Source organism: Triticum urartu, chromosome 5A (assembly GCF_056163025.1).
Source record: "Triticum urartu cultivar PI428250 chromosome 5A, HENAU_Tu73, whole genome shotgun sequence".
Lineage (NCBI taxonomy): Eukaryota > Viridiplantae > Streptophyta > Magnoliopsida > Poales > Poaceae > Triticum > Triticum urartu.
The window spans coordinates 616,558,490-616,630,578 of record NC_141877.1 but is presented as its reverse complement, the minus strand read 5'-3'; the positions used below and the strand labels follow the sequence as shown (position 1 = coordinate 616,630,578).

Genomic DNA, 72,089 nt, shown 5'->3' with positions numbered 1-72,089 from the left:
CAGCTGCACTGGTCCTCAGTCCAATCATGGACGGCTTTCGACTCACCAAAGTACTCATGGACGGCGGCAGTGGATTAAATCTCATCTATGAAGAAACTCTTCAAAAAATGGAAATAGACTGGAGCCGCATTGAGCAAAGCAGCACAACCTTCAGAGGAATCATCCCCAGTCGGGAAGCACGCTGTGCTGGGAAAATCACACTAGATGTGGTATTCGGCACACCGGAGAACTATAGGTCCGAAGAAATTACATTCCAAGTGGCCCCGTTCAGTAGTGGATACCACGCCCTTTTAGACGGGAGGCGTTCACGATCTTCCAAGCCATACCCCATTATGGGTACATGAAGCTCAAAATTCCCGGGCCCAACGGAATCATCACTCTCGCTAGTGATCCGGACACAGCACTCCGCGCCGAAAACAAAACAGCCGCGTTAGCCCTCGAGGCATTATCCGAAGCCCTTTCGACCGAGGAATTAACTGCGCTACGCTCCATAGTGGACAGGGACGATGCGATACTTGACAAGAGATCCAAGTCCACCTCTTTTAAACCAGCGGATGAAATAGTCAAATTCCAAGTCCACCCAATGGACCCTACAAAAACAGCCTCCATCGGGGCACAGTTAAACCCTGATGTGGACGTCGCACTAGGAGAGTTCCTGCGTGAGAATTGGGACATATTCGCCTGGCACCCCTCAGACATGCCAGGAATCCCACGCAGGCTGGCCGAGCACAGCCTCAATATCCTAAAGGGATTCAAGTCGGTCAAGCAGGCTCTTTGGCGTTTCTCTGAACCTAAGAGACAAGCTATGGGAGAGGAACTAGCCAAGTTATTGGAGGCCGGATTCATTAGAGAAATAGAACACCCGGACTGGCTAGCAAACCTGGTGATGGTACCAAAGAAGGACAAATCCTGGCGCCTATGCGTCGATTTCAAGGACCTCAACAAGGCTTGCCCAAAGGATCCCTTCCCCCTCCCCCGCATTGATCAAATTATTGACGCCACTGCAGGACACGAGTCATTGTGTTTCCTCGACGCATACTCCGGCTACCACCAAATCAAGATGGCGGAGTCCGACCAAGCCGCAACGGAATTTATCACACCATACGGCCCCTTCTGTTTCAACACAATGCCTTTTGGGATCAAAAACACCAGTGCAACATATCAACGCATGATTCAGACATGTCTGGAGAAACAGATCGGCAAAACAGTAGAGGCACACATAGATGATGTGGTCGTCAAAACTAAACACGTCGACTCTCTAATAGACGACTTGAGGCTCACATTCAACAACCTCCGAACATACGACATCAAGCTCAATCCGGAAAAATGCGTTTTCGGCGTACCAGCCGGAAAGCTCCTGGGCTTCATTGTCTCCAGTAGAGGAATTGAAGCTAATCTGGCCAAAATCCGAGCTTTGTCACAGTTGGCTACCCCAACAGACCTCAAACAAATCCAGAAATTAACTAGATGTGTGGCGGCTCTAAGCCGCTTTATCTCCCGCTTAGGAGAAAAGGCATTACCCCTTTATCGCCTCCTTCGGTGCACCGAACACTTCGAGTGGACGGACGCGGCCACAGCCGGATTGGAAGAAATAAAGGTCATACTGGCAACCAACCCAATCTTGGTTGTGCCAAACATTGGCGAACCAATGCTGTTATACATTGCGGCAACTCATCAGGTTGTAAGCGCAGTGCTCATCGTCGAACGAGAAGTGGACGGACATAAATTCCCTCTTTAAAAGCCGGTATATTATCCACTCCATGAAAATCACGGTACCCACATTATCAAAAGATAGCCTATGCAGTATTCATAGCATCCCGGAAGCTGTGACACTACTTTCAAGAGTGTTTGATTACAGTAGCCTTGGAAGTGCCACTTAATGATATTATAAACAACCGTGACACCACGGGCCGGATTGCTAAATGGGCCATTGAGCTCCTCCCGTTCGACATAACATACAAACCACGGCAAGCCATTAAATCGCAAGTACTGGCCGACTTTGTCGCCGAATGGACGGAAGCCGAACTCCCTAAAGAGTACAGCGCATATTCCAATTGGATCATGTACTTCGACGGCCCCAAAATGCTGGCTGGTCTGGGGGCCGGCGTCGTCCTGACGTTCCCAACCGGAGATACAGTTCAATATGTACTGCAGATACTGTATACAAACTCCAACAACGCAGCCGAATACGAAGCCCTGCTACATGGTCTTTGGATGGCAGTTTCCATGGGCATTCAACGCCTAGAGGTGCGTGGGGGTTTGAACCTCGCAATATCCCAAATAAATGGAGACTTCGATGCCAAGGATCCAAAGATGGCGGCCTATCGAAATGTCGTCCTAAAGATGTCAGCTCGGTTCGAGGGGCTCGAATTTCACCATGTGGCTCAGGAAAACAATCAGGCGGCGGATATCCTCGCCCAAAAAGTGATGCGGTCCCCCCCAACATCTTTTTAGAGAGGTCGTTTAAGCCATCCGTGGTATGGGAAGGGGACACTGGTAACAATAGTCCGGACCCGGCCACAATGCCTGATACCGAACACTCTGACATAATTGGAGGCTCTGCCACCGAAATAACACCTTCAGCCCACGTCATAATGGCCATCATTGCCCCATGGACAGAACCATTCTTGGCCTACCTAACTAGGCAGGAACTTCCCGAGGACCAAAATGAGGCACGCTGCATAGTGCGGTGATCTAAAGCCTACAGGGTCCACGAGGGAGAGATGTATAAAAAAAGCACTACCGGAGTCCTTCAAAGGTGCATCTCCGAAGAGGAAGGGCAGAAGCTTTTGGCAGAAATTCACGCCGGACTCGGCGGCCACCACGCCGCAGCCCGGGCCCTTGTAAGCAAGGCCTTCCATACAGGTTTTTATTGGCCGACGGCCCGGGCAGACGCACAGGACTTGGTCCAGCGCTGCACCGGTTGCCAGCTTTTTGCAAACCAAAGCCATATGCCACCCACCGCCCTCCAAACAATCCCCATTACCTGGCCTTTCGCGGTCTGGGGGCTTGACATGGTTGGACCCCTTAAAGGGGGAACCCATAAGAAAAAATACTTACTGGTCATGGTGGATAAATTCACCAAATGGATAGAAGCCAAACCTGGTAAAACGGCCAAATCCGGACCGGTGATAGACTTTATATCCGGGGTTGTACACCGTTATGGCGTCCCCCACAGCATCATCACTAACAACGGCACGAACTTCATGGTCGACGAGGTAAAACTCTGGTGCAGCAACATGGGCATCAAGCTCGATTATGCTTCCGTCTATCACCCACAAACCAATGGCCAAGTCGAGCGAGCAAATGGTCTTATCATGAGCGGCATTAAACCCAGATTAGTGCGGTCCTTAAAGGAGTCTAACACGCACTGGTAGAGGAGCTCGACTATGTACTCTGGGAGGCTGTGGACCACGCCGAATCGTACTACCGGATATACACCCTTCTTTATGGTGTACGGCGCAGAGGCAGTTCTGCCCTGCGAGATAATTCATGACTCACCTCGAGTGCGCATGTACGAAGAAAGAGAAGCCGAGCTCGATCGGCAGGACAGTGTGGACACCCTGGAGGAGGAGCGCGACGTGGCAAAAGCCCGTTCCGCATTCTATCAGCAACAGGCTTGCAGATACCAAAGCAGAGAAGTACGGGCCAAAACTTATAACGTTGGCGAGTTAGTTCTACGCCTGCCGGAGAAGAAAAAGACCAAGCTCGAGCCCAACTGGGAAGGTCCGTTCATTATTGACCAGGTTCTGACCGGTGGAGCGTACCGTCTGCGGGATGCATCGAATAATCAACTTGAGCCGAACCCATGGAACGCAGCCAGGCTCCGAAGATTCTACGCCTAGCGCCGGACTCTATGTTCGTCTCCTTCCTCTGTCCATTTTTTCGCATATACATTATCTGTATTTTTTATCTTTCTTTCTTTTTATTCTTCCTCAAGGCCTTCAAGGGCCAACTTGTGCCTCGCTTGCACACTATAGACGCGCTAACCGTGCTCATTATATACCTAGGGGCTTCTTACACAGAAGCTTAATTATCTATCTGGGCTTCATGCCCCGCACATGTGTTATTCTTCCACATGTACCTTTTCTTCGCCATTATATGCATCGATATGACTTAAGTTTTGGCCAAGCTGGGTTGCCTGGCTCTTGTATTTATGCCATACGTTCCCATTAATTCGGCTAGGGCATAAGGGGAGCACCTCTGCGATTGTTACTGTCGGGTCAGCCGGATGTGTACCTCATACTGGGTGAAGTCGAAAGCTAGCATTCTTAAGGGAATATTCGGTCGGCGAACAAAATATGATTTTTATTTATTTCCCATATATGCCCCTAGAGGTTTTTGCCTGCGTCTCCTATCGTAGTCTGGACATGCACTTTAGGGCATGCGTACCCAGGGAAAGGAACCCCTAACGAAACTATTCTCCCTGGAAGATGTTTCTTAATACCCATGTAATATAACATAACTAGTTGGGTACTTGTCTGTTCAAGCACTAATGACCCCTACGCCTGGTCTCCATGCATACCCCGGTTCTTATATAACTGAGCGGGTATTCGGACACACTCCGGACTATCGGGTCCCGAGGTTGAAGCGAAAAGGTCCGCCATGACAAATGATTTACAATCCGGCTAGAAGGCATTATACATGTCACTTTAATTACATAGTCATGTAGACTGACTAAATACCTCTTCTATACCATCCAACAGGCGGTCTAGCCTACAATCCTGTTGGAAATACTTTGCGGCTAATTCTACTTGCCCATAGACTAAGCTAACGGGGATCTCTTTCCCATAGGGCCCCACAGGTCCGACCTCAGCCATGTGGTTTGGGTCAGCCTTGGTCTACCGCGTCTTCACCATGGCCCAGGCCTCCCTGGAACCTTGACGGCAGGCCGATATCTTCCATAATCGAAAGCACCGCCGCGCTCCTTTGAGCTTCTCCGCAAGCTCTCCAATGCCTTCTGGTAGGGGGACTGATGGCCACAAGGCCTGGGCAACACCTTGCATCACCTGTCGAACTTGTTCGTCCAGTTGTGAGAGCTCGGATAGAAGATCACCTGTAGACCCGGGCATCGCCTCCGCGGGACGACCAGTCAGCATACTTGTTGGGGATCGTAGCAGAAATTTAAAATTTTCTATGCATCACCAAGATCAATCTACGGAGTCATCTAGCAACGAGAGGGAGAGGAGTGCATCTACATACCCTTGTAGATCGCGAGCGGAAGCGTTCAAGAGAACGGGGATGATGGAGTCGTACTCGTCGTGATCCAAATCACCGAAGATCCTAGCGCCGAACGGACGGCACCTCCGCGTTCAACACACGTACGGAGTGATGACGTCTCCCGCGCCTTGATCCAGCAAGGAGGAGGGAGAGGTTGAGGAAGAGGGCTCCAACAGCAGCACGACGGCGTGGTGGTGGTGAAGCAGCAGTACTCCGGCAGGGCTTCGCCAAGCTCTTACGGAGGAGGAGAGGTGTTGGGGAGGGGAGGGGCTGTGCCTTGGATGGTGTGTGCATCCCGCCCCTTGCCCCTCTATATATAGGGGAAGGAGTAAGGGGGCCGACCCCCTCTAGATGAGATCTAGAGGGGGGCGGCGGCCAAGGGGAGGGGGCTTGCCCCCCAAGCAAGGGGGGCGCCCCCCTTAGGGTTTCCCCCCCAACCCTAGGCACATGGGCCCAAAGGGGGGATGCGCCCAGCCCATGTAGGGCTGGTTCCCTTTCCTCTACAGCCCATTAGGCCCTCCGAGGGAGGTGGCCCCTCCCGGTGGACCCCCCGGAACCCCTCCGGTGGCCCCGGTACAATACCGATATGCCCCCGAACCTTTCCGGTGATCGTATGACAACTTCCTACATATAAATCTTCACCTCCGGACCATTCCGGAACTCCTCGTGATGTCCGGGATCTCATCCGGGACTCCGAACAACATTCGGTAATCACATGCAAGTCTTCCTAATAACCCTAGCGTCATCGAACCTTAAGTCTGTAGACCCTACGGGTTCGGGAACCATGCAGACATGACTGAGACAACTCTCCGGCCAATAACCAACAGCGGGATCTGGATACCATGTTGACTCCCACATGTTCCACGATGATCTCATCGGATGAACCACGATGTCGAGGATTCAAGCAATCCCATATACAATTCCCTTTGTCAATCGGTACGTTACTTGCCCGAGATTCGATCGTCGGTATCCCAATACCTCGTTGAATCTCGTTACCGGCAAGTCACTTTACTCATTCCGTAATGCATGATCCCATGACCAACTACTTAGTCACACTGAGCTCATTATGATGATGCATTACCGAGTGGGCCCAGAGATACCTCTCCGTCATATGGAGTGACAAATCCTAGTCTCGATTCATGCCAACCCAACAGACACTTTCGGAGATACCTGTAGTGCACCTTTATATCCACCCAGTTACGTTGTGACGTTTGGTACACCCAAAGCACTCCTACGGTATCTGGGAGTTGCACAATCTCATGGTCTAAGGAAATGATACTTGACATTCAGAAAAGCTCTAGCAGACGAACTACACGATCTTGTGCTATGCTTAGGATTGGGTCTTGTCCATCACATCATTCTCCTAATGATGTGATCCCGTTATCAATGACATCCAATGTCCATGGTCAGGAAATCATAACCATCTATTGATCAACGAGCTAGTCAACTAGAGGCTCACTAGGGACATGTTGTGGTCTATGTATTCACACATGTATTACGATTTCCGAATAACACAATTATAGCATGAACAATAGAAAATTATCATGAACAAGGAAATATAATAATAACCATTTTATTATTGCCTCTAGGGCATATTTCCAACAGTCTCCCACTTGCACTAGAGTCAGTAATCTAGTTACATTGTGATGAATCGAACACCCATAGAGTTCTGGTGTTGATCATGTTTTGCTCGAGGGAGAGGTTTAGTCAATGGATCTGTGACATTCAGGTCCGTATGCACTTTACAAATATCTATGTCTCCATTTTGAACATTTTCATGAATGGAGTTGAAGCGACGCTTGATATGCCTGGTCTTTCTGTGAAACCTGGGCTCCTTGGCAAGGGCAATAGCTCCAGTGTTGTCACAGAAGAGAGTCATCAGGCCCGACGCATTGGGAATAACTCCTAGGTCAGTAATGAACTCCTTCACCCAGATTGCTTCTTGTGCTGCCTCCAAGGCTGCCATGTACTCTGCTTCACATGTAGATCCCGCCACGACGCTTTGCTTGCAACTGCACCAGCTGACTGCCCCACCATTCAAAATATACATGTATTCGGTTTGTGACTTGGAGTCATCTAGATCTGTGTCGAAGCTAGCATCGACGTAACCCTTTACGACGAGCTCTTCGTCACCTCCATAAACGAGAAACATATCCTTAGTCCTTTTCAGGTACTTCATGATATACTTGACCGTTGTCCAGTGTTCCATGTCGGGATTACTTTGGTACCTTCCTACCAAACTTACGGCAAGGTTTACATCAGGTCTGGTACACAGCATGGCATACATAATAGACCCTATGGCCGAGGCATAGGGGACGACATTCATCTTTTCTCTATCTTCTGCCGTGGTCGGGCATTGAGCCATGCTCAATCTCGTACCTTGCAACACAGGCAAGAACCCCTTCTTTGACTGATCCATATTGAACTTCTTCAATATCTTGTTAAGGTACGTACTCTGTAAAAGACAAATGAGGCGTCTCGATCTATCTCTATAGATCTTGATGCCTAATATATAAGCAGCTTTTCCAAGATCCTTCATGGAAAAACACTTGTTCAAGTAGGCCTTTATGCTTTCCAAGAATTCTATATCATTTCCCATCAATAGTATGTCATCACATATAATATGAGAAATGCTACAGAGCTCCCACTCACTTTCTTGTAAACACAGGCTTCTCCATAAGTCTGCATAAACCCAAACGCTTTGATCATCTCATCAAATCGAATGTTCCAACTCCGAGATGCTTGCAACAGCCCATAGATTGAGCGTTGGAGCTTGCACGCCTTGTCAGCATTCTTAGGATCGACAAAACCTTCCGGCTGCATCATATACAATTCTTCCTTAAGGAAACCATTAAGGAATGTCGTTTTGACGTCCATTTGCCATATCTCATAATCATAGAATGCGGCAATTGCTAACATGATACGGACGGACTTCAGCTTCGCTACGGGTGAGAAAGTCTCATCGTAGTCAACCCCTTGAACTTGTCGATGACCCTTAGCGACAAGCCGAGCCTTATAGATGGTCACATTACCATCCGCGTCTGTCTTCTTCTTAAAGATCCATTTATTTTCTATGCTCGCCGATCATCGGGCAAGTCAGTCAAAGTCCATACTTCGTTTTCATACATGGATCCTATCTCAGATTTCATGGCTTCTAGCCATTTGTCGGAATCTGGGCCCGCCATTGCTTCTTCATAGTTTGAAGGTTCACCATTGTCCAACAACATGATTTCCAGGACAGGGTTGCTGTACCACTCTGGTGTGGAACGTGTCCTTGTGGACCTACGAAGTTCAGTAGCAACTTGATCTGAAGTTTCATGATCATTATCATTAACTTCCTCTCTAGTCGGTGCAGGCACCTCAGGAACATTTTCCTGAGCTGCGCCACTTTCCGGTTCAAGAGGCTATACTTCATCAAGTTCTACTTTCCTCCCACTTACTTCTTTCGAGAGAAACTCTTTCTCTAGAAAGGATCCATTCTTGGCAACGAAGATCTTGCCTTCAGATCTGAGGTAGAAGGTATACCCAATAGTTTCTTTAGGGTATCCTATGAAGACGCATTTTTCCGATTTGGGTTCGAACTTTTCAGGTTGAAGTTTCTTCACATAAGCATCGCATCCCCAAACTTTTAGAAACGGCAGCTTAGGTTTCTTTCCAAACCATAATTCATATGGTGTCGTCTCAACGGATTTCGACGGAGCCCTATTTAAAGTGAATGCGGCAGTCTCTAAAGCATAGCCCCAAAATGACAGCGGTAGATCGGTAAGAGACATCATAGATCGCACCATATCCAAAAGAGTGCGATTACGACGTTTGGACACATCATTACGTTGAGGTGTTCCAGGCGGCGTGAATTGTGAAACTATTCCACATTTCCTTAAGTGTGTGCCAAATTCGTGACTCAAATATTCTCCCCCATGATCTGATCGCAAGAACTAGATTTTCCTGTCACGTTGATTCTCAACCTCACTCTGAAATTCCTTGAACTTTTCAAAGGTCTCAGACTTGTGTTTCATTAAGTAGACATACCCATATATACTGAAGTCATCAGTGAGGGTGAGAACATAACGATAGCCACCGCGAGCCTCAACACTCATTGGACCGCACACATCAGTATGTATGATTGCCAATAAGTTGGTTGCTCGCTCCATTGTTCCGGAGAACGGAGTCTTGGTCATTTTGCCCATGAGGCATGGTTCGCACGTGTCAAATGATTCATAATCAAGAGACTCCAAAAGTCCATCTGCATGGAGTTTCTTCATGCGTTTGACACCAATGTGATCAAGGCGGCAGTGCCACAAGTATGTGGGACTATCATTATCAACCTTACATCTTTTGGTATTCACACTATGAATATGTGTAACATCACATTCGAGATTAAATCAGAATAAACCATTGACCAGCGGAGCATGACCATAAAACATATCTCTCATATACATAGAACAACCATTATTCTCGGATTTAAATGAGTAGCCATCTCGTATTAAACGAGATCCTAATACAATGTTCATGCTCAAAGCTGGCACTAAATAACAATTATTGAGGTTTAAAACTAATCCCGTAGGTAAATGTAGAGGTAGCGTGCCGACGGCGATCACATCGACCTTGGAACCATTCCCGACGCGCATCGTCACCTCGTCCTTCGCCAGTCTCCGCTTATTCCGCAGCTCCTGTTTTGAGTTACAAATATGAGCAACCGCACCGGTATCAAATACCCAGGAGCTACTACGAGTACTGGTAAGGTACACATCAATAACATGTATATCACATATACCTTTCGTGTTGCCGGCCTTCTTGTCCGCTAAGTACTTGGGGCAGTTCCGCTTCCAGTGACCACTTCCCTTGCAATAAAAACACTCAGTCTTGGGCTTGGGACCATTCTTTGGCTTCTTCCTGGCAGCTTACTTACCGGGCGCGGCAACTCCCTTGCCGTCCTTCTTGAAGTTCTTTTTACCCTTGCCTTTCTTGAACTTAGTGGTTTTATTCATCATCAACACTTGATGTTCCTTTTTGATTTCCACCTCCACTGATTTCAGCATTGAATATACCTCAAGAATGGTCTTTTCCATCCCCTGCATATTGAAGTTAATCACAAAGCTTTTGTAGCTAGGTGGGAGCGACTGAAGGATTCTATCAACGACCGCATCATCCGGGAGATTAACTCCCAGCTGAGACAAGCGGTTGTGCAACCCAGACATTTTGAGTATGTGCTCGCTGACGGAACTGTTCTCCTCCATCTTACAACTGTAGAACTTGTCGGAGACTTCATATCTCTCGACCCGGGCATGAGCTTGGAAAACCATTTTCAGCTCTTGGAACATCTCATATGCTCCGTGTTCCTCAAAACGCTTCTGGAGCCCCGGTTCTAAGTTGTAAAGCATGCCGCACTGAACCAGGGAGTAATCATCAGCATGGGACTGCCAAGCGTTCATAACGTCTTGGTTTGCTGGGGGTGGTGCTTCACCTAGCAGTGCTTCAAGGACATATGCTTTCTTGGCAGCTATGAGGATGATCCTCAAGTTCCGGACCCAGTCCGTATAGTTGCTACCATCGTCTTTCAGCTTGGTTTTCTCTAGGAACGCGTTGAAGTTGAGGACAACATTAGCGTGGGCCATTTGATCTACAAGACATATTGTAAAGATTTTAGACTAAGTTTATGATAATTAAGTTCATCTAATCAAATTATTTAATGAACTCCCACTCAGATAGATATCCCTCTAGTCATCTAAGTGATACATGATCCGATTCAACTAGGCCGTGTCCGATCATCACGTGAGACGGACTAGTCATCATCGGTGAACATCTTCATGTTGATCGTATCTTCTATACGACTCATGTTCGACCTTTCGGTCTTCCGTGTTCCGAGGCCATGTCTGTACATGCTAGGCTCGTCAAGTCAACCTAAGTGTTTTATGTGTGTAAATCTGGCTTACACCTGTTGTATGCGAACATTAGAACCTATCACACCCGATCATCACGTGGTGCTTCGGAACAACGGACCTTAGCAACGGTGCACAGTTAGGGGGAACACTTTCTTGAAATTATTGCGAGGGATCATCTTATTTATGCTACCGTCGTTCTAAGCAACTGAGATGTAAAACATGATAAACATCACATGCAATCAAATAGTGACATGATATGGCCAATATCATTTTGCTCCTTTTGATCTCCATCTTCGTGGCGCCATGATCATCATCGTCACCGGCATGACACCATGATCTCCATCATCATGATCTCCATCATCGTGTCTTCATGAAGTTGTCTCGTCAACTATTACTTCTACTACTATGGCTAACGGTTAGCGATAAAGTAAAGTAATTACATGACGTATAAGTTGACATGCAGGTCATAAATAAATTAAGACAACTCCTACGGCTCCTGCCGGTTGTCATACTCATCGACATGCAGTCGTGATTCCTATTACAAGAACATGATCAATCTCATACATCACATATATCATTCATCACATCCTTTTGGCCATATCGCATCACCATATGCTGCAAAAACAAGTTAGACGTCCTCTAATTGTTGTTGCAAGTTTTTACGTGGCTGCTATAGGTTTCTAGCAAGAACGTTTCTTACCTACGCCAAAACCACAACGTGATATGCCAATTTCTATTTACCATTCATAAGGACCCTTTTCATCGAATCCGATCCGACTAAAGTGGGAGAGACAGACACCCGCTAGCCACCTTATGCAACTAGTGCATGTCAGTCGGTGGAACCGGTCTCATGTAAGCGTACGTGTAAGGTCGGTCTGGGCCGCTTCATCCCACGATGATGCCGAATCAAGATAAGACTAGTAACGGCAAGTAAATTGACAAAACCGACGCCCACAACAACTTGTGTTCTAGTCGTGCATAGAAACTACGCATAGACCTATCTCATGATGTCACTGTTGGGGATCGTAGCAGAAATTTAAAATTTTCTACGCATCACCAAGATCAATCTACGGAGTTATCTAGCAACGAGAGGGAGAGGAGTGCATCTACATACCCTTGTAGATCGCGAGCGGAAGCGTTCAAGAGAACGGGGATGATGGAGTCGTACTCGTCGTGATCCAAATCACCAAAGATCCTAGCGCCGAACGGACGGCACCTCCGCGTTCAACACACGTACGGAGCGATGACGTCTCCCACGCCTTGATCCAGCAAGGAGGAGGGATAGGTTGAGGAAGAGGGCTCCAACAGAAGCACGATGGTGTGGTGGTGGTGAAGCAGCGGTACTCCGGCAGGGCTTCACCAAGCTCTTACGGAGGAGGAGAGGTGTTGGGGAGGGGAGGGGCTGCGCCTTGGATGGTGTGTGCAGCCCTCCCCTTGCCCCTCTATATATAGGGGAAGGAGGAAGGGGTCCGGCCCCCTCTAGATGAGATGTAGAGGGGGGTGGCGGCCAAGGGGCGGGGGCTTGCCCCCCAAGAAAGGGGGGCGCCCCCCTTAGGGTTCCCCCCCCCCAACCCTAGGCGCATGGGCCCAAGGGGGGATGCGCCCAGCCCATGTAGGGCTGGTTCCCTTTCCTCTACAGCCCATTAGGCCCTCCGAGAGAGGTGGCCCCTCCCGGTGGACCCCCGGAACCCCTCCGGTGGCCCTAGTACAATACCAATATGCCCCCGAACCTTTCCGGTGATCGTATGACAACTTCCTACATATAAATCTTCACCTCTGGACCATTCCGGAACTCCTCGTGACGTCCGGGATCTCATCCGGGACTCCGAACAACATTCGGTAATCACATACAAGTCTTCCTAATAACCCTAGCGTCATCGACCCTTAAGTGTGAAGACCCTACGGGTTCGGGAACCATGCAGACATGACCAAGACAACTCTCCGGCCAATAACCAACAGCGGGATCTGGATACCCATGTTGACTCCCACATGTTCCACGATGATCTCATCGAATGAACCACGATGTCGAGGATTCAAGCAATCCCGTATACAATTCCCTTTGTCAATCGGTACATTACTTGCCCGAGATTCGATCGTCGGTATCCCAATACCTTGTTCAATCTCGTTACCGGCAAGTCACTTTACTCGTTCCGTAATGCATGATCCCATGACCAACTACTTAGTCACACTGAGCTCATTATGATGATGCATTACTGAGTGGGCCCAGAGATACCTCTCTGTTATACGGAGTGACAAATCCCAGTCTCGATTCATGCCAACCCAACAGACACTTTCGGAGATACCTGTAGTGCACCTTTATAGCCACCCAGTTACGTTGTGACGTTTGGTACACCCAAAGCACTCCTACGGTATCCGGGAGTTGCACAATCTCATGGTCTAAGGAAATGATACTTGACACTCAGAAAAGCTCTAGCAAACGAACTACACGATCTTGTGCTATGCTTAGGATTGGGTCTTGTCCATCACATCATTCTCCTAATGATGTGATCCCGTTATCAATGACATCCAATGTCCATGGTCAGTAAATCGTAACCATCTATTGATCAACGAGCTAGTCAACTAGAGGCTCACTAGGGACATGTTGTGGTCTATGTATTCACACATGTATTATGATTTCCGGATAACACAATTATAGCATGAACAATAGACAATTATCATGAACAAGGAAATATAATAATAACCATTTTATTATTGCCTCTAGGGCATATTTCCAACAATACCTGCAGACGTAACTCTGTTAGCCGGCTTCTCCGCCGGCCCCTTTTTAAGGGTTCGTTCAAGCACTTACTGAAAATGCCGTGTCGAAGCCGCTTATTCTCCTTCTCGGAGTCCGCAAGCTGGGCTCGAACATCTTTCAGTTCCACGCTCAGCTTGGTATTGGCATCTTGGAGATTGTTTTTCTCCTGCCTGACCTCAGTCAGCACGCGTTCGCTAGCCTTTAACTGTCGTACGACATGCTGGTCTTCCGGATTCTCTCCGGATTCATCTGCAATATCTATTGTTAGATCTGCAGCCACACCGCACGCTATATGGTACCTATCATTCTTTGAAACAAATGTTACCTGCTGGGAACTTTTTAGGTTCCTTCAATGTGGCAACGGTGGCCCGAAGTTGGGTCTTGCATTCCTCCAGCTCTTGTGACAGTCGAGCATTCTTCTCTGTAAGAACCTACACAATAGATGATCCTTAAATCATTTATGCTAACTGTTTCAAGTCTCAGGGGCTACTGATATATATAATCGTCAGATTTTCTTACCCGTACATCCCTTACATACTGGTCTGTGGCTCTGGCTAGACCATTTTGAGCAGCATGGAGGTACGCGTCTCCAGAATTGAAGGCATCAAATGCCTCTGGGGAAAAGCAAGCGTCACGGAGTACGGCTCGGTGACGCCTATGATTCATGGCGCTCTCCACTTCTGAATTTGTAGCAGATAGTCTATCCGCATCCTCTGTAGGAGTATTCGGCGTCCCCCCATGTCGGCTTCCGCCTCTATGTCCGGTCCTGGAGCCCAACTGGTGGAAGCATGATCGGCAGCCTCACCAGACACATTCCGGCGAGCGTTTTTTCTGTTAAAGAAACATGGACGTCATTACGTTTTGAGAAAGACGACAACCACGGAGCGGGGTTTTTGTCATACCGCTGCGCCGGCGTCTCCTTCCCAACCGCCTTCCTTTTTGGCCTGCCCGGCCTCGGTGCCTCTTGTTGGCGAGTTGCTGCGGGTTCGGCACGGCGTCCCGAAGGCCTTCCCTGTAAAACACCATATGTGTATGGTAGGTGAAGTGTCTAAAAGGGATCCTAGTTTTTGGAGTTGGGATTTTTGGTTTTTCTTACGTGCGACGCAGGAAGCAGTCCGGGATAGTCGGCCGTAATGGCCACCATGGCGTCATCATAGCTTAATTGATAGAACGGCCGGTCTATCAGCTCCACGAATATGTCCGGATCTTCTTCGAGTCCAGGACCAAGGGCCCGGTCAGGGTCCTCTGGTTGTGGGGATGGGTTGTTGACCTCCCTTATGGCTTTTCGCAGTTCCTGTCGCACAATGGCAAGGTGAATACCTACGACAAAGAATGCGGGAAGAATGGGAGTAGGGAGATATAACTCACCCAGCTTGGAGGGTTGTACATAGAGAATCCATCCCGTGGCTTGATGCGGACGAACTCCTCTTCCTCTCCCTTGAACAAATCGGACAAATTTTTTGCTAAAGCGGCAGCGTTGTCCGGACCCTTACGCCCGCAACGAGTGGCATCGTCTTCCCCGTTAAAACACCATAGGGGGTGCCCTCGATATTGAAGTGGTTGCACTCCCCGCATTATGCATATTGACATAACCTCGATTACTGTCAATCCTGATTGAGCCAGCGCTTTAATCCGGTTCATCAGGTAAAGGACTTCTCCGTTGTCTTCCTCCTGGGGGCTCCGTGGGCGCCAACTTCGGCGTTTCTTCAGAGGAGCATTGTTGAACTTAGGAAGACCCCACCGAACAGGGTCCGGAAGGGGGACATCCTCCATATAAAACCATTCCGAAGGCCAGTCTTCGGAGGTCTTCTTCGGAGTACCGGACAGGTATCCGGTTTCGGCGATGCGCCATATTTCGGCTCCGCCCACTTGATAAAGTGACCCCTTCTGTGTGCGGGGGACGAGGCAAAATAACCTTTTCCACAGCTCGAAATGAGCCTCGCAGCCCAGGAATAACTCGCAAAGGGCAACATAGACGGCGATGTGTAATATAGAAGCATGGGTGAAATTATGCAGTTGGAGGCCGTAAAACTCCAGGAGCCCGCGGAGGAACGGATGAATTGGAAATTCGAGTCCCCTTAATAAATAAGGAACAAGGCATACCCGCTCCCCCGTAGAGGGGCTGGGGAAGCTCTCCGCTTGCTCCCCGCCATTGTAGGTGGCGAGCCCGGCTCAGACGGGAACCATATACACTGGAGGGAGAAATCCCTTAGTCTGCAGTTCGACTAATCGACTGTGTGGGACTGAACACCTCTCCCAATCACCGGGCTTAGGGCTACGGGGGCAGGAGGAGGAGCTGCGGAGGTCGGCCATGTTGGAGTGCATTTTTCCGAAGCGCACTCCGATGGATTCTCGCTGGGGGAGGATGATATGGATTAGGTCTAAGAATCCCCATCCCTTTAATAGACAATTTATTTATCTGGCTAGGGGGCGAATGTAAAAACGCCCTGGCGCCTCGTATTCATTCGACGCGTGGGAGATAGCCCTTATGGGGCACAGAAGCCATGAGGTCCAACATTTATGGGGCCGGACGCTGCTTAACAAACGTTCGAAATTTGGAGAAGAACCCGCCTTGCAATGCCAAAGACAACACTGTGCGCTGGACTCATCATCATTGAAGCCTGATTCGGAGGCTACTGAGGGAGTCCTGGATTAGGGGGTATCCGGACAGCCGGATTATATCCTTTGGCCGGACTGATGGACTATGAGGATACGAGATTGAAGACTTCGTCCCGTGTCTGGATGGGACTCTACTTGGCGTGGAAGGCAAGCTAGGCAATACGGATATGTATATCTCCTCCTTTGTAACCGACCTTGTGTAACCCTAGCCCCCTCCGGTGTCTATATAAACCGGAGGGTTTTAGTCCGTAGGACAATAGACAATCATACCATAGGCTAGCTTCTAGGGTTTAGCCTCTCCGATCTCGTGGTAGATCAACTCTTGTACTACCCATATTATCAAGAATAATCAAGCAGGACATAGGGTTTTACCTCCATCAAGAGGGCCCGAACCTGGGTAAAACATCGTGTCCCCTGCCTCCTGTTACCATCTGCCTTAGTCACACAGTTCGGGACCCCCTACCCGCGATCCGCTGGTTTTGACACCGACACCCACCATATACCTTCCTCAAAACAGCCACCATACCTACCTATCATGGCATTTCCATAGCCATTCTGAGATATATTGCCATGCAACTTTCCACCGTTCCATTTACTATGACACGCTCCATCATTGTCATATTACTTCGCATGATCATGTAGTTGACATTTTAGTTGTGGCAAAGCCACCGTTCATAATTCTTTCATATAAGTCACTCATGCATCATTGCTATCCCGGTATACCACCGGAGGCATTCATATAGAGTCATACTTTGTTCTAGTATCGAGTTGTAATCATTGAGTTGTAAATAAATAGAAGTGTGATGATCATCATTCATAGAGTATTGTCCCAATAAAAAAGAGAAAGGCCAAATTAAAAAAAGGGAAGGCCCAAGAAAAAAAGGGATAAATAAATAAAAAGGGGCAATACTACTATCCTTTTTTCCACACTTGTGCTTCAAAGTAGCACCATGATCTTCATGATAGAGAGTATCCTATGCTATCACTTTCATACACTAGTGAGAATTTTTCATTATAGAACTTGGCTTGTATATTCCAACGATGGGCTTCCTCAAAACGCCCTAGGTCTTCGTGAGCAAGCAAGTTGGATGCACACCCACTTAGTTCTTTTTGTTCAGCTTTCATATACTTATAGCTCTAGTGCATCCGTTCCATGGCAATCCCTACTCACTCACATTGATATCTATTATTGGGCATCTCCATAGCCCGTTGATACGCCGAGTTGATGTGAGACTATCTTCTCCCTTTTTTTCTTCTCCACAACCACCATTCTATTCCACATATAGTGCTATGTCCATGGCTCACGCTCATGTATTGCATGAAGATTGAAAAAGTTTGAGAACACCAAAAGTATGAAACAATTGCTTGGCTTGTCATCGGGGTTGTGCATGATTTAAATACTTTGTGTGGTGAAGATGGAGCATAGCCAGACTATATGATTTTGTAGGGATAACTTTCTTTGGCCATGTTATTTTGAAGAGACATAATTGCTTAGTTAGTATGCTCGAAGTATTATTATTTCTATGTCAATATTGAACTTTTGTCTTGAATCTTTCGGATCTGAATATTCATACCACAATTAAGAGAATTACATTGAAATTATGCCAAGTAGCATTCCACATCAAAAATTCTGTTTTTATCATTTACCTACTCGAGGACGAGCAAGAATTAAGCTTGGGGATGCTTGATACGTCTCCAACGTATCTATAATTTTTTATTGTTCCATGCTATATTATATCCTGTTTTGGACATTATTGGGCTTTATTATACACTTTTATATTATTTTTGGGACTAATCTATTAACCGGAGGCCTAGCCCAGAATTGCTTTTTTTGTCTATTTTAGGGTTTCGCAGAAAAAGAATATCAAACGGAATGAAACCTTCGGGAACATGATTTTCGGAACAAACATGATCCAGAGGACTTGGACCCTACGTCAAGCAATCAACCAGGAAGGCACGAGGTAGGGGGGCGCGCCTACCCCCCCCCCCCCAAGCGCGCCCTCCACCCTCGTGGGGCCCATGTTGCTCCGCTGACGTACTCCTTCCTCCTATATATACCTACATACCCCCAAACTACCAGATACGGAGCCAAAACCCTAATTCCACCACCGTAACTTTCTGTATCCACAAGATCCCATCTTGGGGCCTTTTCCGAAGCTCCGCCGGAGGGGGTATCGATCACGGAGGGCTTCTACATCAACACCATAGCCCCTCCGATGAAGTGTGAGTAGTTTACTTCAGACCTACGGGTCCATAGTTATTAGCTAGATGGCTTCTTCTCTCTTTTTGGATCTCAATACAAAGTTCTCCCCCTCTCTTGTGGAGATATATTCGATGTAATCTTCTTTTGCGGTGTGTTTGTTGAGGCCGATGAATTGTGGGTTTATGATCAAGTTTATCTATGAACAATATTTGAATCTTCTCTGAATTCTTTTATGTATGATTGGTTATCTTTGCAAATCTCTTCGAATTATCAGTTTGGTTTGGCCTACTAGATTGATCTTTCTTGCAATGGGAGAAGTACTTAGCTTTGGGTTCAATCTTGCGGTGTCCTTTCCCAGTGACAGTAAGGGCAGCAAGGCACGTATTGTATTGTTGCCATCGAGGATAACAAGATGGGGTTTATATCATATTGCATGAGTTTATCCCTCTACATCATGTCATCTTGCTTAAAGCGTTACTCTGTTCTCTTGAACTTAATACTCTAGATGCATGCTGGATAGCGGTCGATGTGTGGAGTAATAGTAGTAGATGCAGGCAGGAGTCGGTCTACTTGTCTTGGACGTGATGCCTATATACATGATCATACCTAGATATTCTCATAACTATGCTCAATTCTGTCAATTGCTCAACAGTAATTTGTTCACCCACCGTAATACTTATGCTCTCGAGAGAAGCCTCTAGTGAAACCTATGGCCCCCGGGTCTATTTTCCATCATATTAATCTTCCAATACTTAGTTATTTCCTTTGCCATTTATTTTACTTGCATCTTTATTTCTCTTTATCATAAAAATACAAAAAATATTATCTTATCATATCTATCAGATCTCACTCTCGTAGGTGACCGTGAAGGGATTGATAACCCCTTTATTGCGTTGGTTGCGAGGAGTTTATTTGTTTGTGTAGGTGTAAGGGACTCGTGCGTGGCCTCCTACTGGATTGATACCTTAGTTCTCAAAAACTGAGGGAAATACTTACACTGCTCTGCTGCATCACCCTTTCCTTTTCAAGGGAAAACCAACGCAATGCTCAAGAGGTAGCATCAGCTACCAAGAACAAGAAGGAGCTGGGACTCAACTTCAACCCTGGTCCATCTGCTCCAAGGGCTGACATCACACGCGATGCTAATACAAATGTCATCGGCCCCTTCGCCAACTTCGATGGCCTTCTCTCACACATCACTGCTCAGAGGGCTACGGTGGAGCAATCTGCTGACGGCGCAGACTCTGAAGATGCGCCAGCACCACCGAAGCAGAAGACGAAGAAGACAAAAGCTTCGAAGCCCTCTGCCGCACCAAAAGCTTCGACACTGAAGTCGTTGGCCACTGCACCTCCTGAAGCCAGTGTGCAGTCTGAAGGCCTGTCTCGTGTCTCCAAGAAGGTCAAGAAGACCAATAAAACCAAGAAGCCCAAGAAGATTTCTAGGCATGAATTGACTCATGTTGCCGTTCTAAGGAACGAGGAAGACACCATTGATTTGTCCAGTGATGAAGATCTTGGTGATGATGCCCTTGAGCAGCTAATCAAGGGCAAGCAAGAGGCGGAGATCTTCAACGATCTGCCCCTCTTTGATGTTGACATTCTGAACAACTTCATCGATGAGTGGTTCGATGACCAGAGCATCAGTATTGATGATCTTCAGCTGCCTGTGGACATCAGCATCACTTTCCATGGAGCCATTGCCAATGAACTGGTCGTGGCTCAGAAAATCGTCGAGTTGAAGAACAAGATTGACTATGAGAAGGCACACTTCAATAAAAACATGGCCAAGCTCAGTGTGGCAGATGTTCAAATCTTCAAAGAGATGATGCATAATCTCAAGGAAGAGTTTCACAAGAAGAGAGAAGAAGCCAAAGGCTCACGAGAGCGCATGAAGTATTTCGCAGAGAAATGTGTTCAAGCCCACAATGAAGCTGAAAAGCGCAAAGCTCTTGGGCACCCTGGCATCGACCCCGGGATGGCTGCCAAGCCAACGAAGAAGTCTGTTGTGGCCCGAACTGAAGCATCAAGGCAGGAAGAACCTCGCATTGTCTTCCCTGCCAACATGACAGGCTCGAAGCCTAAGGTCCCCTTAGTAGCCTCAGAACTGAAGAAGACAAGGGCAGCTGAAGCTAATGCCAGGAACGCAAGCACAATAACACCTCTGATGAGGCCCCATCCAAGAAGAAATTAAAGACAAAGTCTTCAAAGAAAGAGCGTGATGCGGCCTCTGAGCCCCTTGTTGTTGAGCCCATTTTGGTTGCCCATCCGGCCTCCACCAACCAAGAGCGTCGCCTTACAATCCACGAGCTTGCTTCCACAGAGGCTCCTGAAGATGAAGAAGTTCCAGCTGTTGACCCCACCACAACTGAAGACATTGGTCGTGATGACAATGTTGAATATGGTGTAGTCCTTCCTCAACTTGAGCACCAGTCGGTATCATCGCCTGTTCTTGCGAATAGTGAACTCATCAGCATTGGTCGTCCCTTGACGCCAATAGCTCAGGATGATTCATGGGCCGATCGCCCTCAGCAAGACACCCCCGTCCATGAAGAGACACCCAGAACTCCACCACTTCAAGTCACCACTCCGGTGCTTGACGACGACAATTACATGGTGCAGACCTCTCCATCACCACAGGCGTCGCCCGCTTTCCGCAGGCTTCGCAAAGGCCCCAGGCCACAGGTCACCATGTCGAGCATTCTGGAAAGGGAAGTGCACCAAAGCTCAGTAGCATGTCAAGTGTTTCCTGAAGCCACCCCTACCGCGAATGTCTCCGAGTATGAAGCTAAAGCTGCTGAAGACATTCCGGCTGCATCAGCCGATGAAGATCAAGGAGAAAGAGAAGAAGAAAGGTTACCACACCCCCTGCTGTTGATCCAGTCATTCTCGAGGAGAATGTGACTGTGCCCGACCCTCCTATTATTGAACAAACGGAGGTTGAAAACATTGGGGCTGCCACAAACAACGATGCTGAAGCCAATGACATTGTCATGGCTGAAGACAATGTGGTGCCTGAAGCTCATAAGGAGCTCGAAGTTAATGTGGGAGCTGAAGCCAATGTTCCACCTCCAAGACCTCACACCATATGAATAGGCCTATGATCATGGGCAGCTTGTCACCGTTAGATGGCCTGTCATGGTTCCACCCTCTGCTCCCGGACCACAATATGACTATCATGTGGAGCAGAGACCACATGTTCAGAAGCCCAAGCCACGGCTGCCAAGGCTTCCAGGTGCTTCCACCACAATAGGTTCTTTCAATGTGCACAGCTTCAGAGCCCACAACACCTTCTTTGACAGTGCCAAGAATCCATATTCGAAGTCAAAGATCTCTTCCAGTCGCTTTAGGAGCCATCAGCAGTGCAGCTGTTACTCCTGCATTCTATACAATCAAGAGCGGATCTTTCCACACATGCGTCTTGACTGTGAAGCTATTGTTGGGCTGCCCTATCTTGAAGAAGCACTTGACTGCTTCAGAGATGTTGGTCTTCTACCTTTCGTGACAGACAAGGAGCACTGGATGAAGAGCTTTTGTTGTAGTTCTATGAAACACTTCATATTCGCGGCTACAAGAGGGATCAGAAGACATGGATTCTTGAGTGGATGACAGGTGATGTGCATCATGAAACCAAAGCTCAAGACATCATCGAGCTTACTTCCGTGCCCACTCCAGGGGAGTTCTACGAGCCTGGTTGTCAGCGTCATCGCGATGAACTGCAGAGTATCTTCCAAAGGCCCGAGCCAAATATGAGTGAGATGCTAAGTATGATGAAGCCATTGCCTTCTGATGCTGAATACCCCAAAGAGTTCTTTGTCAAGGACCTCGAGTACTTGCCTCGCACTGTTTATCATATTCTGAGGCGTACTCTCTGGCCAATCAAGGGACACTCTTCTGAAGCCAAACTAGAAGGAGCCATGAAGACTTTGGTATTCTATATCATCCATGGCATCAGATTCAATACCCAGGACTTCTTCATCAGACAACTTGCTACATCAGGGATTGATCTGTTTGGCCTCAAGTTTTATGCTCCATGGGTGATGCGGCTGATCAAGCTCCATTCTACTATTGACTATCAGCCCTCAGCGCGCAACCATCATGTCTTTCTGCCTGAGGTTGATCTGTCCATTGAAGACATCTATCCCGAGCCAGCCAAGCAGCCTATACATCTTCAGAATGCTGAACACCATAGCTTCTCGCAACCAATGGAGGGAATTCTTGTTCTTAATGTTGCAACCCCCACTTATCCTCTTGCTGGGAATATGGGAGTGCCACATCGTGCCAACACTGAAGCCACAACAAGTACGGTTGCCCAAAGGCCTCGAAAGCGTTCCCGTGTCCTCAATGATCGAGAGCTTCTTGAGGCCCTGCATCAGAAACAGGATAAGCATCATGACTGACTAAAGCGTCAGATGCAGAGTATCTTGGTGGATGTTAATCACATCCGAAACTTGACCATCAAGAACTCGTTCGTTGCCCATGAAGCGAAATAGGAACCTTACGTTATTTTTAAGTAGTATATGGAGAGATAGAGATTTGTGTTATATCACTTGCTTCTTTAAATCATTGTCAATCTTCCCTTTTTATGTCAAAATATTTTTGTGGTCCGCACAATATTATTATTTTACTTGGAAATGAAAGTGGCGGGTGGCCAGAGGATTTAGAAACGTGTCCCGACCTCACCATGCACCACCAACCTAAAAAGTCATTTGATTAATATCATATACACCAGTGCTACTTCTAGCGATCAACTTCGGACCAACATTGCAAAACTAAAGCTACTTACATGATAATATTGAGTAACAAGAAGAGCAGAAAAAAAGAGTAGAAACAAAATACTTTTGATTGAAAAGTGAATTGAAGCACAAAATTACATCTGTCCTATCCACATCTACCAGGTACTTCCTTTTACATAAAAAATGTCAACTTCGGCATGCGACTCTCGATTCCATGGATATTAACACACACCTATGTTTTCCTTGTACAACATTTTTCCTAGAGATATTTATTTGGTCGTATATCCCTCCGTAATGCTGCTGTGGGTGCCATTGCAAGTTCTAAAATATCTATTTCCAATTATTGTTGCCACATGCTTACTCATAACCTGTCCTGAAGAAGGATAAGAGTTCCCTAGCAGTTTGTGGTTACAATGTCAATAACGAAGTGAAGTAACAAACTGGAGGATCAGAATATGGATCACGAAAATGAGCAAGCATACTATTAACTACAAATTGAAGGCAAAGAAATTTAGAACTCTCTTCCTTAAAAAAAAAGCTCAATGGTCATCAGGATACATACTCACGGAGACCGAGAAATCGGCCAGATCAGGAGCGTGAAATCATCATACAACGCTCTCAATGCCGAGGTGTGCGCATGTCGAGTACAAATAGCCCACACATTGTGCAAAAACCATGTATTCGTAGAGGTATTGCAAACTTTGGATTGCCGTTACGTTGTACAGAAGATGGGAGGTCTACTGATCCCCAACCGGAGAGAATATACACTATTTATTGCGTTAGTTTACTTTGCATCAAATCAGATTAAAAATAGGCCGGAAAGAAAAGGAAGAATACCCCATCTGAACAACTCATACTAGGCTAATTTTTTTAAATAATGCACTATTTTTAGTAAATTTAAGAATTATTGCGCTGTTTAGATTTATTTCAAAAATAATACGGCATCGGCCTCGAGGAAGCCGATTGGCTTATGTCGGCCTCCGGAATTTTTTTAGTGGTGAGCAACTCAACGTGATCTGGAATATGACTACCTTGGACACAGACTCAATATTGTAGGCCTCTTCCGTTTCATAATGTAGTGCATATAGATTTTAAAAAAGTCAAACTTTGCAATATCAAAAATATAAAATATGAAACTGCATCTTATGATGAATCTAATTATATATGTTGTGTTTGGCATTTTAGATGTAAATGAAAACTTGGTCAAAGTTTGTGAGGTTTGATTTTTTTAAATATCTACATGCACTACATTATGAGACGGCGGGAGTACATGTTTACCGGTATGTGTATGTTTTTTTAGCATGGTAGATTTAGCTATTGAAGGAAAGCACCATCACACACCTCAACTACCACTAAAAGCTAAACATATTTCGTTTTCACCATAACAACAAAAAAAACTTCCACACAGAGAACTGAGAGGAAACTCTTCCAAAAGAAACGAATGAAGAAACTTTAGATGCACATGAGTTTATTTATAATTTTCCTGATTTTTTTGTTGAATTGTCATGTACCTGTTTCCTTTTAGAGAGGAAACAATTGCCATGGCTCATTCTTCGTAGAGGAGAGAGCAACACGATTACACTTTGTTCTTTTTTTTTAGTGGTGAGCAACACGATTGCACAGCAAGAGCACAAAACTGGTACTCTCTCAAGGCCCACGTCTTGCTGCTGTATGTAGGGCCTGATAGGTCAAACGTGAGCCCACTAAATTCTGAAGCTAGCTAATCGCGCGTCTCCCCGTGACTCCCTTCACGCCCGCGGCCGCTGCTCTTCAGTTTTTAGTACCACCTCGCCTAGCCGAGGGGAATCAAGGGGACCAACTCCACCGCGCGACCCTATTTTATCCGACCCCGTTCGTTTAGGATAAAACGAACGAATAGCGCAGCCCAGCGCACGGTCTCAAACGAACAAATGTTCGGATTTCGTCTGTTTTTGACCCATTCCGGTCCAAACTTGCGCTCGGTTTGGGGTGAAACGGACGCGCGCGGACATTTTGGACGCCCTTGACCCCCCTGGCCCGCCTGTCAGGGACACTAGCAGTCCCTCCGCTCCCAACGCTTCCACCCTCTCTCTCGCCCCGCCCCGCCGTCGGCGCCGCTGCTATTCTCCGGCCGCCTCCTCACCGCGCAGCCTCCGGCCGTCCCTACCAAACCACTTCTCGACATGACCGCCACCACGCCCGTGCTGTGGCCGTAGTTTTGGCCGTCGATCGAAGGTTTGGCCGTCGACGTCTTTGCCGGTCGCAGAGGGGACAGGACCGTCGGCGACGCAGCACGGCGTCCTCGGCAGCTCCCGACGAGAGCTCCACAGCGGCCAGTAGCCGGACGGCAACCACCCCTGCTGCGTCGAGGTGATCTTCGCCACCACGTCCGCAAGGTGTTCGGCATTTTGCCCACAAAGGTATGGACAGTGGAGACGAGTTTTTCTTCCATCACTTTCTTTGTTCATCGGATGATTCGTCGTCGGATGATGAAGATATTGTGGTGGCTGCACTGGTCGTTCACGACCACATTCAACGGCAGCTTCCTCGGTACAGGGGGTCACTCCCTGGCCGTGCTCCCAACCTGAACCGCAACAGGGAGAGAGGGCACGCCCTGCTCTATGCCGATTACTTTGCCAACACCCTGCTCTTCAAGCCGGATAAATTCCGTCGCCGTTTTCGAATGGCAAGGCATGTGTTCAATCGTATCCGAGAGGGAGTGGTTGCTCATGACCCATACTTCGAGTGCAAGACGGATACCCTTGGCAAGCTTGGATTCTCCTCTTACCAGAAATGCACCGCGGCCATCCGCATGCTTGCATATGGAATTCCAGGCGATCTGGTGGATGAGTATGTGCGTATGAGTGAGACAACATGTCTGATGTCAATGTACAAGTTTTGCCAGGCTGTGATCGAGGTGTTTGGCCCAGAGTACTTGAGGCAGCCAACTGTCGTTGATACAGAGAGATTGTTGGCGACCAACGCAGCTAGAGGCTTTCCAAGCATGCTTGGCAGCATAGATTGTATGCAATGGGAGTGGAAGAACTGTCCATTTGCTTGGCAGGGCCAGTACAAAGGGCATGTCAAGGCGTGCACTGTCATATTAGAAGCGGTGGCATCACAAGATCTTTGGATATGGCATTCTTTCTTCGGCATGGCAGGTTCTCACAATGATATCAACGTGCTGCAGCGTTCTCCAGTCTTCGCGAGGCTTGCAGAAGGCCACTCCCCACCTGTCAACTTTGAGATCAACGGCCACCATTACAACAAGGGATACTATCTAGCAGATGGTATATATTCTCAGTGGTCAACTTTTGTGAAGACAATCTCGAAACCCCAAGGTGAGAAGAGAAAGAGATTTGCCCAAATGCAAGAGTGTTAGAAAGGATGTGGAACGTGCTTTTGGTGTGCTTCAATCCCGGTGGGGTATCGTTCGAAACCCTGCACTGTCATGGGATGAAAGGAAGCTTTGGGAGGTGATGACTGCTTGTGTGATCATGCACAACATGATCGTCGAGGACGAGCGTGATGAGAGTATCTTCGACCAAGGATTTTGACTATCAAGGTGAAAATATTGAGCCCCTGCACCAAGACCCGGCCACATTTGAACAGTTTGCTCAATTCCATCATGAGATGCGTGATTGGCACTCTCATTTGAATCTTCAAAATGACTTGGTTGAGCACGTGTGGGATCACATTGGCAACCAATAGATGTATTGGTCCATTGTATGTTTAGTCAAGACAATTTCGATTTGGTTGTAAAAATATTTTATTAAAGACAATTTCAATTGGGTTGTAAAACTATTTTAATTTTCAGACAAATATTTGGGTTGTAAACTAGTTTTGATGAAAATTTGGGCATTTTTGGCCCTGACGGACAGGATAGGGCAAAAGGATGCGTTCGCGCGGTGGGCGCACGGCCATCGCATCTCAGGACACGCCCGGACACGACCCCAAATCGCTACCCAAACGGACAGAATCCGGACAAAACAGACGTCCGTTTGGGGTCGCGCGGTGGAGTTGGCCTAAGAGGAGGGCGAGGTGCTACGTTCTCCTTACTTGAAACGTCCGGTCTAGCCCTTAGCTGAGGGATCTTCACTCCTGTCCTGCCATCCATATCCGTGCCCACCCGAACCATGGGAAAGAAAGTTTGTCATAAATTACTTGTACTTGAGGGCAATGATAAAGTGTTACCTGGACAGGGTCGACGAGCGATCAAGAAGGCTCGTGGCATGGGTCAATGGCCCGCATTGCACTTGGTGGGTGCGTTGGCCCATCATCTCCCCAAGTGGGAGAATGAACGTTATAATTTGTGATAGAGGGGGTACGCGTTCGCGCGGCCCCTGCCAATTAATTCAAATTAAATCTTGGTCCCTGGCAAGGCTTGCAGGATGTAAACTGGTTTTGCATTCCAGTCCTTTGTCTGGTTCGTCTGTTGCACAGCGAGCGGGAGCCAAAAGCAGTTTCAGGCAGTGTGTTCTCTGATCAAGAAAGTGAGAACTTCGGTGATGGCAACTGGTCCTGTTACCGACCTCCATGCATGCAAATGTTGTTCTCACATTCAGGTCCTTCGTCTGAACCCCACAACGAGCAACAAAAATCTGTTTTTCTTTGAAGAAGTTGGCCAGATTTGCCATATTGCATGATGACTACAAATACAGAAGAAAAGTGCAGAGGCAGGTATCTGGCGTAAACGGCATGCTCAAATCGGCGCTGAATGCTAGAAGCAGCAAAGAGCTGGCCCAGAACGCCTGACCCTGACGACGACTCTCAACAGACGGACCTAACCTGAAGGGTGACAACGACCCTTAACGGTTCAGACCTGACCTGAGGGCGACCGGTAACATCAGGACTACGGTTAACGGCGCTTCAGATCAGAACTCGGGCCAGTACCTGACCTGAGGACTACGGTTAACGGCGCTTCAGATCAGAACTCGGGCCAGTACCTGACCTGAGGACTACGGTTAACGGCGCTTCAGGTCAGAACTCAGACCAGTACCTGACCTGAAGATGACCGTTACGGCATGCTTCAGATCAGAACCCAGTCCAGCTTAAAGAGAAATGTGAAGCAACGAACTTACGAATATCACACGCCCTTCTCTACTCAAACCTTTTGCCGTAAATCCGCTCCGAAACACTTGCTGCATAGCGAAGTTATCTTTGCGACGCTATCTTAATTCTCGCAAAAGAAACAATGCTTTCCAAGTCTCAACTAATGCGGCACGGCAGAAACAGCAAAGCTTCGCTATGCCAGCAAAACTGTCCACTTCGAGATCTCGAAAGTGACGGCACAAACACCGTGCGACAGCATGTAAATAAAATTGCCTTGATACATTATTTTGATTCAATTGTTCACAACACCTTTTTAAGGGAATTGCTCGCAGCAGTTTGGTGAGCTAACGCACAGCAAGAACTCACAACAGCCTATCTCTCAGCAGCACGATAAGGCAAACATGTTTAGCAACTAAGTAGCACCGAATATATGAATACAACAAAACTTTGCCAGCAGGTGGTGGTTCTCCTTCCACCAAGGATGGGTTTACAAGAAGCATCTCATGTAGTGCTAAATGAGAAGGGGGGCAGACATGGTTTTTCGCCACAATTTCCCGAGCCAAAGCGCAATCTCAATACTCTAAAACATTAAGGTGTCAGGAGATCCCCAACATTCGAATAAACCAGCCTAGGAATCTACTCCCCGGGGCGTAGGAGCTCCCATGAGTTTGGGGCAAAGGTTATGTACATTACAACAGAAAATAGAAGCATCATCGCATTAAACAGCTGCTGCGCTCATCACGTATGACACCACGACCGTGATGTCGTCGAGCTTCCCTCCATAGTACCTGTACCCAGCCTCCTGAGCAGCGGCTGCAAAGGGTGACTGCCTGTGCTTATCCTCTGCTCTCTCCCGAGCAAGGGCGGCGATTTTCTGAGCTGTGCCCTGGGCACCGAGGCCACTCCTGAGGGCCTCGACAACGACGGCAGTGATTTCGTTGTCGTACAGGTTGTCGAAAAGCCCATCCGTGCCGGCAATGATAACATCACCAGAAGCAACCGAGTAGTGAAATACCTACATAAGTGAGTACAGGGCGTCATGCTATAAAATATTTCGATGCTATAAACTTAATACTCCAGAGAAGACTTCTGAGTTAATATGTTGATGTTGTATCAGAGTTCTCCAAGCAAGGATTCAAAGATAAAGGAAGATCACTGCAAAGTCAGGATGTACTCACGTCGGCAGAACTTGGAAGATCACTGCCACCCCCACTCTCGAGCTGATAAGTAAAATTAAAATCATGCTGCTGTGAAGGTGATTTGAGAACAGTGCGGCCATCTCTGACCACTATGAAGCCACTGTCCCCAAGATTTACAGCATGAAGACCCTGCAAGTTTAAATAGCATGATAGTAAGCATCACTAAACTAGAAAAAAGGACTGCAAAGTAAATGTGTTCCTTTCCAGAAATATGAATCAGGAACTTCTAGTTCTGTTGAATTGAAAGTGCTCAGACATGACCAAACAGATGAATACGAGATTTATCAATACAGTTACTTTTATACTCATGGACGAGAATACCACAGCACCATAGAGATCCAAGAATGTAGCACCAAAAGTGCAATTTCAGCTATCCTCGTTTTACTACATCAACGACCCCTTTTTCTTCCGATCATGTGGGAGGCGCCTTAATGTGTTATACTCCCTCCGTTCCTAAATATTTGTCTTTTTAGAGATTTCAAATGGACTACCACATACGGATGTATATAGACATATTTTAGAGTGTAGATTCACTCATTTTGCTCCGTATGTAGTCACTTGTTGAAATCTCTAGAAAGACAAATATTTAGTAACGGAGGGAGTACATGGTCCAAAGAAACTACATAGTAACAATTTGTGTTTACTCAGCACAATAAATCAACTGGCAACGGAAGGAGACTACAATGAACAACGATTAAGTAAAGTCAGAAAATCTGGCTAACCTGTTCTTTAAGAGTGATGATGCAAGCAGTTGATGATCCCCTTGCTTTGGTGCCTGTAAAAGCTTTCTCCAGAACTCTTGATGGGTCAATTGCACCTTCTGGTTCATCCTTGATAGCACTCATTGATTTACTCATTAGTTCTTTCGCATATAGTCCAGCATCAACACCGTGATCTGCCCAACCACCAACACCATCTGCCACACCAATCGCCTGTTCATCAATGCAAATGAAGTGACCATCTTCGCCGCCAGTCGCCTCCTTAGCAGGATGAGGCAGGTAACAAGAACCTGAGACCAGCTTCAGTTTTTCAGGAGCAGGTGACTTCCTGTAGAAAAAGTTTTCAGCCAACCAACAACAGGTGCAAAAAATGCAATAGAACAGTTGCTATCAGAAGATAAGAGCAGAAATGTAAATGCTTCTAATGTGACACTGGAAACAACATGAGAGCAAATTTCCTTAAGATGCAATGAACTAGTGTGTAGGAAATTGGCCGCAAATAGTTGGTTCATGTTCAATGTCTAAATTTTGTGCCGTCCTGTTGCTGTTATCCAAAAAAGGAATAATGAAGTCTTTTGTATCTAAATCAATTTATTCAATATGTTTGAACTGCAAGCTAATACGGGGATAGGCTTTTTAAGCAACTTTAAGATTGGTGCAAACTTTTAAGGGAGGGAAGGGGTGAGGGTGAGGGTGGGGGTGGGGTGAGGTGGGGGTGTACCGAAGCAAAACTCAAACTTATATCCCTTGTGGCCTTGTCATGAAATAATCACATTAGTCCCATTTCGAACTTAACTTTCTTGATTGAGAAAATGCTTGCTTGCATGTTAGCACTTGCATATAGACAAGGGTAAGCATGGAACACAACATTTTGGGTGACTAATAGAAGCATTCATGCATAGTATGGACCTATATCAAGACTCAGGCATTCCTCATGGGTTACATACAAATACTCTTCTTTTGACAAGATATGAAGGCAACAAACACAACAGTGCATGAAATTCTAAAGGAATCGAACATTTCATGGAAATTAAATGCGTGTTCATATCTGTTATCTGTTTTAGATCAATTTAACAGAAATTCCAAGGGAAACAGTCATTTCGAATTCATAATGGCACATGCAACAGGAATCAGGATACATACCCATCAGAGGCAACGGTGGAGTTATCCGTCTGCTTCTCCTGTAATGCCTCATCCAGAGTCAGTTGACTCTCTGTAGCTCCAGCAGAGTAAGGCGCCGCACACGACGTGCTGAAATCCCGAGCCCAAGGGTCAACCGAGAAGCTGAGCTGCCTGCCCGGCCCAACCGCACTGGTCCAGAACGTCCTAGCCATCCCCCACTGCTCGCGGTATCTCAAGCTCACGCCGACCTTCTTACAGTACTCCAAACCCCGGTACTTGAACGAGACGTCGGGCCTCGCCGCCGTCCCAGCTGACCCCATGGCGACGATGCGCGAGGCGTGGGCAGCCACGGACGAGGAGTCCTTCTCCAGCTGGCGCTTGGCGGCGGCGCCCAGGTCGGCCCGCCCGAAGGCGTAGCCGCAGGCGGCCATGACGATGCCCCGCTGCAGCAGGCCCTGTCCCGTGCCGCCGTGCGCGCGCACGACGCGGGGCGTCCGGTGGATGGCGGCGGCGACGAAGGCGGCGGCGGGCGCGCGGCGGTCGGCGGTGTGCAGCAGGCGCGCCGGGTAGGCGGAGAGCATGAACCAGGTGTTCCCGAAGAGGAAGCTCCGGCCTCCGCGGAGGTCCCTCTGGGAGGAGGGGGAGGAGAGATGGGAGCTGCCGCCTCTGTTGCTGCCAACGCCGCCGGCTAGCATCTTATGACCGAGCGAGGCCCGCTCCCGAAGATCTCATCACCCTCCTGCCGCGGCTGCCATGGGAGAGAAACAAAAATCCGGAGCTCAGAACGCAAATATTTCGAAAATTTCTCGATTCGGGGAGGAACGCGGGGTTCCGGCCACCGGCAGCGTCGAATTCAAATGCAAATTGAATGGTATGGACGGATGATCTTCTTACCGCGAGAGCGACGGCGGCGGCGGCGGGGGGGATTTTGAGCTCCGGTGGCTCGGATCTCAGGTACGGCCAGCTCCCGCTCGGTCGCGCACCTTCGATCCTGCCTCCTCCGTGGCAGTCGATTAGGGTTTGCTTGCTGAGGTGGGGATTGGACGGGGGAAGCGAGAGGATAGGGCGAGGAGGACAAGGTCGATTTGATTTGAACCCTAGAATTTTCTACGCGTGCGGGAGCGGCTGGTAAGACTGGGCCGCCGTTGACCAACCGGTGGGTGGCACGGTAAGGAGCGTTGGGCCATTCAAGCCTGGTCCGGCCCATTAAAACAGACAGGCCCATACTACTTTGGGGGTCAGGAGATCAACAAAAAAGGAGCCATTCCCTAAAAAAAGAGTCATGCGCATGCACTCAGAGACAACCAACTGATACTGTATACAGCAGCCTTAAGAAAAACCGATATACAGCAAACACAGACGCACATTTATCTTGAACCTAAAGTGATACAGAGTTTATATCCAATGTGCATTTTTCCAGAGCACAGACAGGTACATCTGAAAATACCGCGAAAAAAGTGATTTGCCTTTTGACGTAAACAGGTGCAAGGGAGCAATTGTGAGTAGGTCAAGGGAGGCTATGTGAGTCAGTTCCTTGCTCCTATCTTGGAGATCTTCCTTGACAGCTTGAACGCCGAGAACTGGTGCACAGCTTGGCTCTCCGTGATGATGCCGAAGCTTTCGGGGCGCTTGTGCTCTTGCTTCTCGGCGGCGGAAGTTGACCTGCGCAGGAGCTCGAACAGAGAGGCGCCTGAAGTCGAGCCACCCTCGGAGCTTGTGCCTGATGCGGCTGGCTTTGTCTGTGAACTGCTGAACTTCGCTTTCTTGGCTTGGCTGGGGTTCACCTGGTCCTGCTGTATAATGGAATGAGGGGCCACATGAGAATGTTTCTGAATACAGGGAATGTGCGACTCTGCCTCTGAGCGCATTGGAATTATGACAAGATCAGAGGCAAGTTTTCATCGAGCTTACCACATCCGAGTTACTCTCAGAGGCTGCAAAGCAGCTCTTGCTGTTGCTGTTGCTGTCATCGCGACCGAAAATGTAGCCTTTGTAAGTTGATCTATGAGAAGATGAGATTGGACCACTCGTTGTTCGGCCGAGAAAAGAAGACTGCAAAGAATATACAATACTGTCAAGAGACAAACATGAGGGGGGAAACCAGTTTATGAGAAAATCTCCCGTCAAAAAAAGAAAATCTCAGCAATGCCTTGCAAGTTGCAATGGAAGAGAACCACAAAACGTTCTCTAACAAAACAATGAGAGGGATAGTACATGTTTAAGTCCAGGTTTTACTAGGTGAATTTTCAATTTGGAGCAACATAGGCGATGATTTGCCATATGAAGTCAATTCATGTTACAAACTTTCAGCTTATCAACATCCAGGTGAGAAGTACGACAGCAAACAGAAACGAGTGTCAGTAAGCATTTACCTTTGATGATGAGTTGCTGTTACTTCCGACCATAAGCATTTCAAGATTTGCTGAAAACATCAACAAAAAATAGTAATTAGTAGATGACCAGCCATGTTCTCAATCATAGACATGTATTGAAATTTTGGGAATCCTTACATGTGGCTTGCTTGCCCCTCCTCTTGGGGGGTTGAGGAGCAATATTGAGCTTCTTTATAAGGCTAAACATTTCCCTTGAACTGTCATCTTCCAATGGAGATATGAACGAAGTACTATGAACCTAACAAAGAATTAAGACACTCAAATTATTTTGCTAAAGCACATAGGGTGGATAAAAGTTCTGTACTAGCACAGCAAGGGAGGAACTATAGCACTTTAAAAATGAAATATCAAGCATAACTGAAGACACTCGGTATTCAAAAAGTGTCAGCGCTTACTTCTCGCTTTGAAATACGTTGACGGGCCAAATGCTCCTCTATTTCCTCATCATCAGAGTGTTCATAAGTGTCATTCTCATCTGTGAACATTTTGGCAATCATTTGTTTTGCCTTCTCAGAATTCTGCCGCACAATAGTTGGAGTCAAGTCATGTGACCTTTCATTTTCTGATTCATCCTTACAGTCTTCGATATCATCTTCGTCTTCCTCCATCAACACTTTCTGCTCCTGATGACCATATTTTAATCTTTGAATGAAATTATTTGTTTCAGCAGCATCTTGATCCTGAAGCCACTTTTGGTGGAGTGCATTACGTTTCTCATGATCTACTTCTTCTTCTTCAAATCCAGCAGCAATCAGAGCAGTAAGTACTTCATTTTCATCATCGCCATCATCTTCTTCGTTGTCCTTAAACCTCGACATGTCATCATCACTGTCGTCCTCTTCCTCAGCTTCAACGTCTAGAAAGTCTTTCAGGACAGCAGCATCTGGACATGAATCACTTGCAAGAGTTCGTCGAGGTTGTTGATGGGTATTTACATCATTTTTCTGAATGCCTGGATATATGTTCTCCTTGTCATTATCTTCTTCCTCTTCTTCATCTTCTGAAGAACTGAGCCAGACAGATAATTCAACAAAATGTTTAATAGCCAGTAGTATAGTGCATCAATATACATATGAAAAATCAGGCAAATTCCATGCAAATGCACCAGGCCATTGCTAACAGATGATGGATAGAAGAAGGATGTCAAACAGGTTTTAATTGGCAAAATATAATCATTGAAGTTTACATGGTTCTGTTATTTAGCGATTCACATGTCATGGCTACAGGAAGAGATAATATGCGGTGCTACAACCAAAACAAGCTTTTATAATCTTATGCAGACCATACATAATAATTAATAAATTGCATGTGCATAAATAAGTTTTTAAAGGGGCAAGGGGGTGAATTTTCTTTACACAAGATAAGTACATTTGTAAATGCTAACAGGTGTTAGTATCATCGACTGAGGAGGGTGTGATATGCTTACCTATCATCTGTATTCTTGGTAGGGCTTGAAGAGGGAGGCAGATGGACTTCTTCATCTACAGCATCAATGGAGTCATCGCTTGGTTGGGCATTGTCTTCATGTTTATCTTGAGAATTGTCAACAAGTTCCTGGTAGAACCAATAATCCAACAAGCAAATCATTAAACAAAAATATAATTAAGCTCTTAAACTTTCAAATCATAGATGCATTATATGTCTAGTAATTGTTTTCTACTTTATGAGAATTGTCAACCATTGAGTTTACATAATATTCTTTTCTTACTTCGCTGTGAGATAATTTTGAATCTATGATAATCCTGGGCAACCAATAACTGACTAACCATAGTAGATAGTACCAACCATTTGATAATCCAGCAACCATTGATTCAACAACAGTAAAGCACAAAGCATGTTTTGCATCGATATGTATAATCAAACCAATGCTTTCATTGACATTGTGACACTCAAGTTGAGATAGAAACTTCAACGCAAATAACACAATATCGAGGCATGCTCTTATGGGTACAACAGCAGCTGCAGATGATTACAGAATTAGGGAAGGGGCGCTGACCTTGTTTGGAGATTTGTTACCACATTTATTAAGATCCTTGTCGCTAATCACAGCATCCTGCAAACAAGACACAGCATCAGTACAGTGCAAACACCAAACAGCATACTAGCCGAGTGAAAGCAGTGATCACCTCATCCTCAGGGAGACTGGTGTGGTCACTCAGGTCACCAGCATTTGCTCCAACCTCCTTGTCAGCATCATCCTACAACGATTCACAGCCTTTTAGTTTTATAGACAATATACTGAGCTCAAATCAAGCTATCTGGATGAAGACTCACATTCTTCAAATTTTTGTCATCTGAACCCGCTTCCTTAACCTCGGGTATGGCTGGCTTTTCAGCAGGATCGCTTTCGGGCTCTGAAGAGGCATCTTCTTCTTCGCCTTCGTCTTCTTCTTCTTCCTCTTCCTCTTCCTCTTCCTCTTCCTCTTCCTCTTCCTCTTCGACAGGAGTATTTGACCTGCAAACCGTAGTGGAGAAAAATAACATCAGCGGATAGTCATTGTGATATTTGCATAACCTCAGAAAAGCAATCAGACAACTGACATTTTCTGAATCTCCAGCTTCCGAAGACGGATCTTCTCCAGGACTGACGAGATGGGTTTGTACACTGGCTCTGCAATTGGCTTAAATGACGCCTTTCTTGTCTCTGCAGAGAACAAAATCAACAAGAAACAGTTAGATATGCACAAATCTAACACCATCTGCTTCCAACCATGCACACTGTCAGGATATATACCTCGTAGCAGCCTCTGCGACTCGGCATGGATCGATTCAAGCTGAGCCCTCCTCTCCTGCGCACATCAGCCCACAGATGCAATCAAGCAAACTGAAGGAAAGGAAACAAAATTATCGAAATGTTACCTTCTCGGCCCGTTTCTTGGATGCGGCCGACTCCTTGGGCACCTTGTCCTTCTTCCTCTTCTTCCCCTCCCCATCCTCCGCCTTCTTCTTCTTCTTCCCCTTCCCTTCCGCATCCGCATCCTTCTTCTTCCTCTTGCTCCTCTTCCCCGTCACAGCGACCTCGCGCTCTGGCTCGACAGCCATTTCGACCCTCTCTTCACCCTCGTCCATGTTGAGCCGCTTCTTGGCGGAGGACTTCTCCTTCTCCCTCCGCAGCTCCTCGATGAGCCCTCCTCCCGCCAGCATCTCCTCCTCCTCGTCGTCGTCCTCTCCCGTCGGCAGACCCAGCGGGTCCCAACCCCCGCCCCCGGCGGACTCCGAGAAGAGCGGGTCGAGCCCGTCATCCCCCTCCTCATCGTCGTCCTCGGCGGTGTCGGCCGGCGGTAGCGGCGAGGAGACGGGGACGGGAGGCGAGGACGGCGCCGGGGCCACCGCCTCCGCGTCTGGCGCCGGCGGAGGCGGCGGGGGAGAGGGGTTCGTCGTCGGGGGAGGAGGAGATCCTAGGCGCGGGGCCACGGCCTCCTCCTCTGAAGGCGGTGGGGAGTGGTTCGGAGGAGGTGGGGGAGACCCGAGGTGCGGGGCCAGGGTTTCCTCCTCCGCCGGCGGCTGCGGCGGCGGAGATTTATGGGGGGAGACGGCGGCAGCGGCGGTCTGGAAGGATTTCTTGAGGCGCTTGAGGCGGCGGGGAGGGGAGGCGACGGGGGAGGCCGGGAGGGCGAGGAGGTCCGCCTCGTCGAAGGGCTCCGTGTCCATGGCGCCGGCCTAGGGATCTCCGCTCCGCTTGGCTTCGCCGGGGAGGATTCTCACGAGGAGTCGGAGGTGGGAGGGGATCGGAACGGCAGATCTCGGAGATGGAATGGAAGGACGGGGGGTGCGAAACAAAACGAGGGGCGCGCGGCGGGAGAAGTTTCGAGTTTCGCGCCTCTGGATTTTTCCGTTGCCGCGCGTCGCTCGCTGCCAGAGTCGGGGAGAGTGACGCTGAGGCGGGGCGGCCGTGTATTTCACTTACTTTTTTCTTTGGGTGGTAGCGGGCTGCGAGGCCCCCGGTCCGGCCCAATGAACACTGGGCCCTCCATTTCTCCTCCATGTTTGCCTTGTTTTTCAACTTCATTTTTTGTTTATATTGTCTTGTTTTAGGAACCGCCTTGCCGTCCTTAAAATAAATGAATGAATAATTTATTAGGTAATAAAGAAAGTAAAATGCACATATGAATAGCCGAAATTGAAGTGTACTAACAATGATCACTAAGTTCAATAAGAGAAAGATCACTCATAAACTTAAAATCACATTAAGATTATTGTTTGAGTTAACTCTCGACCTACGATAGTTCACATCTTGGTATTTCTCTATGCGCTCCCTGATGACCAAATTACATATCCACGAGGTGGACTAACCTCGTAGATTTTGAGGTGCATCAGGAGTCCCAAGCTCTAAGAGATGAACACATAAGGTCGTTGACCACATAGCGTCTTGAGAGGCGCCTTTCACGAAGTCGGGTCGTTGAACGACACTTTTTGTAGCCAAACGGTGATGAAAAGAAACAAAAGTATAAAACACGTGAGATGTGAGAACCACGAGCTTTCTCGAGCATAACGCGATGACGGCTCCATGGCGAGATAAAGACATGGACATTTATCCCGCCACTGGATGTCGTCGCCAAAGACACACGAACCTCACGCGAAGGGTGGGAAACGAGGGGAACCGGCAAAGATAGAAATGTGGGATCCCAAACTTCGGTCCGATGTGCATCGTTCTGATGCAGAGGCCAAGGGTAATCCTCCTTTCCAAAAAAACTTCGGTCTTGGATACAAACTAGAGAATGTAACAACTATACAAGAATATTATTTGAATTCAATAACAATTACTCATCATTTTAACGGTTTTAATCTTTGTCTAGTTTCGATCTCTCTATGAACCCTAGCTAGGTTGCAGCACGCCCGTTATGGTAATAGGGAATGCCTAACGTTAGATCCTCATGCCCGACAAAATACGTGGGAATACCTCCGCGAAACATGCTATGATAATCCATGCAATTGTGGTTGTAAGGATACTTTATAGCTTAGTTTATTCAATAGATGGGTCAAGAAGGACCCTGATGCTGATTTAATAGGAAACATAAAGACAAGCCAACTTGTATCAAGACCTGAAAGAAATAGAAAATTGGTCCCTGGCTTATGCAAAGAGCACCCCAATATGCCGACGGAAACCACAATCGAGGGCTTAGGATCTCACGCACGAGCACAATATCGCCGTCGCTGAAGATGACACCACTTGGTGCAGCTGAGCCTCCATGGCACCTCACCATAGACTTGGTGGAGAATATGCACTGCCACCCATTTGGCTCCATGGCCGGGAGGAGGAAGGACGATCACCACTTGGCCAGCAGATACAGAAGCTTGACGAAGACATCTGACAATTGTCTATGGCTGGATGTGTCGTGGCTTCTCCATGAAAGCCTTCCGTGATGAGCACAGACCAACCTGTATATTCATCTTCCCGTTGTTGCTGTTGGAGAACGTAGTAATTTTAAAATTTTCCTACGCACACGCAAGATCATGGTGATGCATAGCAACGAGAGAGGAGAGTGTTGTCTACGTACCCTCGTAGACCGAAAGCAGAAGCGTTAGCACAACGTGGTTGATGTAGTCGTACGTCTTCACGGCCCGACCGATCAAGCACCGAAACTACGGCACCTCCGAGTTCTAGCACACGTTCAGCTCGATGACGATCCCCGGACTCCGATCCAGCAGAATGTCGGGGAAGAGTTCCGTCAGCACGACGACGTGGTGACAATCTTGATGTTCTACTGTCGCAGGGCTTCGCCTAAGCACCACTACAATATTATCGAGGACTATGGTGGAGGGGGCACCGCACACGACTAAGAGATCAATGAACAATTGTTGTCTCTGGGGTGCCCCCTGCCCCTGTATATAAAGGAGCAAGGGGGAGGAGGTGCGGCCAGGCAAGGGGCACGCCAAGAGGAGTCCTACTCCTCCTGGGAGTAGGACTCCCCCCCTTTCCATGTTGGACTAGGACTTGGGGGGGGGAGGAGAGAGAGGGAAAGGGAAAGGGGGAGCGCCGACCCCCTCCTTGTCCAATTCGGACTGGGGGGGGAAGGGGCGCGCGGCTGCCCCTTGGCCTCCTCTCCACTTCCTCCACTAGGCCCATTAAGGCCCATTAGGTTACCGGGGGGTTCCGGTAACCTCCCGGTACTCCGGTAAAATGTCGATTTCACCCGGAACACTTCCGATGTCTAAACATAGGCTTCCAATATATCAATCTTCATGTATCGACCATTTCGAGACTCCTTGTCATGTCCGTGATCATATCCGGGACTCCGAACAACCTTCGGTACATCAAAATATATAAACTCATAATGAAACTGTCATCGTAACGTTAAGCGTGCGGACCCTACGGGTTCGGGAACAATGTAGACATGACCGAGACATGTCTCTGGTCAATAACCAATAGCGGAACCTGGATGCTCATATTGGCTCCTACATTTTCTACAAAGATCTTTATCGGTCAGACCGCATAACAACATACGTTGTTCCCTTTGTCATCGGTATGTTACTTGCCCGAGATTCGATCGTCGATATCTCAATACCTAGTTCAATCTCGTTACCGGCAAGTCTCTTTACTCGTTCTGTAATACATCATCCCGCAACTAACTCATTAGTTGCAATGCTTGCAAGGCTTAAGTGATGTGCATTACCGAGAGGGCCCAGAGATACATCTCCGACAGTCGGAGTGACAAATCCTAATCTCGAAATACGCCAACCAAACAAGTACCTTCGGAGACACCTGTAGAGCACCTTTATAATCACCCAGTTACGTTGTGACGTTTGGTAGCACACAAAGTGTTCCTCCGGTAAACGGGAGTTGCATAATCTCATAGTCATAGGAACATGTATAAGTTATGAAGAAAGCAATAGCAACAAACTAAACGATCAAGTGCTAAGCTTATGGAATGGGTCAAGTCAATCACATCATTCTCCTAATGATGTGATCCCGTTAATCAAATGACAACTCATGTCTATGGCTAGGAAACATAACCATCTTTGATCAACGAGCTAGTCAAGTAGAGGCATACTAGTGACACTCTGTTTGTCTATGTATTCACACATGTTTTATGTTTCCGGTTAATACAATTCTAGCATGAATAATAAACATTTATCATGATATAAGGAAATAAATAATAACTTTATTATTGCCTCTAGGGCATATTTTCTTCAATCTCCCACTTGCACTAGAGTCAATAATCTAGTTCACATCGCCATGTGATTTAATACCAATAGTTCACATCATCATGTGATTAACACCCATAGTTCACATCGACATGTGACCAACACCTAAAGGGTTTACTAGAGTCAATAATCTAGTTCACATCGCTATGTGATTAACACCCAAAGAGTACTAAGGTGTGATCATGTTTTGCTTGTGAGAGAAGTTTAGTCAACGGGTGTGCCACATTCAGATCCGTAAGTATTTTGCAAATTTCTATGTCAACAATGCTCTGAACGGAGCTACTTTAGCTAATTGCTCCCACTTTCAATATGTATCCAGATTGAGATTTATAGTCATCTAGATCAGTGTCAAAATTTGCATCGACGTAACCCTTTACGACGAACCTTTTTGTCACCTCCATAATCGAGAAACATATCCTTATTCCACTAAGGATAATTTTGACCAATGTCCAGTGATCTACTCCTAAATCACCATTGTACTCTCTTGCCAAACTCAGGGCAGGGGATACAATAGGTCTGGTACACAGCATGACATACTTTATAGAACCTATGGCTGAGACATAGGGAATGACTTTCATTCTCTCTCTATCTTCTGTCGTGGTCGGGTTTTGAGTCTTACTCAACTTCACACCTTGTAACACAGACAAGAACTCCTTCTTTGGCTGTTCCATTTTGAACTACTTCAAAATCTTGTCAAGGTATGTACTCATTGAAAAACTTATAAAGCGTCTTGATCTATCTCTATAGATCTTGATGCTCAATATGTAAGTAGCTTCACCGTGGTCTTTCTTTGAAAAACTCCTTTCAAACATTCCTTTATGCTTTGCAGAATAATTCTACATTATCTCCGATCAACAATATGTCTTTCACATATTTATCAAAAATGCTGTAGTGCTCTCACTCACTTTCTTGTAGATACAGGCTTCACCGCAAGTCTGTATAAAACTATATGCTTTGATCAACTTGTCAAAGCGTATATTCCAACTCCGAGATGTTTGCACCAGTCCATAGATGAATCGCTAGAGCTTACATATTTTGTTAGTACCTTTAGGATTGACAAAACCTTCTGGTTGCATCATATACAACTCTTCTTTAATAAATCCATTAAGGAATGCAGTTTTGTTTGTCCATTTGCTAGATTTCATAAAATGCGGCAATTGCTAACATGATTCGGACAGACTTAAGCATAGATACGAGTGAGAAACTCTCATCGTAGTCAACACTTTGAACTTGTCGAAAACCTTTTTGCGACAATTCTAGCTTTGTAGATAGTAACACTACTATCAGCGTCCTTCTTCCTCTTGAAGATCCATTTAATCTCAGTGACTCGCCGATCAATGGGCAAGTCAATCAAAGTCCATACTTTGTTCTCATACATGGATCTCATCTCAGATTTCATGGCCTCAAGCCATTTCGCGGAATCTGGGCTCATCATCGCTTCCTCATAGTTCATAGGCTCATCATGGTCAAGTAACATGACCTCCAGAATAGGGTTACCGTACCAATCTGGTGTGGATCCCACTCTGGTTTACCTACGAGGTTCGGTAGCAACTTGATCTGAAGTTACATGATCATCATCATTAGCTTCCTCACTAATTGGTGTAGTAGCCACAGGAATAGATTTCTGTGATGAACTACTTTCCAATAAGGGAGCAGGTACAGTTACCTCATCAAGTTCTACTTTCCTCCCACTCACTTCTTTCGAGAGAAACTCCTTCTGTAGAAAGGATCCATTCTCAGCAACGAATATCTTGCCTTTGGATCTGTCATCTGTGATAGAAGGTGTACCCAACATTTTCTTTTGGGTATCCTATGAAAACGCACTTCTCCGATTTGGGTTTGAGCTTATCAGGTTGAAACTTTTTCACATAAGCATTGCAACCTCAAACTTTAAGAAACGACAACTTTGTTTTCTTGCCAAACCATAGTTCATATTGTGTCGTCTCAACGGATTTAGATGGTGCCCTATTTAACGTGAATGCAGCTGTCTCTAATGCATAACCCCAAAACGATAGTGGTAAATCGGTAAGCGACATCATAGATTGCACCATATCTAATAAAGTACGGTTACGACGTTCGGATACACCATTACACTGTGGTGTTCCAGGTGGCGTGAGTAGTGAAACTATTTCACATTGTTTTAATTGAAGACCAAACTCGTAACTCAGATATTTGTCTCTGCGATCAGATCGTATAAACTTTATTTTCTTGTCACGATGATTTTCCACTTCACTCTGAAGTTCTTTGAACTTTTCAAATGTTTCAGACTTATGTTTCATCAAGTAGATATACCCATATCTGCTCAAATCATCTGTGAAGGTCAGAAAATAACGATACCCGCCGCGAGCCTCAACACTCATCGCACTGCATACATCAGTATGTATTATTTTCAATATGTCAGTTGCTCGCTCCATTGTTCCGGAGAACGGAGTCTTAGTCATCTTGCCCATGAGGCATGGTTCGCAAGCATCAAAATGATTCATAATCAAGTGATTCCAAAAGCCCATCAGCATGGATTTTCTTCATGCGCTTTACACCAATATGACCCAAACGGCAGTGCCACAAATAAGTTGCACTATCATTATTAACTTTGCATCTTTTGGCTTCAATATTATGAGAATGTGTATCACCACAATCGAGATCCAACAAACCATTTTCATTGGGTGTATGACCATAGAAGGTTTTATTCATGTAAACAGAACAACAATTTATTCTCTTACTTAAATGAATAACCGTATTGCAATAAACATGATCAAATCATATTCATGCTCAACACAAACACCAAATAACACTTATTTATGTTCAACACTAATCCCGAAAGTATAGGGAGTGTGCGATGATGACCATATCAATCTTGGAACCACTTCCAACACACATCGTCACTTCACCCTTAAGTAGTCTTTGTTCATTTTGCAACTCCCGTTTTGAGTTACTACTCTTAGCAACTGAACCAGTATCAAATACCGAGGGGTTTCTACGAACACTAGTAAAATACACATCAATAATCTGTATATCAAATATACCTTTGTTCACTTTGCCATCCTTCTTATCCGCCAAATACTTGGGGCAGTTCCGTTTCTAGTGACCAGTCCCTTTGCAATAGAAGCGCTCAGTCTCAGGCTTAGGTCCAGACTTGTGCTTCTTCACTTGAGCAGCAACTTGCTTGCCGTTCTTCTTGAAGTTCCCTTTCTTCCCTTTGCCCTTTTGAAACTAGTGGTCTTTGTCAACCATCAACACTTGATGCTTTTCTTGATTTCTACCTTCGTCGATTTCAGCATCATGAAGAGCTTGGGAATTACTTTTGTCATCCCTTGCATATTATAGTTCATCACTAAGTTCTAGTAACTCTGTGATAGTGACTAGAGAACTTTGTCAATTACTCTCTTATCTGGAAGATTAACTCCCACTTGATTCAAGCAATTGTAGTACTCAGACAATCTGAGCACATGCTCACTGGTTGAGCTATTCTCCTCCATCTTGTAGGCAAAGTACTGCCAGAGGTCTCATACCTCTTGACACGGGCATGTGTATGAAATACCAATTTCAACTCTTGGAACATCTTATATGCTCAACGGCGTTCAAAACGTCTTTGAAGCCCCGATTCTAAGCTGTTAAGCATGGTGCACTAAACTATCAAGTAGTCATCATATTGAGCTAGCCAAACGTTCATAAAGTCTGCATCTGCTCCTGCAATAGGTTTGTCACCTAGCGGTGCATCAAGGACATAATTCTTCTGTGCAGCAATGAGGATAATCCTCAGATCACGGATCCAATCCGCATCATTGCTACTAACATTTTTCAACTTAGTTTTCTCTAGGAACATATAAAAATTAAACGGGGAGCAACATCGCGAGCTATTGATCTACAACATAGATATGCTAATACTACCAAGACTAAGTTCATGATAAATTAAAGTTCAATTAATCATATTACTTAAGAACTCCCACTTAGATAGACATCCCTCTAATCATCTAAGTGATCACGTGATCGAAATCAACTAAACCATAACCGATCATCACGTGAAATGGAGTAGCTTTCAATGGTGAACATCAATATGTTGATCATATCTACTATATGATTCACGCTCGACCTTTTGGTCTCAGTGTTCCGAGGCCATATCTGCATATGCTAGGCTCGTCAAGTTTAACCTGAGTATTCTGCGTGTGCAAAACTGGCTTGCACCCGTTGTAGATGGACGTAGAGCTTATCACACCCGATCATCACGTGGTGTCTGGACACGACGAACTTTGGCAACGGTGCATACTCAGGGAGAACACTTTTATCTTGAATTTAGTGAGAGATCATCTTATAATGCTACCGTCAATCAAATCAAGATAAGATGCATAAAAGATAAACATCACATGCAATCAATATAAGTGATATGATATGGCCATCATCATCTTGTGCTTATGATCTCCATCTCCGAAGCACCGTCATGATCACCATCGTCACCGGCGTGACACCTTGATCACCATCGTAGCATCGTTGTCGTCTCACCAATCTTATGCTTCCACGACTATCGCTACCGCTTAGTGATAAAGTAAAGCATTACAGCGCAATTGCATTGCATACAATAAAGCGACAACCATATGGCTCCTGCCAGTTGCCGATAACTCAGTTACAAAACATGATCATCTCATACAATAAAATTTAGCATCATGTCTTGACCATATCACATCACAACATGCCCTGCAAAAACAAGTTAGACGTCCTCTGCTTTGTTGTTGCAAGTTTTACGTGGCTGCTACGGGCTTTAGCAAGAACCGTTCTTACCTACGCATCAAAACCACAACGATAGCTTGTCAAGTTGGTGCTGTTTTAACCTTCGCAAAGACCGGGCGTAGCCACACTTGGTTCAACTAAAGTTGGAGAAACTGACACCCGCCAGCCACCTGTGTGAAAAGCACGTCGGTAGAACCAGTCTCGCGTAAGCGTACGAGTAATGTCGGTCCGGGCCGCTTCATCCAACAATACCGCCGAACCAAAGTATAACATGCTGATAAGCAGTATGACTTATATCGCCCATAACTCACTTGTGTTCTACTCGTGCACAACATCAACGCATAAAACCTGGCTCTGATACCACTGTTGGGGAACGTAGTAATTTCAAAATTTTCCTACGCACACGCAAGATCATGGTGATGCATAACAACGATAGAGGAGAGTGTTGTCTACGTGGCCTCGTAGACCGAAAGCGTAAGCGTTAGCACAACGCGGTTGATGTAGTTGTAGGTCTTCACGGCCCGACCGATCAAGCACCGAAACTACGGCACCTCCGAGTTCTAGCACACGTTCAGCTCGATGACGATCCCCGGACTCCGATCCAACAGAATGTTGGGGAAGAGTTCCGTCAGCACGACGACGTGGTGACAATCTTGATGTTCTACTGCGCAGGGCTTCGCCTAAGCACCACTACAATATTATCGAGGACTATGATGGAGGGGGGCACCGCACACGGCTAAGAGATCAATGATCAATTGTTGTCTTTGGGGTGCCCCCCCTACCCCTGGATATAAAGGAGCAAGGGGGAGGAGGTGCATCCAGGCAAGGGACGCGCCAGGAGGAGTCGAGTCCTACTCCTCCTGGGAGTAGGACTCCCCTCTTTCCATGTTGGACTAGGACTTGGGGGGGAAGGAGAGAGAGGGAAAAGGAAAGGGGGGAGGGCGGCGACCCCCCTCCTTGTCCAATTCGGACTGGGGGGGGCGCAGCTGCCCCTTGGCCTCCTCTCCACTTCCTCCACTAGGCCCATTAAGGCCCATTAGGTTACCGGGGGGTTCCGGTAACCTCCCGGTACTCCGGTAAAATGCCGATTTCATCCGGAACACTTCCGATGTCCAAACATAGGCTTCCAATATATCAAGCTTCATGTCTCGACCATTTCGAGACTCCTCGTCATGTCCGTGATCATATCCGGGACTCCGAACAACCTTCGGTACAACAAAATATATAAACTCATAATGAAACTGTCATCGTAACGTTAAGCGTGCGGGTCCTACGGGTTCGAGAACAATGTAGACATGATCGAGACATGTCTCTGGTCAATAACCAATAGCGGAACCTGGATGCTCATATTGGCTCCTACATTTTCTATGAAGATCTTTATCGGTCAAACCGCATAACAACATACGTTGTTCCCTTTGTCATCGGTATGTTACTTGCCCGAGATTCGATCGTCGGTATCTCAATACCTAGTTCAATCTCGTTACCGACAAGTCTCTTTACTCGTTCTGTAATACATCATCCTGCAACTAACTCATTAGTTGCAATGCTTGCAAGGCTTAAGTGATGTGCATTACCGAGAGGGCCCAGAGATACCTCTCCGACAGTTGGAGTGATAAATCCTAATCTCGAAATACGCCAACCCAACAAGTACCTTCGGAGACAGCTGTAGAGCACCTTTATAATCACCCAGTTATGTTGTGACGTTTGGTAGCACACAAAGTGTTCCTCCGGTAAACGGGAGTTGCATAATCTCATAGTCATAGGAACATGTATAAGTTATGAAGAAAGCAATAACAACAGACTAAACGATCAAGTGCTAAGCTTATGAAATGGGTCAAGTCAATCACATCATTCTCCTAATGATGTGATCCCGTTAATCAAATGACAACTCATGTCTATGGCTAGGAAACATAACCATCTTTGATCAACGAGCTAGTCAAGTAGAGGCATACTAGTGACACTCTGTTTGTCTATGTATTCACACATGTATTATGTTTCCGGTTAATACAATTCTAGCATGAATAATTAACATTTATCATGATATAAGGAAATAAATAATAACTTTATTATTGCCTCTAGGGCATATTTCCTTCAGTTGCTTCTTCACCACCATTGCAACCATGCCAATAGAGGAAGAAACAAAAGGAACACTTACAGGTCAGAGAACCAACCGAGCTTATTCTCGAAGTTGTTGGCAGCTGGCAACTAGCCAGTATAGACAAAATCACCACCGTTGCAAGCCACTAGCCGATGCTCGAACACGGCGGCAGCGAACTCCTCGGCATAGCGCCAAATGCCATGGAGGCAAGACCCAATCTAAAAACACATCTAATACATACATGCTACACGAGGGCCTCTCCAGCCCCCAACCCCCCCCCCCCCCCCGCCCTGCCCCGACTAGCAGTCGCTAGCCGGGGTGGATGGGGTTGATGATCAAGATGGAACCTAGGAAACATCAGTGACTCTCAACAAAACTCTCTTAAGGAGACCCCTGTTCTCAGCTCTCGCTTGTTGGGTGATCTTAAAGTTTAGTCTGCTCCATTGTGCCCAAAAGAACGATACCACACGAATCAACATGCCCCTCACAAATATGATGCCAGCATGCCAGACAACAAAAACCCTATCCATGTTAGCTCTATCGGCAATAGAGAAATACAGTAGGAGCAGTTGACGCACCTCAAGGAATGATTAAGAGCCATCAGCCATTAGAAACTCTAGTGATGACAACCATACCCAAAATAGAAATCCACGAGAGATACCAGAAACCCCTACTAGAGTGCCACCCACACTAGAAAAACACGACATGCAAGAGCAAACCATGCGACATAGTGAACAAAAAAACACCGACAAAAACGCACCTGACCCAGCGACCCCAAAAAGCACACAAGGAAGTGGTGACACCCGGGGAGTTGACACCACTTGATGACACCTAGGAAACCGGCCTCATGGCACTCTTTTGTTTCTTTCTCTTCTTTTTTTTGTCCTTTTATGCAATTCGTCCTTCTTCATTTCGTTCATGTGGACACTTACCCTCGACGGAGAGAGACATGCCGCGTACGCTGGTTATAAATAAAAATCATATGCCTTTGAAATGAAAATCATACATGTGAACACTTATGAACATGTGGCACTCGCCGAGCTAGCACCAGTCGATGACGCCTACGGAATTTCAGGGCACCCCTCATCCGTTTCGTTCATGTGAACACTTACCCGAGAGAGAGACGCGCCGCTTACGCGGATCATAAACAAAAACCATCCATCTTTCAAAAAACAGTGCTATCATAGTACAGTACATGTGAACACTTACACCCGGGAGAGACAGAGAGAGGCGCGGGCACGCCAGACCATGGAAAGGGAACCGGACGGAGACCCGTCCCATACGATCGTTCGTCATTTTGGCCGTTTGTTTATGTGATCGCCCTGCCGTCTTCTCCACACCACAGAGCACATACACACGCTGGAACAAACGTACGCACTCCTCTGCCGCGCGCGCTCTTTTTCAGTACACACATGTAGAAGCAGAATGTTTTATCCTCCATTTCAGAAAAAAAGAATGTTTTATCCCTCCCGTGGTTGAACGCTTGCTTCCACTCGATCCTGTGCGGCCTATATAAATTGCCGTCAGCCGAACCTCCTGAACTCAACTCATTGTCTAGTGTGAGAAGATAAGGAGTAGTACGAGTGCAAAACACAAACCGCGTTAGCTGCTCGGAGTAACACTTGTTTGTTCGTCTGAGCTACCTAGCAATGGCGGTTGCCAGTGTAGTCGCTTGTTGCTCCCTGGTTATCATGGCTCTCATGGCCGCGGTGGCGACGGCGGGGTCCGTGCCGGCGGTGTATGTGTTCGGGGACTCGCTGGCGGACGTCGGGAATAACAACCACCTGCTGACGCTGCTCAAGGCGGACTTCTCGCACAACGGCATGGACTACGCGGGCGGGAAGGCCACCGGCCGCTTCAGCAACGGCAAGAACTCTGCAGACTTCCTCGGTGCGTTGCATACCCATTTTACCATCCATTCTTTCTTTGCTTGTTGCGACGGCCCGAGCTAGGTTAGTTACTACGGTTGTTAACAAAACCGTTACCAGATTTATAGATTACATAAATGATATAGGTTCGATCCGCAAGTTCTTCTGCTTATGCAAAAAAAAAGGAAGAAGAAGAGGAAGAAATCTGCACTAATCCCAGCAGCTACGCTGCATTCACGGGCAAGATAATTTAGTATTTTAGGCGGTCCATATTCCTCACTCACAATTTGACTTGAGAAGGCATTTTTTACTATATATGAATATATCCAAGTTGTAGCAACTGTGACTTGGCCAGTTGGAGAAGGCATTGACTGATAGAGAACTTCAACTTCACTGCACATATACCTAGAGATTTGGCGGCCATAAGAAATTATGCATTCTTGTAGACGTACGTTGTTATCTTGGCCATGTCTTTCAACCCAACCAAAGAATGCAACGTAGTTGTCCCGAGCTAGCAATTGGTGAGTGAAGTCAAAGTTGTTCCCATGCAACATCTCCCTATCGAGGGACCATACCGACGTACGTGTAGTAGTGTACGTTCTCACGGTTCTAATCCGGAGGACTGCAGCTAGTTTTGATGTTGATGTATGCTGATTGTGAGTTTGATGTTGATGCATGCAGCCGACAAGCTCGGGCTGGCGACCTCGCCACCGTACCTGGCACTGTCCTCCAGCAGCAACGCCAACTACGTGAACGGCGTCAGCTTCGCCTCCGGCGGCGCAGGAGTCTCCAACGCCACGAACAAGAACCAGTGCATCACCTTGGACAAGCAGATCGAGTACTACTCCGGCGTGTACTCCTCCCTGGCGCGCAGCCTCGGGCAGGCCAAGGCGGCGACCCACCTGGCCAGGTCCATCTTCGCCATCACCATCGGCAGCAACGACATCATCCACTACGCCAAGGCCAACAACGCCGCCACACCCTCCCAGCAGCAGCAGTACGTCGCCGCGCTCATCCAGTCCCTCTCCGGCCAGCTGCAGAGCCTCTACAACCTCGGCGCGCGCAAGGTGCTGTTCCTCGGCACGGGCCCCGTGGGCTGCACCCCGTCGCTGCGGGAGATGAGCTCCGCCAAGGTCTGCAACGCCGTGGGAAACGCCATGGCTGTGCAGTACAACAAAGCGGCCGAGGGCGTGCTGAGCGGCATGGCCGCCAAGAACACGGACCTGCACTACGCGCTCTTCGACTCCTCCGCCGCGCTGCTCCGGTACATCAACCAGCCGGCGGAGTACGGGTTCGTTGAGGCCAAGGCGGCGTGCTGCGGCCTCGGGGACATGAACGCCAAGATCGCCTGCACCCCGCTCAGCAGCTACTGCGCCAACAGGTCGGACCACGTCTTCTGGGACTTCTACCACCCCACGGAGGCCACCGCGCAGAAGCTCACCGCCACCGCCTTCGACGGATCCGCGCCCTTCATCTTCCCGATCAACGTCAGGCAGCTCAGCGCCATATAGAACTGTACGTAGACCACTAGCTAGATTCATCATCCGCGCTAAATACAGATTGTGTCCACATGTACGAAATGTATAGAAAAAAAATCAAATCTATCCTTCTTAAGAAGTTGCTCCTCACTATTTCCTATTCTCTCATCATGCACACTGTCCACCTCAATAATGTGCCATGTCATTTACTATGTTATATTTCTGCTCTCTCGCAAGGCCACGTCATTCTCTTTTCCTGGCGCCATCCCGCACGTCATCCCTCGATGCCTGACTTTTTTTGCGTGTCTCCACCTCTGTACTAGCGGTTGGGCTGTACGAAGCGGCTTCTCGGCCTTTCAATGTTTGGAAGCCTGTATGGGCTGCTCGGACTTTCAATGTTGGAAGCCCGTATGTTGTACCCATTAGGGTTCCCGCATCGCATCGCTTGCTTTTGCAGCGCCTCCTCTGCGTCCTTTCTTCTCCACAACTGCCCCTCTTCCTCTTCACCTTCTCCAATTCTTCATTAATGGAGAGAATGCATCGGCACCTTAATTTGCCTCCTCCTCTCCCATGTCTGCCTTACCCACCATTTTTTCTCACAATTAATACCCTCCCCGTCCTACCATAGATGCGTCCTCTTTTTCTCCCCGGCTACAGAATATCACCCGATCCGTCCTCTTCTTCTCCTCGGCTATAGATTTTCGTGGCCTTCGCTCCCTCGTCCTACCATCACCTTCAACTTAATTGACCACCACACGCATCAGCCAGGAGAAGGAAAGCGTCGTGTGGTTTTCGACAACTGCTCCATGATCTGCTGCGACGAGAAGAGATACTGCCAGTCAAAGAGTATTACAAGGTAAACCCTAGATCACAAAAATAACTTAAAGTAGCAAATTTACCTTTTACTGTTTTGATTTACTCTAGCAGATTGCGTCAAAATCCCTTTGAAGAAGACAATGCTACCATCCACTGAAGGTAAGTACTGTGCCTCCATTTTCTTAGCAAGATTGTATTATCATGCATTAATACATCTTATTTTCCAATGTACTAATTTTGCATAGATTGTATTGTCATGCATTGCTAAAGAAGACATCTGAAGAAATTACTTTGCACAAATGCAAAAATATCTGTTGATAGTATGACTCCCATAATCGAACATGCAGACTATTTTTGTTGTTAATGCTCTTATCAACGATGGACAATTCTAACCTGCTAGTCACGTCACGGAGATACATCTTATTTTCCATGTCTACACATCTCCTTTTGTGTTGTTCAACAATTATAGTCGGACACTGTTTCAATTTTGGCCATGACTGATACTGCATGGTGGTTGAATCTGCCAGAGGGTGGCAGTTAGGTCAGCCATAGATGCGTGCCACTGTTTCCTAGCCCGAGAGGTCAGATCTAAGTCTATGCAATTCAGTTATTTCAGTATCCTTCCTTTGGCTATTTAGTCCATTGGGGTATGTTTCTCCCGTGTGTATAGACAGGTGCAGTGGTTCTGGTATGAAAACTTCAAGCTTAAGTTGCTGAACTGAATCAGTGTAGTGTGCAATCCATCTTGACATGACATCATGTAACTAAAATTAGGAAAAATGTGTTGCCCAGAAATGACATTTTATTATTGAAAACATTATTACCCCCAAGGGCATAATTTATGCCGCCATTATGGGACCATACCATATGATTCATGAGCCTATAATGATATGTTGGAAGATGCGATTCTAACATAGGTTTCTGAACGCCGAGCTACTCTGTTTTTCTACATCTAGAATTTTTAGTGATATATTTTCTTCTCCGGTCTTCTTCTTTACCAAACATACAAATCTATATTTGCGTAATTGGATGAGATAATAAGTTAGGACCTTCCAATATGTCAGAAACTTGGAAAATTCTGATGTGGTTACAGCAGGACGAGATGCATTTTAGTTGTCCAAGAGGTATCATCTCTCGATCAAATGCATATACACAAATGATGATATCTTACTATGTCCTTATACTCACGTGATAATAAGTTTCTTTCTTTAGTTGTGTTTTTGTTATTTTGTTATTCCTTGCTTGTTTGAGTAATTTGTTCTGTGACACGAGTCTCAGTTGCTGATGTCTTTCTGATAAGGGGATGGGTTTATGATGTTAGTTGCTTAACCCTGCATCAAGAGGATTTCCCTGACGATTGTAACATGGTGGTAATTATGTTCAGAGATTTATTGTTCATTGCTCTTCAATAATGCGTGAAATATATGCGTGAGTGTGCAGGTTAGTTGGTTAATAATGTGAACCACCATTTATGTGTGCTCCATCTTTGTGAATTGTTCTTTCGTCTCACATAGTGTATTTCTTATGTTTCCTCGGTGTGAAGATTAGAACAGTGAAGGCTCATTACTAAGCACTTGCATTATTTTATTTGTGTTTTGTGTTTATTTAAGATTTGTATTTTTAGAAGGAAAAAGGGAAAACATTTCTATTTTTCTAGCAAGTTGTGCATTGTTTAATCTCATCAAATTATTTACTTTAGTTGAGAGATCACATGGTTAATAAGTATATTCATATTATTTATATTTCATTTCTCTAATCTATCCCCTTTTCCATACTACTTTTTTTGGAAGAAAGTTCCAAACTATTCATCTTCAATCTTGACGATACAAAAAACACTAAAAAGGTAACACAAATTACAACCAGATCCGGGGACCACCTAGCGACGACTACAAGCACTCGAACAAGCCGAAGGAGCGTCGTCGTCATTGCCCCTCTCTCACCGGAGCCACGCAAACCTTGTTGTAGTAAACCGTTAGGAAGTTGTCGTACTAAGACCCCATATGACCAACGCACCAGAGCAGCAACCATTGCCAATGAAGAAAGTTATTGAACAGAAGGGTCAAACATGTAAATACCCAAACGAAGATGAACGAAGACCAGATCCAAATAGATCCGCCGAAGACCGGCACTGACTGAATCCCGCGGGATGGAGACACACCTGCACACGTCCACTGAAGATGCTAGATGCACCATTGGAACACCGCCACATAGCCCAAACCAAGATATTGAATCTAACAAGAACAAGAACGGGGGTCCCTCCCGCCGGCGGGGGGTCGAGATCCTCCGCATCTCCATGGCCTAGAGGCCATCAGAGATGGTGCAGACCGGCGGCGGCACTGACGGGAGGAGAAGGAAATTAAGGCTAAAGTGGAGGAGGAAAGAGAAAGTTAATTGTCATGTGCACTTTGAAGCCTTAATTTGGTCAGCGTCTAATCATCACCATCTCTATTCATTTTTTGCGAGGAAAAAATAGTTTTTGTTCCATTAATATAGATTTACAATCGTGAGGCAAAATTTTCATGAACTAAGCGTAACTCAAATGGTCAGATTCCTTGTGGTGGAACCAGCTCGCCAGGCCATCGTGTTTGGCCATTGTTGCGGCTGCGGAAGGGGAGGCGACTACGGTTTGGTGGAGGTGCATGGTGGAGAGGGTTGTCACTACTAGGGAAAAGCCTACCAGCAGCGAGGGTTTTGGGCCTCTCAGTAGCGCGGGCACCGACGCTACTAATAAGGCGCTACAACTAACGTATAGCAGTAGCGCCGGTTGTCCCACGCTACTGCTATACATGAATAGCTGTAGCGCTCTTTGGGAAATGGTGCTACTGATATTATCTGCAGCGCTGTTTGCTGGGACGCGCTACTGACAATGCGGCGCTACTGCTAAATTTCCCCCCTCGCTACTACTACTTTATTTATTAGTTTTTTTCCTGCATATTTGTTTTGTATTTGTTTTGTATTTGAATAGGCTTTATACAATAATCTTTAGCATATCATACACATACAAATGTAATCATAGCATATACATACAATTAGTCTCATCAAATCATGTCGTCATCATAATCATCATCCAACACAAAGTGGTATCTCGTCATCATCTCGAAAATAGTGATACAAGTCTCGAATGATATGCAAATATATCGTCATCCATCTAAACAATGATATACGCGAGAAGAGCTATCACTTTGAGAACATGAGTTCGTATCCCTCTAAACTAACTACTGCCTGTCGCTCGGAAACCGGAAGGGCCTGACACTCCGGCCACTTGTCGTATATATACTCCTGGCATAGCACTTCTTCGCCATCTATGATCTATGCACCTGCATCATCACATGAGTCGATGATATGCAACATATATAGTTGAGCAACAGAAAGAGATAGACTTGGCAAAAATAAAAACAACATATCATAAGCATAAATAACAAAGTTCATTGTACCCCGAAATGCCCTAACTAGAGTGATTTTCGCTAGTCGAGGAGGAGGACGGTTTAATTACATCACAAATAAAGTTTCACCGTGCATAACTCAAAGTTGTCATACAGAAAGTATGGACTAAACGGACACATTGTCTTATATCGACAATCACTCCAACATGTCGTTCCATCCATCCAAGTCAGGGAGATAGTCCCCGAGCCTAGTGAAAGGCTTCAGGTCGAGACGCTGAGAGGCTATCCATGTTCGGACGTCTTCCCGCGACATTTGTCCTTCTCCGTAGAACATCCCTGTTTTTCCGATGACCTCCTTCATGATGATTTGGGCAAGTTCGCGCTGGATGTTATAGAACTCAGCTCGAAGTCGATGATCCTTGATATCTCCTATGTCCTCTGCCCATTGCAGAATATGGGCATCGCCGGAAGAAGGTGCCATGCGAAGGTTCTGGTGATCCCGTCTGTACTCCAGCATGTGGTGTAGGACATAGAATCCATCATTAAGAGAATCGTCCGGTTGCTGGATGCAGCAGAAGTTGGTCTTATGGCCGAAGGCGACCCTGTCGCCCCTCATCTTCTTGTCCCTGACCTCTCCACCCAGTGATTGGTAGTGATACATAGCACTGTCGAGAACATCCTTGATGTGGGTGTAATCCTTTTTGTGAATGTTCTTCGACGTGTCCAAGTAAAGAGCGTGGGAGAATCGGGGGTAGAGGATGATGAGGATGGCGCGCCCGCTGCTGCGCAAAATAAGTCCTCAAATTAATTAGCCTCCACCGTGCAAATGAATGATTGAAATCGAAGGAAGGATAGCAGCGCGGATGACTTACACGAGATGGTAAGGCACGAGAATCGCCCCCTTGTCCTTATTGGTGAGCATGAAACTGACGATGTAATCCCTCGCGTATTCACGGTGATTTGCGCAGACTCCCAAGAAGCCCTCGTGCATGTAGTACGGGTCAGCGACACAGATATGAGATATCTGCTCAACCCCGATGATGTAGTTCATGTGCAAGGCATAAAGGCGGACAAACGTAAAATCCAGCTTCTTCACGTGAAACATGTCGAATATGTAATCGAATCGGAGGAAGAACTTATCCGCGGGGAAGCTGTCGACGTACGACATTTGCCACGGAACGTTAACCACGTAGAGTGGGTATCCTAGATCTTTCGAGGCGATGAGGTCTTTATCTACCCGCAACACATCGTCATGAAGTCTCTTTAGATCGCCGAATCTGGCCCGTAGCGCTGTTGCAGGTAGGATTGGTTGACCGGGGATATGCCATTTATCCGCACCGGGGATATCTATACGGTCCTGAAGCCGAGGCTGCTGATGCGGATGGATCATAGAAATAGCTTTTTTGCCTTTCCTCGCTCTCTTCCTAAACTTCTTTACTATCGGAAGGTCGTCCATAATATGTTGAGGCGGCAATTCAGGCACCGACTCATGACGCTCAAACCCTGAGGAGGCGCCAGTATAGACATACTGTTCAGCAGCGCCATCGTCGTCCTCATCCTCATCCATGGCGACGTCATCAGCGACTAATGGAGCCTCCTCCTTACCCCGTTCGCTATCACCCAACCCGACACCCGACGATAATTGGGTAGGTGGGGTGTTGATGTTCATACCTTGCTGAGGCTGCGTGCTCGTGGGTGTGCTCCCGGCCGCCTCCAGACGAAGCAGACTCTTTGGCCACAACAGGACCCACCCAGCATTGCAACAATCACCAAGCCGCCACGGTGTCTCGTCGTCATCCCCCAGTAGTACTGGAGGAGGCAAATTATCGTGGCCCGGTTTGACACTGGCCACGGAAACCTTGAAGACGTTCGGGGGGATCGGCCGGCTGTGGAACAATGGCTCCTTCGGCTCCATTATCGTCGCCTTCCCCACGTCCACCTTCTGGTCGCCGATGGTGTACAATATGGTGCACGGGGTTTCGCCGGCCTGCAAAGAAAAGTCTGCGACGTGAGACATCCGAAAGGCAACGAAAACGGGAGATTATACATTTATATTGAAGGGGGCCGGTGTGACAGATACCGTGAGGGCGTCGAGCTCAGCCAAAGACGAAGCACCGCCTAGCACGTTCGGTGCGGGAGCCGGTGCGGGAGCAGGTGCAGCTGCAGGTGCTGGTGCAACGCTAGTCGAGCTGCTCCCCGCCAAGAAGTCAGCAAGGGGAAAGTCCGCTGCATCTTTTTTTGGATTTTGCCTGGTCCAATTGAAAACGGCCGAAACCAAGGTAGTAGAAATATCTAAAGCCACCTGTTTTGCGGCAGCTACCGCTATTGCGACTGTCTCAGTTGATTTCTTCTCAACCACAATCTCAACCCTCTTGTCGATGTTTTCTTCATTTAACCTCCGTCTTTCCTTTCTCTCCTCCGTGGTCTCACGGTAGTACTTCTTCCACGTGGTGCTGTCTCCGACACCGTGCACGCGTCCATACGACGGTCGAGTATCCACCAGTTGTTGTTTCAATATGTTCAACGCCTGGTTGAATGGAGTGTCCCACTTGGGCCTCGCCAATGCCTCAGACGGCGAGTCGCTTTCGGCCGCAATCCTGTGCTGCTCTCTCTGCAAAAGGCACAACGATCATTTACAAATATGACTAACGTGTGCAGTCGAATTGATCAGAAACTAAAATTACCAGCAGTCTCATGAACTCCGTAATGACCGGTGTTGTCTCGTAAACCTTTTTCACTGGGTCCCAACGGTGCCGGGCCCTGAGGACGTCACGCTCCTGCGGGACGGTGAACTCCGCCAAGGGGTCTGGGATGCCCAGACTCGCGACTTCCTCGTCCTCCTTGGCCCATTTGGACCTCTTTCCGCCGTAACCACGGCTTCCGAGGTGGTGGCTCCCAATGTTCCTCTCTTGAAGCCCCTTCATGTACTTAGACTTTTTTTTGGCATCTTCGGCCTCGCAAGCCTCCTTGAATAGTTGAAACTGCTCTTTCGTGATTGTCGGATTATCCTTTACAATCTCGGAGTAGGGTTCCTTCTTGTCGATGATCCTTGCTTTCACTCAATTTTTCCAGGCGGCCAACGCGTCGCTAAACTTGGTCATGGCGTGTTTGTTTATCTTCTTCATTGCCGGGTCCTCATCTGGATCTTTATAATCCTTCTCATTCCGGCCCGGGAACAAGAATATCTGGTGAAACTTCTTTAGGAGGGAGCTCCTCATATTTTCTATCTTCTGTAGTTTCTCATCGTTGATGGTGGCGGTTGTCCGTACGATGCAGCCTATTTGATTGCCGTAGCATCGACGTGCTTCCTCGGGCGTCGTTGGCTCAAAATTGCCGTCGTCCACCTCCTTGACCACCACTCTAGTAGTTCTGAGTTTGTTAGGAACCCGTTGCCTCTTTGCTTTCGGTTCTACACCGGCTCCGCTCCCCGAGGTAGCGCCGGTCTCAGTCTCAGCGCCGGTCTCGATGCCGGTCTGAGTCTGAGCGTCGGTCTCAGTCTTAGCACCGGTCTGCGTGTCGGTCTCAGTCCCCGATGCCATCGGTGGGCCCAGCAATAACATCAGTTGATCATCGGTAAGGCTAAAAAATTCGTCTGCCACCCGGTAGGCGTCGTCGCAATCACCAGAACCCCGTCCTTCATCGTTGCTAGCCATGTTTCCTATGATTAAATCTAGTTAATTAATTCTAGACCTAATAAAATGAATAATGACATAAAAAAGCCTATTGTTTTGCAGGAATGTTGACTCCTTCCTGGTGCGGCAAATCACGGGCACTCGATATGTCCTAGTTTGTAGCACAAGTCATGCTGAAATTCACGGAAAATTTTGGCATGAGCTTTGCTAAAAAGTGGACAAATCGAGAACCTGAAATTTGCCGGAAAAGAAATGAATCAACATTCCGGCAAAACATAGGCCACTAAGCATCATTCCCTGCAAACAGTGTAGAAGAAAATTCATTTAACTACCAATAGAACAAAATTCAGTTAACTTTAGTGCTCTATAATGATGAAAGGAAAAAAAATCCAGTTAACTATTAATTTCATTCATTTAGGTTATTCATTTAACATCACCTAATTAACCTACTGTACCAATACTACTAGCAGCACTACTAACCTAATTAACCTAGCAAAACTCTAGTGCCCTAACTGAAAAACATCTAATTAACATCTAATTTTTTCTCTAAAATACAGAGAGAGATGAGTGAGGGAGAGGGGCGGGAGACTTACAGAGAGGGGATAGACGGTGGCGGGGAGGTGCTCGGTGACGGAGGTAGGGGCGGAGAGGGCGGGCTCAGGCACGGGCAATGGCGGTCCTGGGCGGGCTCGGGCGGCGGTGAGGTGGAGGGCGCCGACGGTGACGTGGAGGGCGGCCTTGGGCGGCGGCTGTGAGGTTGAGGGTGGCCTCGGGCGGCGGCGGTGAGGCTGAGGGCGGCCTCGGGCGGCGGCGGTGAGGAGACGACGGCGAGGGCGAGGGACGATTTGGGGAAGAATTGGTAGCCGGGGGGCGGGGTGGGGGGAAACCGCTGTTTAAGTGAAACGTAACGGTAGCGCGTTTCCGAAAACGCGATATAGCTAAGTTAGCTATAGCGCGTTTACTGAAACCCGCTACTGCTATTCCTTTCTCCCTTTTCCCTTTTTTCTTTTATTTTTATTTACATTTTATTTTTTTCCCTTTCTTCTTTTTCTATTTCTTTCATTTTCATTTACTTTTCTACTTGTTTTTCACTTTATTTTATTTTCGTTAGCAGCAGCGCTTTACACGTAAGCGCGCTGCAGCTAAGGAGATTAGCAATAGCGCTGGGCCATTATACGCGCTACTGCTAGGTTGGGCTAGCCATGTGCGCCCAGCTCAAACGTAGCAGCAGCGCTTTTTGCTAGTACGCGCTACTGCTAAAGTCATAGCAGTAGCGCGGTTTATTTACGTGTAGCGCAGTTTATTTACGTGCGCTGCTACTAAGTAGCAGCAGCGCTTGATTTTGTACAACACTACTGGTAAAATTCTGTGTATAGGCTTTTCCCTAGTAGTGTGTGGGGCGGCGAGGGGAGAGGAGGGGATTGTGACTGGAGTGGGTGAACATCGGTGGGCCCCACACGGCTATAAAATGCATTAATAGATGCATGTTGGGCACGCCGGTGACGCAACTCCTCGCATGGGAAATCACGTGGTGCGTACTCCCTGTGTGTGAAAGCGCTGATGTGACCATGATGTGACCACTCATGCATGCGAGCACGCACACGACCGATTGTGAGAGCGACACCTGGCATGGTGTGCCCCACGCGTCAGTAACAGCGCCGGCTAACAGTCAACTTCCTTGACCAACACCAAACCACCATTTGGGCATTGGTAAGGGTGGGTGGTGCGGTGGAGGGGAAAAGTGAGCAAAAGAAGTGTGCTTGGGTAAAATCAAGGAGGACTAAGCAATGAGGCACATAAATAGAAATCCCAAAATAAAAAGTGTGCAACGAACTTGGTAAAACAAGTAAATATCAAAAACTATGCATGGGGGACACGAATAAGTGCTAGATGGATATGATATGAGGGGTTTTGGCACTATGATATACTCTAAAAAGTATGCATAAAATTCACTCATCATGGCTCCGTCATGAGTCTTTTGGCCTCCTTCTGAAGCTTCTAGGGTCTCTTTTTGTCTAGAAAAAACATTAAAAAGTTTCATCATGTTTGGACTTCGTTTGGTATGATTTTCTGGAAAACCAAAAACATGCAGAAAACAGGAGCTGGCATTGGGCGCTGAGTTAATAGGTTAGTCCATAAAAACAATAAAAATGGCATATAAAGCATACAAGATTGATAATACAATATCATGAAACAATCAAAATTATAGATACGTTGGAGATGTATCACGCCGCCCAATGACGACCACGGGTGAATGGACGGTCCACCTGTCATGGACATGTGTCGACTGTAGCAATCACGCGCCCTCTGTCCAACCGTCATGGAATCTCAAGTCGGGTCGCTCGGGTCTGATAACCCACAAGTATATGAGATCGCAACACTTTTCGAGGGTAGAGTATTCAACCCAAATTTATTGATCTGGCACAAGGGAGCCAAAGAATATTTGCAAGTATTAGCAGTTGAGTTGTCAATTCAACCACAACTGAAGACTAAATATCTGCAGCAGAGTGATCAGTAGCACAATAATATGGTAATTTTGATAGCAATAACAATAATGGTAACAGTAACGGTAGCAGCAATAGTTTTGTAGTGATTGTGACAGTAGTAGCAATAATAGTAACTTAGCAAGAAACAATATGTGAAAAGCTCGTAGGCATTGGATCGATGATAACTTTGGATAACATTCATCATGTAACAATTATAACCTAGGACGACACAAAACTAGCTCCAATTCATCAATGTCGTGTAGGCATGTATTCCGTATATAGTCATACGTGCTTATGATAAGAACTTGCATGACATCTTTTGTCCTACCCTCCCGCGGTAGCAGGGTCCATAAGGAAACTAAGGGATATTAAGGCATCCTTTTAATAGAGAACTGAAACAAAGCATTAACACATAGTGAATACATGAACTCATCAAACTACGGTAATCACCAGAATGAACACCTTTCTTGAGAATGAAACACTTACAACCGAACACCCAGAAGTACTTGAGGTTGGGCTTGTTACCCGTAAGTATCGCATATGGAGTCTTGTTCAAGCCTTTGCGGAGGTAGAGCCGATTGGGTGCATTACATGCGGTGTTGATGGCTTCAGCCCAAAAGTTGTACGGAGATTTGAATTCTGCCATCATGGCCCTTGTTGCATCCATCAATGTTCAGTTCTTCCTCTCTGCCACACCATTTTGTTGAAGGGTATAGGGTGCGGCATATTGGTGCTTGATTCCCTCATCACTAAGAAACTCATCCAATGTGTAGTTCTTGAACTCGTGTCGTTGTCACTTCTAATCATCAACATCTTTGCTTCATGTTGACGTTGAGCTTCATTAGCAAAGTCGATGACGGTTTGTTGAGTCTCACTCTTCCTCTTGAAGAAGTACACCCCATGTGTATCTTGAGTAATCATCTACAATCACCAAGCAACATTTTCTTCCCCCAAGACTATCAAAGGATGGAGGACCAAAGAGATCCATGTGAAGGAGTTTCAAGGGCCTCTTCGAGTAGATAGTCGTGGGTCAGTGAGCCGTTTCATGAAGCTTTGCTTCAATACAAGCACTGCAAGCACGGTCTTTGGCAAAACTCACATTTGTTAATCCACGAACATGGTCCCCCTTGAGGAGACTTTGCAAAGACCTTATTGCTTGTATCTGCATTGATATTTCCCCAAAGAGGAGAGGATGATGCAGCATAGTGATGGCTCGTGTCCGCGTCAGATTTTCCCCGAAGAGGAAGGGGTGATGTAGCACGCTACGGTAGGTATTTCCCCCAGTGATGAAACCAAGGTTATCGAACCAGTAGGAGAACCAAGCAACACTATGTAAATGGTACCTGCACACAAAGAACAAAAACTTGCAACCCGGCGCGTAAGAGGGGTTGTCAATCCCTCTTGGGTAAAAGATAGATTGGTTTTTATGATTTTGGATAAATAAACCTCTCGATAAAACAAAATAAATAAATAAATAAAAAGTGCAGCAAGGTATTTTCAGGGTTTTAGAATTATAGATCTGAAAACAAAAGCAAATAAAAATATATCTCAAAGCAAATATAATAAAGAATAGACCCGGGGGCCGTAGATTTCACTAGTGGCTTCTCTCGAGAAAATAGCATACGACGGGTAAACAAATTACTGTTGGGCAATTGATAAAACTTCAAATAATTATGACGATATCCAGGCAATGATCATTATATAGGCATCACATCCAAGATTAGTAGACCGTCTCATGACTGCATCTACTACTCTTACTCCACACATCGACTGCTATCCATCATGCATCTAGTGTATTAAGTTCGTGGATAAATGGAGTAATGCAATAAGAATGATGACATGATGTAGACAAGATCTATTCATGTAGGAATAGACCACATCTTGTTATCCTTAATAGCAACGATCAATACGTGTCTTGCTACCCCTTCTGTCACTGGGAAAGAACACCGCTCGATCGAACCCATCACAAAGCACCTCTTCCCATGGCAAGAAAAATCAATCTAGTTGTCCTAACTAAACCAAAGATTCGAAGAAGAAATACGAGCCTATAAGTAATCATGCATATAAGAGATCAAAACTCAAATAACTTTCATGGATAAAATAGATATGATCATAAACTCCGAGTTCATCAGATCCCAACAAACACACTGCAAAAAGAGTTACATCAAATAGATCTCCAAAAGAACATTGTATTGAGAATCAAAAGACAGAGAGGAAGCCATGTAGGTACTAACTACAGACCTGTAGGTCTACAATGAACTACTCACGCATCATCAGAGAGGCACCGATGAGGATGATGAACCCCTCTGTGATGGTGTCTAGATTGGATCTCGTGGTTCTCGAACTTGCGGCGACTGGAATTGTGTTTCGTCGACTCCCCTAGGGTTTCTGGAATATTTGGGTATTTATAGGGCGAAGAGGCGGTGCGGGAGGCCACTGAGGTGGGCACAACCCACCAGGGCGTGCCCGGGTGGGTTGTACCCCCTCGGGGCACCCCTCTGGTACTTCTTTGGCCCATCTTGTGTCTTCTGGTCCAGAAAAAATCTCCAAAAAGTTTCGATGCGGTTGGACTCCGTTTGGTATTGATTTTTTGCAAAGTAAAAAACAAGCAAAAGAACAGCAACTGGCACTGGGCACTATGTCAATAGGTTAGCCCCAAAAAATGATATAAAGTTGCCATAAAATGATTGTAAAACATACAGGAATGATAATATAACAACATGGAACAATCAAAAATTGTAGATATGTTGGAGACGTATCAGCATCCCCAAGCTTAATTCCTGCTCGTCCTCAAGTAGGTAAATGATAAAAACAGAATTTTTTTATGTGGAATGTTGCCTAACATGTTCATCACATAGTCTTTTCTTTTGTAGCATGGACATATGGACTTTTATATGATTCAAAGCAATAGTCTAGTTTTGACATGAAGATTTCAATACTCAAGCATATCAACAAGCAACCAAGTCTTTCAAAATATCGATGCTAAAGCAAGTTATCCCTAACCCATCATGCTCAACCATCGATCCATTCATGAAAGACACTCGCATATTTGCTACACCCAATGCTCAAGTACGATCATAGTGCCCCTTAGTTGGTGCTTTATAAGAGAACACGGAGACTCAAATAAAAATAAAAATTGCATAAAGTAAATAGAAAGGCCCTTCGCGGAGGGAAGTAGGTATTTGTAGAGGTGCGAGAGCTCAAAGCGGAAAAATAGTGACAAAACATTTTGGGTGGCATACTTTTCCTGTCAACAAAAATGATTCCCAACACTTCCCATGCTAGGTATATCATAGGAGGTTCCCAAATAGAAAATAAAGTTTATTCCTTTTTCTACCATACTTTCACATTCCACGGCTAGCCGTATCCACGGGTACCGTCCATACCAACACATATAGGTAGGTATGGTGGAAACACCACAAATTTGCTTAGAACAGCATAGAAACACCACATATAGGTAGGTATGGTGGACTCATGTGGCAAAACTGGTTTAAAGGGTTTTGGATGCACATGTAGTATTCCTACTTAGTACAAGTGAATGCTAGCAAAAGATTGAGGAGCAACCAACCAAGAAATGAAAAATCACATAAGCGAGCATTAAGTATAACTAACACCGAATAATGCAACACAAGTAGGATGTAATTTCATTGCATAACTATTGACTTTCGTGCTTGCATAGGGAATCACAAACCTTAACACCAATATTCTTACACATCCCTCAACATGACACACATATCACTATCATCATATCTCAAAACTGTTACAAAGAATCAAGTTTATTTTGTCCAATGATCTCCATGAAAGTTTTTATCATATCCCTCTTGAATATCTATCACTTTGGGACTAATTTCATATGTTGCTTTTGATAAGCTCAAACAAATCTAAGTGAAGAACATGAGCATAAAATTTTTCTTCTCTCAAAATAATATAAGTGAAGCCTGAGAGAATTTCTTCAATTTTTTACTAACTCTCAAATAAATCTAAGTGAAGCATGAGAGCATTTCTTCAAAAATATTGAAGCACACCGTGCTCAAAAAGATATAAGGGAAGCACTAGAGCAATTCCATAGCTCAAAAAATTTAAGTGAAGCATACAGAGCAATTCTAACAAATCATAGCATAACTTTGTCTCTCTCAAATAGGTGTGTCCAGCAAGGATAGATGACACAAACTAAAAAGTAAAACAAGCAAAGACTCATATAATACAAGACGGTCCAAGCAAAACTCATGATATGTGATGAATAAAAATATAGCTCCAAGTAAAATACCGATGGTTGTTAGAAGAAAGAGGGGATGCCACTCGGGGCATCCCCAAGCTTAGGCTCTTCTTACTCTTTATTCCTTCACCCATCATGGTCTCACCCCAAACCTGAACACTTCAGTCACACAAAACTCAACAAAACCTTCGTGAGATCCGTTAGTATAACAAAGCAAATCACTACTCTAAGTACTGTTGCAAACCCATTCATATTTTATTTTTGCATTATATCTACTGTATTCCAACTTTGCTATGGCTTATACCCCCGATAAAGTCCATAGATTCATCAAAATAAGCACACAACGCAAAGAAAACAGAATATGTCCAAAATAGAATAGTTTGTAGCAATCTGAAAACTTTGAACACTTCTGTAACTCCAAAAATTCTGAAAAACTAGGAAAATGTGGGAATTTGTATATCAATCTTGTGTACAAAAATCAGGATTTTATCGCACTTCTGTATGTTTTAATAATTTTCTGACTCGCGCGCACAGTTTTCGTTTTTCAACAAGATCAAATCAACTTTCATCCAACATGATCCCAAAGGCTTTGCTTGGCACAAACACTAATTAAAACATAAAAAACACAATCATAACAGTAGCATAATTGTGCAAACACTCAAGAACAGAAAGAAAAGGATAAAAAAAATTTATTCATTGGGTTGCCTCCCAACAAGCGCTATTGTTTTACGCCCCTAGCTAGGCATAATGTATAGATTCAAGTGTTGTCATCTTTAGTTCCCAATTCCTCAATCACACAACCAACATTCCTCAAAGATTTAGCATATAAATTTTCAATAACAATACTCCTAGGAACGAGATCAAAAAATTCATTCTTGCAAGTAGGATCTTTTATCACTTCAAGAAAATCGGGGTGAATACTAATCATTCTAAGATCTCCCTTGTTGTTATTAGAAGCAGCACCCTTATTCTTAATGGCTTGAGTAAACTTGCAAATTTTTACGGGAGTTTTTTCAATAGTTTTAATGGAAGAAAAAGCGGTGCTTAAGTTACTAAAATTTTCTTCCAACTTATCAATCCAAGAGGGGCTTTCTTCAATTCTTTCATTGATTATGGTTTCCTTTTCCTTTAGTAGCTTAAAAACCTCTCCCACTTTTGACCCAAATTTATTAGCAAGATTATGCATTCTTTTATCCAAATTTTCAATTTGTTCCTCAGTAATCATCTTCTTTTCAATAGCGTCTAATCTTTGCATAACAGGCTCGAGAGTCAAATTTGTGTCATTAATAATGCTAGGTGGTGAACCCACTAGACTTCCCATAGCATTAAATGATAAAAACATAATTTTTGATGTGGAATGCTGCCTAACATGTTCGTCACATATTATTTTCTTTTGTAGCATGGACATATGGACTTTTATATGATTCAAAGCAATAGTCTAGTGTTGACATGAAGATTTCAATACTCAAGCATATCAACAAGCAACCAAGTCTTTCAAAATATCAATGCTAAAGCCAGTTATCCCTAGCCCATCATGCTCAATCATTGATCCATTCATGAAACACACTCGCATATTTGCTACAACCAATGCTCAAGTACGATCATAGTGCCCCTTAGTTGGTTCTTTATAAGAGAAGATGGAGACTCAAATAAAAATAAAAATTGCATAAAGTAAATAGAAAGGCCCTTCACGGAGGGAAGTAGGGATTTGTAGAGGTGCGAGAGCTCAAAGCGGAAAAATAGAGATACACATTTTGGGTGGCATACTTTTCCCGTCAACGAAAATGACCGAGTAATTCCCAACACTTTCCATGCTAGATATATCATAGGCGGTTCCCAAACAAAAAATAAAGTTTATTCCTTTTTCCACCATACCTTCACATTCCATGGCTAGCCGTATCCACGGGTACCGTCCATACCAACACTTTCCAAGGAATTTATTATTTGACAACATAAAGTAAATTCATTTTTCATTTCGGGACTGGGCATCCCTAATACCTTTGCCGTACTCTCGTGCAATGACAAGTGAATAAACACCATCTTGAGAATAACAGACCTAGCATGGAAAATATTGGCCACACCCTGCCGCTTCATGAGCGGTATGAGCACACAAAAAGGAAATTTATTGTGAAAATTAGAAATTGCACATACAAATTTGCTTAGAACGACACGGAAACACCGCATATAGGTAGGTATGGTGGACTCATGTAGAAAAACTGGTTTAAAGGGTTTTGGATGCACATGTAGTATTCCTACTTAGTACAAGTGAAGGCTAGCAAAAGATTGAGGAGCAACCAACCAAGAAACGAAAAATCACATAAGCGAGCATTAAGCATAACTAACACCGAATAGTGCAACACAAGTAGGATATGTAATTTCATTGCATAACTATTGACTTTCGTGCTTGCATAGGGATCACAAACCTTAACAGCAATATTCTTACTAAACCATAATTACTCATCAACATGACACACATATCACTATCATCATATCTCAAAACTATTACAAAAGGTCAAGTTTACTTTGTTCAATGATCTTCATGAAAGTTTTTAGGGATATTTATTTCTGTGCCCCTGGTTCGTTAGTTCTACCCATTCATCCCCACGCTCTTAACTTTTGCTCACTTTTCCCCACTCCCTTGCCCGAAACCCTTAGAACTGGTCATAGCGGACGTTGCCGTCGGGTCAATGGCTTGACTGTTAACTCTGACGAGTGGGGCCGCATAGGGCCGAGTCCACATTTTGACCGTTACGTGCTAACGAGTGGGGCCGCAAAACTGAAACTCACTATAACCTGAATCAAATCTAGCCGTGCCGCCCCCTCCGTCGCCGTTGTGCCACCTCCGCCGCCGTCGTGCAGCCTCCACCGCATCTACCCTCTGTCCCCATCTAGGATTAGGAAGCGATGTCGGGGGAGCACTCCGTCCGGCCCATCGACCATGGAGATGATTGGGTCGAATGTGATGGCTGAATCGACTCTGCTGTGCGGGCTGCTGCTGTGACATTTTGAATCGGAGTACGGTATACCTGAGGTTCAGGCGAAAACAGTTGTCGTGGCCGTCGACTAGATCTAGGGATCTGCTGACGGGCGCATTCGTCGAGTGACCGCTGGAGGTTCTCCAGACGCATACGCTCAGCCAAGGTGGCTAAGCGCGCAGCCTCCAAGGCCCGAGCCTCGGAGGTCTCCCCAACGATGGGGGTCTGGAGCGCCTGGACATTGCGGCTATGTAGTTCTTCCCTTTGCTCCGCAGTGAGGGCTTGGGGATAGTATTCGTCATGATCGCGCGATGATACGTCTCCAACGTATCTATATTTTTTGATTGTTCCATGCTATTATATTATCTATTTTGGATGTTAATGGGCTTATTTTTACACTTTTATATTATTTTTGGGACTAACCTATTAACCGGAGGCCCAGCCCAAATTGCTGTTTTTTGCCTATTTTAGTGTTTCGCCGAAAAGGAATATCAAACGGAGTCCAAACAGAATGAAACCTTCGGAAGCGTTATTTTTGGAACAAACGTGATCCAGGAGACTTGGAGTGGACTTCAAGAAACAATCGAGGAGGCCACGAGGTAGGGGGGCGCCCACCCCCTGGGCTCGCCCTCCACCCTCGTGGGCCCCTCGTTGCTCCATCGACCTACTTCTTCCTCCTATATATATATATCCATATACCCCGCAAACATCCAGGAGCACCACGAAAACATAATTCCACCGCCACAACCTTCTGTACCCAAGAGATCCCATCTTGGGGCCTTTTCCGAAGCTCCGCCGGAGGGGGCATTGATCATGGAGGGCCTCTACATCAACTCCATGGCCCCTCCGATGATGTGTGAGTAGTTTACTTTAGACCTTCGAGTCCATAGCTAGTAGCTAAATGGCTTCTTCTTTCTCTCTCTCTCTGGATCTCAATACAAAGTTCTCCTCGATTCTCTTGGAGATCTATTCGATGTAACTCTTCTTTTTGCGGTGTGTTTGTCGAGATCCGATGAATTGTGGGTTTATGATCCAGATTATCTATGGACAATATTTGAATCTTCTCTGAATTCTTGTATGTATGATTGATTTATCTTTGCAAGTCTCTTCGAATTATCAGTTTGGTTTGGCCTACTAGATTGATCTTTCTTGCAATGGGAGAAGTGCTTAGCTTTGGGTTCAATCTTGCGGTGCTCGATCCCAGTGAAAGGAAGGGAAATGACACGTATTGTATTGTTGTCATCGAGGATAAAAAGATGGGGTTTACATCATATTGCATGAGTTTATCCCTCTACATCATGTCATCTTGCTTAAGGCGTTACTCTGTTCTTATGAACTTAATACTTTAGATGCATGCTGATAGCGGTCGATGTGTGGAGTAATAGTAGTAGATGCAGAATCATTTCGGTCTACTTGTCTCGGACGTGATGTCTATATACATGATCATGCCTAGATATTCTCATAATTATTCGCTTTTCTATCAATTGCTCGACAGTAATTTGTTCACCCACCGTAATACTTATGCTATGTTGAGAGAAGACACTAGTGAAACCTATGGCCCTCGGGTCTATTTTCCATCATACAAGTTTCCAATCTACTTTATTTTGCTATCTTTTACTTTCAATCTATATCATAAAAATACCAAAAATATTTATCTTATTATTATCATCTCTATCAGGTCTCACTCTTGCAAGTGGCCGTGAAGGGATTTGCAACCCTTTTATCGCATTGGTTGCGAGGTTCTTATTTGTGTGTGTAGGTACGAGGTGACTCACGCGTGATCTCCTATTGGATTGATACCTTGGTTCTAAAAAATTGAAGGAAATACTTACGCTGCTTTACTGCACCACCCTTTCCTCTTTAAGGGAAAACCAACGCAGTGCTCAAGAGGTAGCAAGAAGGATTTCTGGCGCCGTTGCCGGAGAGATCTATGCCAAGTTAAGACATACCAAGTACCCATCACAACTCTTATCCTTCGCATTACATTATTTGCCATTTGCCTCTTGTTTTCCTCTCCCCCACTTCACCCTTGCCGTTTTATTCGCTCCCTCTTTTCCGTCCGCCTCTTTTTCGCTTGCCTCTTGTTGCTTGTTGCCCTTATGGCTTTACCAAAAGTTGTTGATCCTCACCTTAGAAGGTTTGAAGAAATCGAAAACAACGTCAGAAGTTTTATGTCCTTGCAGTTTGAGCATAATAATTTGTTTAGAAACGAGCTTAAAGAACAAAAAGGTTTTATCGGTTTCATGAATAAAGAGCTCGATGATATGTCTAAGGAATTTTATGGTTTGAAATCTCAGTTTGGTCATCTTGAAAAATTAATTGCCCAAATTTCTGATAAGCAGGCCACTTTAGTTAATAATATGGCCGCTAAACCAGAAGAGTTAGATAATAAAGATGAAGATCTAAAAGTTATTGATGTGTCCCCTATTAAATCTTTGTTTTGCAATATGAATCTTGATAATGATGGGACTAGAGATGAGTCAACTTTAGTTAGAAGGCGTCCCAAAAATTTGGAGTTTTTAGATCTTGATGCAAAAATTGTTAAAAGTGGGATTGAAGAGGTTAAAACTTTAGATAGCAACGAACCCACTATCTTGGATTTCAAGGAATTTAATTATGATAATTTCTCTTTGATAGATTGTATTTCCTTGTTGCAATCCGTGCTAAATTCTCCTCATTCTTATAGTCAAAATAAAGCTTTCACTAAACATATCGTTGGTGCTTTGATGCAATCTTATGAAGAAAAACTTGAGTTGGGAGTTTCTATCTCTAGAAAACTTTATGATGAGTGGGAACCTACAATTAAAATTAAAATTAAAGATCATGAATGCTATGCTTTGTGTGGTTTGGGTGCTAGTGTTTCCACGATTCCAAAAACTTTGTGTGATTTGCTAGGTTTCCGTGAATTTGATGATTGTTCTTTAAACTTGCACCTTGCGGATTCCACTATTAAAAACCTATGGGAAAGATTAATAATGTTCTTATTGTTTCAAATAGGAATTATGTGCCCGTAGATTTCATTGTTCTTGGTATAGATTGCAATCCTTCATGTCCTATTATTCTTGGTAGGCCTTTCCTTAGAACGATTGGTGCAATTATTGATATGAAGGAAGGGAATATTAAATTCCAGTTTACATTAAGGAAAGGCATTTGACACTTCCCTAGAAAGAAAGTTAAATTACCATATGAATCTATTATGAGAGCCACTTATGGATTGCCTACCAAAGATGGCAATACCTAGATCTATCTTTGCTTTTATGCCTAGCTAGGGGCGTTAAACGATAGCGCTTGTTGGGAGGCAACCCAATTTTATTTTTATTCCTTGCTTTTTGCTCCTGTTTAGTAATGAAAAATTTATGTAGCCTCTGTTTTGGTTGTGTTTTTTGTGTT

General features: G+C 45.8%; 3 protein-coding genes and 1 non-coding gene across 4 annotated transcripts; 2 read left to right on the top strand and 2 right to left on the bottom strand.

The window, feature by feature from the left end:
* The first annotated feature begins 27,580 nt into the window (after positions 1-27,580).
* On the top strand, positions 27,581-27,740 carry LOC125511933 (U1 spliceosomal RNA). The gene has a single exon (XR_007285200.2). It is a non-coding gene; the product is annotated as a U1 spliceosomal RNA (small nuclear RNA).
* Positions 27,741-28,875: 1,135 nt separating this feature from the next.
* Positions 28,876-32,606, bottom strand: LOC125511076 (putative protein phosphatase 2C 80). Its single transcript, XM_048676354.2, has 5 exons — positions 32,381-32,606; positions 31,508-32,234; positions 30,368-30,692; positions 29,625-29,774; positions 28,876-29,461 (listed from the first exon to the last, which is right to left on the bottom strand). Exons 2-5 carry the CDS (start codon positions 32,179-32,181, stop codon positions 29,165-29,167), a joined length of 1,446 nt encoding a protein of 481 aa, XP_048532311.2. The 5' UTR covers positions 32,182-32,234; positions 32,381-32,606; the 3' UTR covers positions 28,876-29,164.
* A 225-nt stretch (positions 32,607-32,831) lies between these two features.
* On the bottom strand, positions 32,832-37,735 carry LOC125511075 (uncharacterized). Its single transcript, XM_048676353.2, has 12 exons — positions 36,739-37,735; positions 36,614-36,668; positions 36,421-36,523; positions 36,154-36,334; positions 36,006-36,077; positions 35,876-35,932; positions 35,306-35,433; positions 34,275-34,887; positions 33,997-34,117; positions 33,859-33,908; positions 33,398-33,538; positions 32,832-33,279 (listed from the first exon to the last, which is right to left on the bottom strand). The coding sequence occupies exons 1-12, from the start codon at positions 37,528-37,530 to the stop codon at positions 33,013-33,015; spliced, it is 2,580 nt and encodes an 859-aa protein (XP_048532310.2). The 5' UTR covers positions 37,531-37,735; the 3' UTR covers positions 32,832-33,012.
* Positions 37,736-49,386: 11,651 nt separating this feature from the next.
* Positions 49,387-51,344, top strand: LOC125511074 (GDSL esterase/lipase At5g55050). The gene is made up of 2 exons (XM_048676352.2): positions 49,387-49,735; positions 50,395-51,344. The coding sequence occupies exons 1-2, from the start codon at positions 49,495-49,497 to the stop codon at positions 51,222-51,224; spliced, it is 1,071 nt and encodes a 356-aa protein (XP_048532309.2). The 5' UTR covers positions 49,387-49,494; the 3' UTR covers positions 51,225-51,344.
* The last annotated feature ends 20,745 nt before the right edge of the window (positions 51,345-72,089 follow it).

Coding starts and splice junctions, on each gene's coding strand:
- LOC125511076 (XM_048676354.2), bottom strand. CDS start 32,181: ATGCTAGCCGGCGGCGTTGGCAGCAACAGAGGCGGCAGCTCCCATCTC. Junction 29,775..30,367: donor TCATCACTCTTAAAGAACAG/GTTAGCCAGATT, acceptor TTAAACTTGCAG/GGTCTTCATGCTGTAAATCT. Junction 29,462..29,624: donor ATCTTCCAAGTTCTGCCGAC/GTGAGTACATCC, acceptor TCACTTATGTAG/GTATTTCACTACTCGGTTGC.
- LOC125511075 (XM_048676353.2), bottom strand. CDS start 37,530: ATGGACACGGAGCCCTTCGACGAGGCGGACCTCCTCGCCCTCCCGGCC. Junction 36,669..36,738: donor CCAAGAAACGGGCCGAGAAG/GTAACATTTCGA, acceptor TGATGTGCGCAG/GAGAGGAGGGCTCAGCTTGA. Junction 33,539..33,858: donor ACAGCAACTCATCATCAAAG/GTAAATGCTTAC, acceptor TATTCTTTGCAG/TCTTCTTTTCTCGGCCGAAC.
- LOC125511074 (XM_048676352.2), top strand. CDS start 49,495: ATGGCGGTTGCCAGTGTAGTCGCTTGTTGCTCCCTGGTTATCATGGCT. Junction 49,736..50,394: donor GAACTCTGCAGACTTCCTCG/GTGCGTTGCATA, acceptor TGATGCATGCAG/CCGACAAGCTCGGGCTGGCG.